This window comes from Erpetoichthys calabaricus, chromosome 1, assembly GCF_900747795.2.
Source record: "Erpetoichthys calabaricus chromosome 1, fErpCal1.3, whole genome shotgun sequence".
NCBI lineage: Eukaryota > Metazoa > Chordata > Cladistia > Polypteriformes > Polypteridae > Erpetoichthys > Erpetoichthys calabaricus.
The window spans coordinates 335,943,140-336,015,228 of NC_041394.2; the positions used below are offsets into that span (position 1 = coordinate 335,943,140).

Consider the following 72,089-nt stretch of genomic DNA (forward strand, 5'->3'; position numbering starts at 1 on the left):
CATCGACAAGATCTGCGCGTGGAACTATCAGACGCACTGCAAGCAAACGCTGAAAATAACATCGTACGTGTTGGCAAAATGATCATATTACCATCCACATTTCCAGGAAGTCCACGATACATTCAATATGTTAGTTATTTGGCAACATCTTAGAATTCCGATTAGCAGTCAGTAGAGAAGAGTAACGAGCTGGTCTGTCTGTATAAATAGTAGAGGGTTTGTAATCAGTTGCTGCGTTAATGAGCTCAGGGGCAATTCAGAGCTCCGAGGTGTCACATTTCACTTTCCTGCTTCAGTGAGCTCACGTGGGATTCTGAGCGGACTATTCCATGTATTTGTTGTACTGCGGTGACGTCATTAAGCGCGACGGAAACACAGACGGAGAGTTGCTGCTTGTGTCTTCGGCGTGAGGGCTGAAGCGGCGACGCGCGTTTTTCTTGTGGATAGGAAAACGTAATTACCGAAGATAAAAAAGCAGTATTCAAATGAATTAAAGACGACGCAGTACAATGCGATGACAGGTACGTACTTAAATTATAAACGAGAGAAATAGATGGTACAGTAGCACCAGCAAAGCCAAATATCGCCAGATACGCCGAGTGTTGTCATGGAGCGGTTTGTTTTTCGTCTTAGTGTCTTAAATTCATAGCCTCAGTTTTACTTTAGGTAGGCCGGTCATGTTCTTTGTAGTCATTATTGCTTGTCCCTGCGTTTTTTTTCTGATAACCCAACTTGTGGTACCGATGACTGCTATTATAATAATTCCATTTGTTTGACTTTTCTTTTAATTAATTTTAATAGCAGACTCGCTTTGCTCAGGTGCTGTCACCAGCTAAGCCTTGTTTATCTCGTCGGCCCAGCTGTGACTGTGGGCTCACGATCGATATCGTTTCGCAATTCAGATTTAAAGCGCACGGGGCATACAGTCGCTATTTTTCGTTATGTGCAACACCACTAGCGGTAAATATACCTTTAATAATAAATGTAGGGTTTATAGCCAAGTACCTTGGTCTGGATGCAGCAAAAGTACAACAGGGGAAATATAATGGCATTGGGGCTCAGCTGTTGTTGAAGTATATTGCTATTGACCTTTTGGGGCTGTATGCGTCATTAAAAAGGACATTGGATTTCGTGCTTCTTAATTTAATACACGAAACGGAAAACCGATTAATTTTAATTCAAACCACGTGCATAACGGCATGATTCTCTTTGTTATAATTATGCGCTGTACCAGTAACGGCGGAATGCACGATAACGTTCGGTGAATACACATCCTCTTTCTCTGTACGTTTAGCATTCGTTTTCTCAGAGGTTGATGCGCTTTGCTGCTTCGTGAGCAGCTCTTGGTTTCTCCAACCTAGTGGCCCGCTTGTTTTCTTCTTTCGTCGGCATCTTTTCGTGTTAAATCTTTTTTTTTTCTTAAGTTGACACTTAAGTGTTTAATCAGCCTCAAGAATGATTTAAGATCTGAAAAGGTAGAGAAAGTGACGGCGAAGGTGGTAGAAATGAGAACAGCGCCCGTACGCATGCGCCGCCCTGCTGCCCGCTACGGAGAGTTGATTTTATTGTACAATAAAATAAAAATAGGACTAACCTTGGAGATCTATTATCACCCTGGAAGCGGATAGTAGACTTCATGTAGTATATGTGTACCAAATTTCAGGTCAATAGTTCAAACGGTTTGCGAGCTAGAGGTGATTTAAAATCCTGGACAGACAAACGGACAGCCACGGTAGCATATTCTATAAGAAGATCGATTTTAACATTTTAAATGTACTCCAATAAGCATTTTTAATGGTATTGATTCTGCAGCCTGCATTATGAATGCTTTGGCTCGCTATTACTCGAGTTACAGCCCCTTTTCCACTCACTCACAGGTGTTAGTTAATATGACAACTTCAGGGCCCATCAGTATCTGGCAACAAACGCACTGTTGGTACTGAGTGACATTGTGGAGCAGGTTTGGATGTGAGGGTTGTGGTGGATGGTTGCCCTTAACGTGCCTAACTAGCGTCCTCCTGATGGGTTGGAACCGAGACACAAGTCAATACAAAAAATATCAAGAGGTATCTTATTTCTAAATTATGAAAACATTAATAAGTGCAAACCTCTAAGTTGCTGCATTTGAAGGATTTTTTTTTCTGGTTAAACATTTTTGTAGCCAGTTATAAGTTTAATGCATTGAGTCAGAGGCCTGCGATTACTTTTACCAGTGGACCAGTTATATTCTGCGCTGTTCATGTGGGTGCAACAATCTTTAACACTGGGTCTCCATAGTTCCCTCGATTTTTAAACCGTTACTGTGAAGTGTGCTGCCATAGAGTGTTAGTGTCTTTTATTTTATTATGTACAATTTTAACATTAGATTTCATTACATTTGCTATGTAATGTAAGGCATTCAGTGCCCTATTACATAAACAGTTCCACGATTCCTTAGGATGGTCTTATACTTCCAGCTGTACTTCAGAGCGTGTATTTAGTACATCAGGGACTCAACTGCAGGTCAACCAAATCACGCCTCGCAGAAGAGCACGTTGACATGCTGGTGTTTATTGCAAAAAAAATAATATTGAATTTACAAAGGCATTGTAGTTTTACAGTTTGCATTTAGACAATGTCTTTAAATCCCCATTGGGGATTAATGAAGTGTCTCTGTCTGTCTGTTATAGAGCTCCTTTCATATCTATCTATCTGTCTATACAATAGTTTACAAAGACCCCATTAATGTTCTTTTTACTTGAATGTTTGTTTAACATTTTTATTTGTGGTGTTTACAAAAGATCAGTTCTTATTCAATTAACATTTAATGGCATTTGTAACAGTTCATCGTAGTGTGTTTGACTGGATGTAAACTACTTTATTTTTTTATTGTTTACAGAACTTTACTCCCATTTTTTTAAAAAAAGATTGCACTACTTGAAGTATTTGCATTAAATGACTATAATGTATTATAGAAATTACAAATTAAAAAACAAAATTGCAATAAAGTTCTTTATTGAGTTACATAATATACTGTATATTATGTAACTCAAAATATCATTCGAAAATGATACTAAATTTCAATTCTTTTCTTAGTATCAGAGCAAAGTTGGCAATTTTGTTATTGTGACAACCCTATGCAATGGGTATTGGGGTAAAGCCATATTAATAAAACTGAAAAATAAAATTACATTAAAAAGTAATCTTGGACATGAAACTGATAAAAAGCATGAAAACTAAATGCTTGAGTGAACTGTATAAACAATTTAAATTTGTAAACCTCTTATAATAATATGATATTGTACCCTCCTTCAACCTGCTGAAAACCATTAGCAATACACTCAAAACTGCAGTTGTGGAATGAATGAATGAAGTAAAATAATGCATCTGAAGCTGAATTTAGTTTAGTTGGCTTGCTGTAGGAAAAATATTTATACCCCAAATTCCTATTATGATGTCTCCCGTCATAATATTTACTGTTTCCAGTCTTATTGTGTTGTGCAATGACCATCAACAAAAGCCAAGGTCAGTCAGTTGGCAATTGCATGTTGCATTTTTCAAGAGTAAGGAACTTCAATTAACTGATAATATTGGCCCCTGTTTTTTTAAAAAAAAAAAAAAAAAAAAACTACAAATATCATAAACAAAAAAGTATTTATTTAGTTACATAGTACTTCAGATACACCTGATTAACCAACGGCACTATAACTGAGGCCCGTTGTCTTAAGAAATTTCCAAGATGAAGCCAGATAATGCAACTGATATACTAGCGAAACCAGGTAACACAACATTAATGGAATATTTCATATTTAGTGTGTGAATCTGAGAGAGACTCCTGCACCAGCCTCTGTTCAAGTTGCTCTACCGCTCTCCATGTTTTGGAGCATACCTTGCCTCTGCTTAGCTAGCAAAACCTGTTTATTCAGCAGACATCGTCTACAGATTAAGGAGCGACATTTGATGTTTTTGAGAGAGAGATCAGAGCTATGTGTGTTTTATATTGCCAGAGATGTCATGGCCACAAGCTGAACACGGTCAGATATAGTGCCAGTGACTATTGATTTCTGAGTTTGTCCTGTTTCACTACTATGTGGGTGCAGCCATGGGGGGCAACAAGTGTGTGTGTGTGTGTGTGTGTGTGTAAAATAATATATATTGTTCTCTATTTTTATTATATTTTGCTCAATCCCAACAAGATGAATTCAGATGCAAGACACTTGTACAGGCATTATAATATCAAAAGCATATCCTCTTCCTTTATACCTCACTTTTATAACAGTTGTTCACAGCATTTTGCTAAATTGGTTTTATAGCCTGGGAAAGGAAGACATGCCGATACCTCAGGCAACATCAAAAAACTTTATTATTTGGGAAAAGATAGATTAAAGACTTTGAGCAAAATTCATCCATCATATTGACAGTCGGGCCAATTAGGTACATGCAACAATCGTATGTTGTGAAACCCCAGGCATAATATTGTATAAAAAATATGCCTCATCTGAAAGCAACGCCAGAAGAGAAACAGCGACGACGGAAGAGTGTCTTCAGAAGAGAGAACAAAGACACGTGTGACCAGTTTTCATGCGATCATCAGTTAATGGCATTTTCATGAACATCGATTGTTAAATCAGCGCCACCCTGGGACATTCATCCTTGTCATCTCTAATTCCTTTCAGTAAGCTTTCTAAGACTATATATTCAGACTTTACTACCGATCTTATTTTCTATTACTTATTATTTAATAAATATTAACTTGTTTTCATCTTTCTATACTTGGTCTTTAATATGCAGAGTGATTGCAGTAGTAAAGTTTTTTTTTTTTTTTTGAGCTCCTGTAACAGCCTGAGGTTTGCCACACTCTCTCTCTGTGCTGTGAGGTTTATTAAGGCTGAGGGTCAGAGCTCTACCCAATAGTAGGGAACAGTACACAAAGTAAGACATCTTTGATTGATAAATGGCATATAACCAAAGATGATGAGCCTTTGTATGTTTAAATATATTCCTAGAATTTAGGTCTGAAATATATATAAACATTCAATGTTGTTGGTCACGGTGGCGCAGTGGGTAGCGCTGCTGCCTCGCAGTTGGGAGACCTGGGGACCTGGGTTCGATTCCTGTGTCCTCCCTGCGTGGAGTTTGCATGTTCTCCCCGTGTCTGTGTGGGTTTCCTCCGGGCGCTCCGGTTTCCTCCCACAGTCCAAAGACATGCTGGTTAGGTGGATTGACGATTCTAAATTGGCCCTAGTGTGTGCTTGGTGTGTGGGTGTGTTTGTGTGTGTCCTGCGGTGGGTTGGCACCCTGCCCAGGATTGTTTCCTGCCTTGTGCCCTGTGTTGGCTGGGATTGGCTCCAGCAGGCCCCCGTGACCCTGTGTTCGGATTCAGCGGGTTGGAAAATGGATGGATGGATGTTGTTGGTGCCGATAATAGGTAAGTCTCGAAGTGCTGAGAGAGTGACAGGTTGTGCTGTTCCTAAAGCAGTTGTGTGGTTGAAAGTGCTAAAGGTTGACCAGCTGTGTGTGTGTCATTCATGGGGCACTGTTGTGGTTAGTGTCTGAGTGTATGTTGTGAGACACACAGGTCCGAACACCACCAGACAAATACCACTTCTTTATAAAAAAGCACCCGTTTTATTTATCAAACACAGTCCCGCACAGCACACAGTGCTCCCAACACTAACCACCCTGTACATGGGCCTTTCTCTCCCTGTCCGTGGGCCGCCTTTCCTCTCTTCACGGGAGCTTCGTCCTGCTCCCACTCCCGACTCTAGCTCCCTGATTGTAGGGAGGAAGCCCCTTTTATTCCCACTCGGATGTGCTCCAGGTGCCTGATGACACTCTTCCGGCATCACTTCCTGGTGTGGCAGAAGTGCTGCTTTTGCACCCGGAAGCACTCTGGGTGTCCCTGGAAGGATCTTCCTCCACTTTCCCAGGTGTGGTGGAAGTGCCTGTTTCCCGGGCTCCATGAGGCTCAGGGTGCCCCCTGGTGGTGGCCACGGGCCCCAATGGGCTTGAGCCTCCTGGCTTCTTTCCTGTGGTCTCCTCAAGATCCAGGGCGGTTGCCCCCTCGTGGCCCGGGGGACGTATAAGCCACCTCCCGGTCCTTCCAGGCATCCCGGCTGGGTCTGTTCCCCAGCCTCCTGTGACAATGTGTATATCTGTGTATGTGTGTGTTATTATTAGGGTGCGGGAGTAGACCAATCCAATAACAAACTTGACGAGTGTAAGGGGTAGACAGACAATAACACATAGATATAGATAGAGTGAATGGATGTAATAACAGTACTATAATATATACTGCAACTTTGGTGGATTACCAGATACTTGAGTCTATAAAATCCTACAATAGAATCAGGGTAAACTCAGATTCTGCGGTGGGTTGGCACCCTGCCCGGGATTGGTTCCTGCCTTGTGCCCTGTGTTGGCTGGGATTGGCTCCAGTAGACCCCTGTGACCCTGTGTTAGGATATAACGGGTTGGATAATGGATGGATGGATAAACTCAGATTTGGAGCGATCTGTGACCGATGAAATTAAACCTAAGTAATGTTTATTAAAACAAAAATGTTAAATATGATTGTGAGGACTCTGAGTCATAAATTTTTACATAAATTACTGGGAGTTTTAAAGTGTTTCTCACAGTGCACAGTCCAAACCGTGCCACCAAGAACTGACTAATAAAATGTTGGGATATTTGACAGCCACACTGTGGGGAGTACAAATAAATAAAGGTTATGCTTTAAATCAGGGGTCGCCAAGTCTGGTCCTGGAGGACCACCGTGGCTGCAGGTTTTCATTCTGAGGCTTTTTTTAATAAGTGTCAGAGAGTCAGATCGGTGGAGGGGTGATGTTAGAGCGCGTGAGCTTATTCAGTGCTGCAGGAACAACGCACATGTTGATCTTTTTTTTTTTTTTTCAGTACATGTGCCTTCCCTGTTTATTTATATATCTCTGCCTGTCTGTCTCTCTGTTACGCAGTGCTCTGTCTGTCTGTGTGTTATGGATCTTAAAAATAACAGTTATAAGGACAGTTGTTCCTGTTAATTGCAGTCTCAATTATTAAAAAAATATTTTAAAAGGAGCATCCCACATGAAAATATAACGATCTCATTAACTGACAGTGCATACCAATTTATAAATTTTATGTCCGTTTGAGGTTAAAAAGAAAAAAACAAGTAACATTTCATCCCCAAGTGGGGAATCGAACTCAGGTCTGTGAGGCAAGGGAAAGCTGCTGTGTTCTAAGAAGCAAATCTTAGCATGCTACGCCACGGAAGCTGCTGTATTAACCTTGAAACTTTTGTGAAAGTGTTTATTTGATCTTTGGAACTCAGGCTTTACACATTCTATAGTTTATGCCTACTACATTTTGTAACATTTATTACTAAAATTATGAAAAAGTTTCTGTTTTAACAATGTGTTTACACAGATTACTTTAGAAACGGAACACGCATGAAATGTGTGTGTTCCAAATAAAGATCTATTATTTCCACTGTAAAACTTCACTTCACTCCCAGATAATCAATCAAGGCATGAGCTGGGAAAAGTTCACTCACGTTCTGAGTCGGTGGGGAGATGGAATAGCCGGTTGCTGGCAGCTTGTCTTTTATCAGTACATTTAGAGGACAAAGGATGCTGGTGGAGAGGTGTGAACGGATTTAAGAAGCGATTTAAGGTGGGCCGGATCTACGAGTTTTTTCATAGGCTCTGGTAATTCTAGTGTTAAGATTTGTTCCCCTGAATTTCTTCATCATTCCTCTGAGTTGCTTCATTTCTTTCCTTAAACGGCACCCAAACAGAAATGAAATGTGAAGTGAGTGAGCCAACAGAAGACCAAATACTGTAAGTCAGGGCCTCAAACTCGCACCAATTTCACTCCAACCAGCTGCTTAATGAGGTGTCGATTCTTGTCGTTAATTAAACCCATTCTTTAATTCCATGGCTTGTTGCTGCTCTTGTGGTGCATTAGCAGACATTTATGAAATTGTTGATTTTCTCTTTTCTAAGAGGACTGTTAAAATGTTTTGGGGACCTGAGCCGATCGACATTCCTGAGACCTTCATCATTCTTTATTTTCAGATATTGTACGATGGACACCAGTTTTGTTTTGGCTCATTTTGTATCGCATTGTTTGGCTGCTAATTAAGGAAAAAGAAACAATTTTTGGATCTGAGTCTTCAAGAGCAAATCAATTAAAATGAATTCAAAAGAAGTGAATTAGGAGCCAAAACAGGTCACTAATTAAGAAAAGGGTTAGAATGAAACCTGCAGCCATGGTGGTCCCCCAGGACCGGAGTTGGCGACCCCTGCTTTAAATGGTGTATTGACAAGTGAAGAAACGTGTGTAAAACTATTTGTGGTATCATAAGAATTCCCGTGGAAGAGTAGGTTGATGGACTCTAGGGTGGTGGGCAACAAGCTTTGAGGAATGATTGAAGGAGTTGATTTGTTCAGTGCAGCATAATTTGAAGCTCTTTTTGCTTTTTCCACAGACATGAAAAGGACACTGCCCTATACGGTAACGTTTGCATAAGATGGAGCAGGTCGGCCAGGATCCCTTTAAACATGAAGAAATCTGTAATGATAAGTAAGAAAAGAATCCCACGCTTTACAGTGGCCTCCATGTGATGCCCACCATGAAGAAAAGAAGTGTGAGCATAACAGAGGAGGATAGTGGAGGGGTGGCTGTAAGGATTAAAGAAGAATCTGATGCAGATTTTGGCTACACAGACTTGCACACAAATGAAATTGTAAGTAGTTTAATGGAAAAAGATTGTAAATCAGAACCTGTCTCGCAGTCTTTTTGTTACAAAGAAGAGACCCCTGACTTACACTTCATGCCGAGTGAACTCTGCTTTCTGCAGTGTCATTCTGCCAACCTGATGTCCAAGTCTTCAGAATGTGGCGTGAGGAAGTCTGCAAACATAGCAGGTTCTGGTTATTCTGGAGGAGGTGAGTGATGCAAAAATAAATAAATAAATAAATCGACACAAAAAGGCTTCAGGCTGTTGTGTTACTCCTGATGGCTGCTGCTTTCCATTGTCACTGAACTTAGAAACGCTGGCTTGTTTTGATCAGGTGACTGCAGTGTTTAATTTCCACAAGTCACTTACCCCGGCAGACTTCCCTGCTGTTTACTCCTTTCAAATCGCATTCACATTACAATAAACAACTGGCAGAGGCCACAGCAGTTTTACAACCTTAATACCTGAATTTGTTTGTTGTCAAACCAGAGTGGCATATTGAAATGTTGACTGTGAGATGTTACATAATAAGACAAGAGAAGGTTTTGGGATCCATGAAATGCTGCCGCTCATCCAGTCTGGTGAACTTGGCTTTGAAATGTGTTCTGTCAGATTTAAGTAAAGTTTTGCAACATATTTTTTCCCTGTTAAGCACATTTAACGTAATTGTGTTGTTAGTTACATTAACTATTCTAAGATTGTAGAAGTACTAGTTGTGTAATCCCATGCTGTAAAAAGCCCAGGCTCCTAGAGACCATGGACTCTGGCACTTCAATCAATCAATCGCATCGGTTGTGCATTAGTGGCTAAGTGAGGTTCTCTTTTCTCGGCAGCTTTGTTTTGCCAGCATGCTCGCCTCTGTTGTCTGTCAGCAGCTAAGCAAGTTTTTCTGTCCTCGGAAGTTTCGTTTTGCTGATGTGCTCGCCTCGCTTGTGTATTTGCAGCTAAGCGAGTTTCTCTTTTCTCTGCAGTTTCACTTTGGTGACAGAGTCACTTTCTTTGAGATTCATGCTGTAGCCTCGTACTTCTGGGCAAGACAGAGGGACACACTTCCACACTTAGACGTTTATATGTAAGATAGGTAAAAGAAGTTGTTTGCCTTAATTGTTGTAGCAGCACAGGTGTTGTATTTTATTGCTTTTTCACAATTTGAACAAAAACTGCAAACCTCACAGCTGGAGATGGAGTGACTTTGGCCAAGTGTCATTTTATTGATGCAGTGGTGTTAAACTTGTGCATAGGCAAGGCAAGGCAGGAACAAGAATGATGTCAACACTGTTTCAGCGACAGGCAGCGAACATCATCTTAACTGTGTTGCTTATAAAATATATTTTATTTAAATGAAATCAGGTCTACAAAATTAAGAGTTTAGATAATTATTTCATAATGGTAGTCATGTGGTGGGTCAATACTTTGTCATTTTAAGCAGTGATCAAAATGTTAAAAAATGAACACTGTCCAAGAAATAGCTAATTTAAATGGTAATTTTTAATCCATTTTCTTGACTGCTAAGTGAAACTTATGATCACACGGTACAAAACAGATTTTTGGGTGCATTGTTCATTTAAATTCCCAAGCCATAATTCGTTATTTGTGATGTCTTTCCTAATATAAGGTTGCATTGTCCAAATTCCTCAGTAAGCCACCAGCCGTGGTTGAATGGCTCCTTCCAGATTTTTAAAGATGGCAAGTCCTGCTGTGGACACTCTCCTTCAGCTTGTCAATAATAATTGGTTTCATTGATTTGAATCCTACTGCACTTGCTGCTCTTAATTTTTCTTTGTTGCTTTCAAGCTTCCAAATTTCTTGTTCATTCACGTGTATTCTGTATCCTTTAAATCGGTGCTTCCCAAACTCGGTCCTGGGGACCCACTCTGGTTGCAGGTTTTTGTTCCAGTCAGATTTCAAATCGGTGACAACACCTGATAACACTGAGCTTGTTTAATTAACTGGAATTTTTTTGTCTTATTCTACATTCAGAAAAGCACAGCAGCATGAGTTTTAAATTTATAAGACATTTAGAAATATTTCTGCTTTTATTATAGATTTAAATGCTTAACTCGCTTTTTTTGCTTTCATTATATTTTGCCCTTTCTCTGAGCAGGTTGCGCCCTTCATTGTATCTTAATAATGACAATTAAAACAATGAGCAGAGCAGACCACCCAGGCACACAACACTGAATAATCAAAGGCTGCAACTACTTTAGGGTCAGACCTACTGATTAGTAAATAATGGATTAATTAAACAATTAGAACACAAGGAAATGCAGATTGAAAATCAAGATGAAAATATCTCTTTATTATATAAAAAAAAAAAAATCCTGGGATGAGACGTGACTTTTTCAGAGAGACACTTTTAAGTTCCACGAGACGAGACTTTGTGCCAAGAGATTTAAACATGCCCGGGGCCCAAAATAAAAGACAAAGAGTAGATGAGAAAGTAGAATGTCGTAAAGAATTCAAAAACATTGGCGTGATACACATGCAGAGCAGATTAGAGATAATGGAAGTAGGAAAATTCGTAAGTCTCAAGAAAATGATAGTAAAGATCGCATTAGCACAAACAAACAAATTATTTCTCAGTGAAATAACGGAACAGCGAAAAGAGATTGAATATATTTTTTGGATTTAAACTTTAGGTTGGAGACTTGTAGATTGTCTAATTCATGTTGCCATCAGGGAAAAGTAGTGTTTTTTTTTTTCCTCAATGATGAGGCGTATCCGCGAGAAAGAAAAGATTTGTTGTTTGGTGAAAGTGAAATCCACATACAGTACGCAAGCGGCAGAGATGTAAAGTGTGTGATCACTTGTGTGTGTGTGTGATCAGACTATTGCCAAGAGGTCCCGCCCTCCTCCTAACCATTTTTAACCACGCCCACAGTCATCTCACCTCTCATTTGTGTGAATGCTTTTGTCAGACACAGTTCCTGCACTCTCAGCTCTTAGAAATGTTTACATTTTCCTCACTTTAAGTTCCCAATAAAAGATGTGTAGCTGCTGAAATATAAGGTGTTGTCAAGCACGGGTAAAACGCGTGTCGAAAGAATTCTCACAGTCCAAAAGTTTGTTTTAAAAGTATTTAGTGAAAGTTAAAAGCAAATAATCCACACAAGAATAAAAGAGAAAATCGTTACACACCTAGAATAAAAGGCAAAAAAAAGGAAAAACGTATCTTCTATAAACTTAGGTGAAGTTTTTCAAGAAAAGCTATTTCTATACTTAAAGGTTCTTAATTTCTTCTGTACACCTTAAGTGTACGGTATGGTACTTAAATAAACAAGTTTTCTTTGTGTGTTACTTCACACAGTCAAAGAGCCCATAGGCCATCAAGTATGGTCACGTGCACAAGCACGGTCATGGTTAAAAACCGTATGCCTCTACACCTTACACATGGTAAGGCTGTCACTAACTGAAGAATAATGTTTACTCAAAGCTGTTAAAAATGGCAAGAATATACCAATACAATTCTATTTACGGGGATTATAGGAACCTCCCATAGATTATGCATTGTCATCTAATAAATATTCGTAAATTTTATAGAACTAGGAAAAAGGCTCTTACAAGATGTATTGAAGAATTTAATCCCGAAGGGTTATCAACAGAAAAAATGAGTACACAGGCAATCCTGGCACAGAGAAACAATGAAGTCAAACGAATTAATGCAAAAATTGGTGATTGGTTACATGGCAAAGACATGTAGAATTTTATCAGGTGACAAGAAAGGTAATGTAGTACATCTTCAGGGGATAACATTAGACACCTAAGGAGTTCTTGATATGCCATTCGTATTAAAATGTTAACAGATTCCCATTAGAATAGCTTTTGCTATTACAATTTAACAAGTCACAGGGACAAACATTCCAAAAAGTTAGTTTATTTATTAGAGAGCAAGAAATGATATTCACTCACGGGCAGTTGTATTTTGTATTGTCACAATGTGTCCAATCACAGAATCAAAATTCAATGCGATATTGATGAAAAGTTAATTCCAAATATTGTTTTTACTGAAGTTTTACAGTAAAAGTGTAAGTTTAAAAAGTATTTGCCTGTTAATTTCAAAGCCAAACAGAACAAAATCGTATAACGCGACATGAAATATAATTTTCTTTCAATTTAGTACATTTTACTATTTTTTTTTTACTGTGGTTAATTACTTGCTGTAATGTAAAATAGTTCAATTATGCATATGTAACAATTCCCATGAAAATAAAAATCTGTTTAAATTTTACATCCGCTTCCCCATACGCAAGCAACAGAACTGTGAGTTGGCTACCGCGTAGTGCAGGCCCGGGGGTTGGCGAGCGAAGCGAGGTTTAAATTTTTTTTTACCAAACTTAGTTTTCAAAACACAGAACTTGGAAAATTAACCATTCACTTAACTAACCCAGAGTCCAATTAAAAACAGAAGCTGGTTGGAACAAAAACCTGCAGCCACAGTGGGTCCCCAGGACCAAGTTTAGAAAGCACTGATTTAAATGATAAACCTAAAGTAAACCTTGCCACAATTCATATTTTTAGCCTTAATTTTCCTTTCATAAACTTTATAAAGGCTAAAAATAATCATCTGTAAAACAATAACATGATCGCTGTAAACTGATTCAAAGCATCAAACAATCATTTAAATTACATTATTTAAACAAGTCCTTTAGTTTAACCAATTGACTAATTCTGATTGGAGCATTCACTGGATAAAGTTATAGGAAAAAAAAACGCTGGGGAAACTTGGAGAGATGAACTTACATTTAAATGTGTCTAGCTCACCTGAAAACAAACTGAAATAGACGCTAGAGTTTTATTTTTGCTCTAGGCTAGCAGTTTGAAGTTTATCTGTAATATCTTGGTGTAAAATGGTTACAACTTTGACCAGTTCTCCATCCATCCATCCATCCATCCATTTTCCAACCCGCTGAATCCGAACACAGGGTCACGGGGGGTCTGCTGGAGCCAATCCCAGCCAACACAGGGCACAAGGCAGGAACCAATCCCGGGCAGGGTGCCAACCCACCGCAGGACACACACAAACACACCCACACACCAAGCACACACTAGGGCCAATTTAGAATCGCCAATCCACCTAACCTGCATGTCTTTGGACTGTGGGAGGAAACCGGAGCACCCGGAGGAAACCCACACAGACACGGGGAGAACATGCAAACTCCACGCAGGGGGGACCCGGGAAGTGAACCCAGGTCCCCAGATCACCCAACTGCGAGGCAGCAGTGCTACCCACTGCGCCACCGTGCCGCCCACCAGTTCTCCAATTTTATGGAATAACAAATACTACACTTTTTTCTCTATTTTTTCATAGCACTCAAACCCAAAAAAGTGTTTTTTAATTAGACAGAAATGTGTTTTTTTTTTGTTTTTTTAAACACTGTATGTTAAAACGCTAACAAAAGGTGAAAATTGCCTCTATTTTAGTAATTAATACTAATCCGTATATAAATTGGAGAGTAGGTATGTTTGAGCCATTAACATCAAATGACCATAATACAGGGTGGCCCGCCTCTAATTGATCCTGTGATGTTGCAGTGAGTGTACATGAGCAGGCTGAAACGGGCACAGAGATGTACTGACGCACACTTTCAGCATCTTCTGTAAATGTGAGAACCAAGTTTGATCGTTTTTCTCTTCACCACGTAATGCAGTCATCTCGGTGGAGGCGGACCACTTTCTGTATAATACAGCTGACTGTGTTTTAGAAGAGCATATAATACAAAAACTGTTAAGTGTAATTTTAGTTAGACACATTTTGAGCTATTGACCCCACACTGTTAAAGACTTAATGGTTGGTTTATCTTCATTTTGTTAAGTGGCTTTTTTTCTTGCCATTATGATAGCAATATTGTCCAAATAATTCTTGAGATGGTGTAGCCACACAGTTTGTTCCCAAGTTGCGTTTATACACATAGAGGGCTTGTGAGTAATCGACCAAAGCCGGGACACCTGGAGGAGTTGGTCGCATCAACTTTCAAGGCTTCATTAACTTCCATTGCTGCATCAAAGCAGTAAGTTGTTAACCCACTACTTGCTTTCTAAAAAGGCAATTTTAATTAATCTTAGAAATGTCATTGTTTTTCAGTTTTTGGTAACCTAAACTTGTTTTTTTTTTTAATTAAAAAAAAAAAAAAAAAAAAGTTTAATGCTTGTCTTTGTATCAATTCAGGTTATTCATTGAACTTGAATTACCTTGCATATTGTAATCTTTCTAGTTAGCCAATAAAAGGGGTCATTTTGCTTAACCTCTCACCACATTAAGTTTACTGTATGTACTCACATATAAGTTGGGTCTTGAAACCTGAAAAATCGATCATAAAATCAGAGCCTGACTTATACGCCTCTTCAAAAATACGACACTTAATTTTTTTTACATCTTCTTGCCTCCTCCAATCTCGCATCAGTTTCTCAGACGCATTGAATTTTGTTGTAGCGGCGTAGTTAGCAATTTCTGTCACCACATTGACTTTTGATTTAAAACCAGTTTCATATTTTCTTCTGATAGAACACTCCATCGTAGATAAGGGATGCTCTTATGATAAAGGTGTATGAGGGTGTGAGATACAAAAATACACAAATCAGTGCAAACATCGCTTTGCAATAGTTTGGGTATTACCGTGTGGTTACGTAGGCACAATAAATAGGGAAAAAAAAAAAAATGCTGTGTCCTCCGTGGTTACTCTATCAGATGGGCGCTAGCATATCGTAATCTCTTGGACCAATGCGTGAGTTTTCCGCATTCAACTTATATGACCGACATTATAAAATACTGGAACTTATATGGTAAAATCAAGCCCTGACTTATCCGCACTTAAATGTGAGTATATATGGTAATAAAAATGTGGAAAACTGGGAGTGTTTCACTGGTTATGTATGCACATAAATATTAACCACAAGGGGGCACCTCAGACTTCCCAATCCCCAGACACCATTGCACTCCACACAAGGCTTGGATTCAAAAGATTTTGTCTAAAAAAAATACTTCTAGTAAGCTTTTCGTCTTTAATTCAGGCACACAGACAATCCTGTTTCCTCTGCTTTCTGCTTCTTCTTCTTCTCTCTCTCTCCTTTCTAACCAAACCCGGTAAGTACTTCCAGCATGCCAGTGTTCTAACCAGGAAGTACTTCTGGGTCAGACAGAATCTCAAGGTGATGGGGTAGCCTCCCCCCAGCAGCTCCTGCTAGGAGCTCAAATACCCCAACAGCTGGGCTCACAAGAAGTGCAATTCCCATGTAGCACAATGGGTGCTACACCATAGGGATGCATCCTCCCAGTGTACTGGGTAATATATGGCCCCAGTTGGTAGTCTCCCTCTGTCCTTCCATTTTCTGGTTGAGAAGCCAGTAAAATGGAAGAGCAACCATCCCTGGCAAGGATGTCAGTCCCTCAATGCTATCCATCTATGGTGGCCTCTCCACCAGGAAAAAACACACCATCCATCCCAGTCAGGATTACCTTTTTTGTATCCCTGCCATCCATCACAATACAAAAAAATGTATAATAAGCTGGTTGTTTTTTGACAATACAAAAGTAGGTGGAACTGCAGATGATGTAGAATCAGATACGTTGTACAGGGGAACTTAGCATACAGGCTTAGGCAGATTTGTGGCAGAGGAAATTTAATGTCAGTAAATGTAACATACAACACATAGGAAGTAAAAAGGAATGCACAATAGGAAGTCTGAAATTTGAAAGTACTCTTCATGAGAAGGACTCAGGAGTCATAGTGCACAAGACAGTGAAAAAAGCAATCAAAAAGGCTAAATGAATGTTCAGTTATAAAGCTCCCAGATGTCTGGAGTACAAGCCAAAGAACATTATATTTCTACTTAATGAGGCTTCACCTGAGGTAAGCAGAGATTAAGAAGTGATATATTTGAACTTTTTAAATTTATGAAAATAATTAGTACAGTGGATCTGGCTTTCACATTAATGTACTTTTAAAGAACTTGGAGAGACCGATAGAAACTTAAGGTAAATTTTTCCATTGCACAGAGAACCATAGTTTTGCATGAAACAAGCAAACTAATATTGTAATAGAAAGGGAGCCTTAAGGCACCTTCAGCACTCGGAGTGATGTTGTTATTTTTGGAGAACTTAGATGAACAGAGTGTAAGGACTCCAGGGGTCGCTGTTTCCCCTTTAAACCCAACAAACAGATGCAGACACAGGTTCAAAGCACTATTTGAATTCTTCTTTTAAGCAGTGCATCCAAAGCACCCCAGCCACAATAAACGGGCAATTGAATTACACAATAATACTATCGAATATTCTCTCCTGCACACCTCCCTCTGGTCCTCTCACAGTTCCTCCTGGCAGCCCCCACGGTACCCAACAGGGCTGAGAAACTGCACTCCCAAGTCCCAGGATGCCCTGTGGGAATCCAGGGCACCGTTACACTCCAGGGGAGCTGCCACCTGACATTTTGGGGGAGGCAGTGTCCTGGAAGAGCTGCCTTCCCCCATCTTTCCATCTCGGGGGCATCCCGTCCAGGATGAGTTATCAATCCCTCTTCAGGGCTGAATGACCTGTTCTCAAGAAAATTCAAGTGTGTTGGGGGGGAAAAAAAAAATGAACAAAACCGGAACTATGCTGTTTGCACCTTTTTACAGCATGTATCCAGCAGGGGGCACTATCTCCCTTGTTGGAATAAGTTCTTTTGTAATTACGGCATGTTACATAACTGGAAACTATATAGATATAATATAAAAAGGCAATACGGTGCTAAGAAGTCACATAGGAGAAATAACTTGGCTTTCTTTAATGATGGTTTACGTGGCATAACAGACAAGGAAGCCATAACAAGACCTTTCAGGTAGTGGGGGCCCGATGTGTAGAGTCTGCCATTTTCGTTGCTGCATTGGAAGGATTTTCCAGATGGGACGAAGGTATCTCCTATCTGTCAATCGGCTTCAAAGGTGTGCCGGGCAATGTTCCAAGGCTTTATACGGTTTTTTCATGTGCAGGCCTCCTCTTGGGTAAATCATGCCATTCCAAACAAGGAAAAGAATATCCAATATCATGCTGACTCTGACACACAGAAAAGGTACAATACCCATTTTCACAGTTGTCCCCGTTTTGTCTTCTAATGCTAGTCTAGCAGTTCTAAATGATGAGCCCCTGTGTGCTAAATCTGGCCTTGTGTTAGCTGTACATGTGAGAAGAAAAAAAAAAGCAGATTTAAAATATTTACACAGAACACAGTGACATATTAAACTTATGTTCTGATTAAACAGCAACACCAAGTTTTAAGTCTTTGGGTTAGGCATATCCAGTATTTTGCAGGTTTGTTTTTGACCTATTTTTCCAGCATATTTACAGGAAAGAAGAGAGGCCAACAGAGATGTGAAAGAGTGTGCCGGCTGGTCATGCCGAGACATGTGAAAGTAAGGGAGACACAAAAGTTAACAACCTGTGCAGGCCAACATAGTAGGGTAGCAGGATTTTGTTAATGTTTTTTTAATGTGTTTCTGTTCTTCCTTCATATACCATGAGTGTGTTGTGATTCAACAAGTTATTTTGGATTATTATTTGGCATTATTCTAGATGTGGACAAAACCGACGGTACACTTTGTCAAAGAATCATTTCATGGTCTTCCATTTTATAAACGAAATATTCTTCAAATTGTGTCGTGAAATTGGAGTATTATTTTTGCAACCCTTAATTCAGTGAAATGAAATGAAAATGGAACTCTGCCATTTGTTTTCTCCTTAAATAATTCAAAATGATCTTACACTTTGTATAAGGTTTTTAACAAAATCAGCTCAAAAACTTGTGACCTGTGTCTTTCACCAGGTGATTCCTTGTTGATTTCCTGTTCATAATTAATTTTTCCTCTCAACTGCTTGTTATTCTTACTCCTTGAGAACTTGATAAAGTAAAATTAACAAATTGAATAAGATTTAACACAATACTTTGTTCTTCACAGTGCTTATGTAATTTAATAAAAGCATTATGATAAGTTGCTGTTGAGAAATAGTCTCAAATTTATGTTCTTTACGATTTCTCTTTTTAGTCTACATTGTAAGTTTTAACTAAAACGTCATAATTGTGGCATTGGGTTTTATGTTTTTTTTTTCTTTTTCTCATTCGTCTCAGTGTTTTCCATGTTTGTGTTTTTTTTGTTTTTCTTCAGTATGTTAAGGAGAGTAAAAGTGAATCTGTCACTAACAAACAAATTAGTCTGGTTTTAGCATGATAGCTTGGTGTCCAATGGGCAGCCGCATGCTATCATTTGAGATTCGGCAGGCAAAAGCTGTTCTGCACTTGAAGATTTCTATCTTCTCTGGTTTCTTTTAATCCTTATTAAATGAAAAATTTGTATTTCTGCAGGTGTACAGGACAGTGGTAGCTTCTTCACATCTCAGCCCTCTCTTCAGTACAGATCTCAACAGACACCTCCCGATGAAAATATGAAGTGTGAGAATGTGAGTTTGGAAGCAGCCTCTTTGCAGGGAAGCTCTCTGCCTGTCGTGATACTTACAAGGATAGATGCAACCAACAGTAAGCCACAGGTGCACAACACCACTTCATCAACTCCGTCTGTCTGCCAAGAGCAGAGAAAAACTTTTGAGTGTACACCTAAACACAAAGATGAATTGGGTCCTACAAAACAAAAACGCTATGATTGTTCTGAATGTGGAAAGCAATTTGTTGTAAAATGGCATCTTCAGACCCACATGAGAATTCACACTGGAGAGAAGCCGTATTGCTGCTCTGAATGTGGCAAACGATTCACTCGCAATAACAGTCTTCAGACTCACACAAGAATTCACACTGGAGAGAAGCCGTATTGCTGCTCTGAATGTGGCAAACGATTCACCTGCAACAAGAGTCTTCAAACCCACACAAGAATTCATACTGGAGAGAAGCCATATTGCTGTTCTGAATGTGGTAAACGATTCTCTGATAGTAGACCATATCAAAGACACACAAGGATTCACACAGGAGAGAAGCCATACAGTTGTTCAGAATGTGGCAAGCAATTCTCAAACTGTACAAATCTTAAGACTCACAGAAGAATTCACACTGGAGAGAAGCCATATTGCTGTTCAGAATGTGGCAAGCGATTCTCGCAATTAAGCAATTTTCACAGTCACTCCAAAACTCATAGTGGAGAGAAGCCGTATTGTTGTAATGAATGTGGCAAAAGGTTCTCTCATTGGACCACTCTCAAGAAACACACAAATACTCACAATGGAAAGAATTCTTTTTTCTGAGCAAGCTTCTTTATGAAGAACCAACTGGATACTCACAGAAGATCTCACACTGGAGAGAAGCCACATTTGTGCTCTAAATGTGGCAAAGGATTGTCTGAGAAAAAGAAGTCTTCAGAACCTTGCAGAAATTCGTATTGAAGTGCAAGACACTAAGTAATGGAAATCCTATTAGGAGAGTTCTGAACACAAGTCAGTCACAATATACAAAATGATACAGCGCTGCACCTTTGTCATAACATAAACTAGGGATGTCAAAATAGCCAAAAAAGATTTGAATATTTCAAAATTTAAAAAAAGTAATTTAAATATTCAGATATTTTTGAACTAAGGAAAAGATTTGGGGCATTATTTATACATTGTTGAACATAGGCTGGACACAGATAGGCAGACACCGATGGTTAAAGCACCAACACATGTTTATTCATATTTTACTATATTACAAGTGCCATGCACAACCCAGTGCCCCAGCACCAATCACCCTTAGTCCAGGCCTCTCTTCCTGACCGCCTCCACTCCTCTCCTCCGAGCTACGTCCTCTTCCATCCGACTCCAGCCATCGAATGGAGGGAGGCGGTCCCTTTTTATGCTCACCTGGACGTGCTCCAGGTGCTTCCTGATGAACTTCCACCGGCACTTCCTGATGTGGCGGAAGTGCTGGCTGAGCATCCAGAAGCACTCCGGGTGTCCCTGGTATTTCTTCTGCCAGCGCCTCCGGGTGTGGCGGAAGTGCTGACATCCAGGTCTCATTATGCATTCGGGCGCCCCCTGGTGGTGACCATGGACCCCTATAGGGTTGAGCTTACATACTCTGTTCCTGTGGTCCCCATACTAACCAGGGCAGCTGCCCCGTCGTGGTCCAGAGGAGGCTTAATCCCGCTTCCGGGCGTCCCGGCTGGGTACCACCCCCAGCTGCTCGCCACAACATGAAAACTTAAATGAAAACACACAAACCAGTATTTTTTCCATGACTTACTCAATGCAATCTATAACATCAAGTGAAAGATATCACAGCTACAGTTCAGAAAAATTATAAAAAATGAAAAATCCTGAGATGAATAAAGAATATGGGCGGCACGGTGGCGCAGTGGGTAGCGCTGCTGCCTTGCAGTTGGGACACCTGGGGACCTGGGTTCGCTTCCCGGGTCCTCCCTGCGTGGAGTTTGCATGTTCTCCCCGTGTCTGCGTGGGTTTCCTCCGGGCTCTCCGGTTTCCTCCCACAGTCCAAAGACATGCAGGTTAGGTGGATTGGCGATTCTAAATTGGCCCTAGTGTGTGCTTGGTGTGTGGGTGTGTTTGTGTGTGACCTGCGGTGGGTTGGCACCCTGCCCGGGATTGGTTCCTGCCTTGTGCCCTGTGTTGGCTGGGATTGGCTCCAGCAGACCCCCGTGACCCTGTGTTCGGATTCAGTGGGCTGGAAAATGGATGGATGGATGAATAAAGGATCACCCCTCTCCTAAACTTAATCAGGTGTAAGGGCTCATTTATACTTCACGCTCAGAATGCATATGCGCGTTCTGAGCGTTCATTTGATGCGTCCTCTGAGCAGGTCCTCAGAAATTAACGTGACGCGTGTGCGAGTTGCAGTACCAGCAAAAAGTCGGGGGGCGCAGTGTGCTAAAAGTTGGAATGTGATGTCAGAGTCTCTGTTTACTATCTACATGTGACAGGAGGCCACTTCGCGGATCCTACAAGATTGGTGTGCGCGCTTCGATATTTGATAAATGGTTTGATGTGGTGAAGCAAAATGCCGACATACAGATGTATTTGTGGTGCTTTTATATTCAACCGTCGCATATTCCCGATTGTAATGACACAATACATTTTAAAAGTCTCACATACCGTCTTCTGTGCCATCTTTTTTTCTAGGGCTTCCATCCGGTCCTGACAGCAGCAGTCGACACACAGAACACATTAAATGTATGATATTCCAACTCTCTGCACATTTAGAATCCTTAGATTTATACTTGATACCACTTTCATGATGAAAAGCATTAAAGTATGTATGTTACATTTTACAGATAACTCGGTAATTTTGTTTAAATAATGAATACTGTTAATTACACACATGGGGGTGACACATTGGCGGAGCGTTAGCGCTGCTGTCTTGCAGGGAGTCACGTCGCTGATATTCCCTGCCTGTAGTTTACATGTTTTCCGGCTGGGTTTCCTTAGTCTGCTCCGATTTCCTTCCAAAGATATGCAGATTTGGTTACACTAAAATGACGCTAGTGTATGTGAATGCTTGTATTCACCTTGCGATGAGCTGATGCCTCATCCAGGGATTATTTCTTTTTTGTGCCCAGTGCGTACATGAAATGGTCAAATCCCTGGACTGATGGATTTAATCATTAAACATCCTTTTCAGAGATATTGCGGTAAGATGTCATCAGAATTTAATGGGTGTTCCAGGCAATTCACAACACAGCGAAGTCGAACCAGTTCTCACTGTGATAATATCTCGCACTGCCACCTGGTGGATTCCTCCAGATGTACGCAAAGTACACGTGCAAGTATAAACACTACAACACTTGCATAGCAGGAGCGTTCGCTGCAGCATGTGTCGCGTGAAGTATAAACCTAGTCTTAGTGTCCACCATTTCCATTGCAGACCACGGTTACTGGTGTCCTTCCACCTGTGATCAATTGTAATCAGTGTGATTAGTGAAGCTGTTCCTGGAGCATTCATTCCCTTGCTTGGTAGTGCAACTGATGGCAAACAACTGACTATGGGTGGCAAGCAACTTTCAAAAGATCTTGGGGATAGAGTTGTGGACAGAAATAAGGCAGGAGATGGATACAAAAAAATCTCAAAGGCTTTATCGATCCCAAGGAGCACGGTAAAGTCCATCATAAAATGTGTCAAGTGTTTGGTACTACTAGGACCCTCCCTGGATCCGGCCTTCCCTCCAAACTGGATGGAACAGCAAGGAGAAAACTGGTAAGAGAGGCTACCGAGAGGCCAATGGCCACTTTGAAGGAGCTACAGGATTTGATAGCACAGAGTGGTCATTGTGTGCAGGTGACAACAATTTCACAAGAGCGCCACAATTGTGGCTTGTTCAGGAGCGTCGCAGGAAAAAAGCCACTTCTCAAGAAAGGCCACATTAAGGCTCGTTTGAGCTTTGCCAGAATGCACCTTGAAGATTCTGATGCCATGTGGAAAAAGGTCTTATGGTCAGAGGAGACCAAAATCAAACTATTTGGCCTCAATAAGAAATGGTACACCTGGCACAAATCCAATGCAGCTCACCATCCACAACACACCATACCTACAGTAAAGCATGGAGGGGGCAGCGTCCTGTTGTGAGGGTGTTCCTCTGCCGCAGGGCCTGGGGCTCTCGTTAGGGTAGAAGGAAAAATGGATGGGGCAAAATACCATCAAATTCTTGAGGAAAACCTGCTACCCTCTGCCAGAAAGTTGAAGATGAGCAGAATGTTCACCTTTCAACATGACAACAACCCGAAGCACACAGCAAAATTGACCACACAGTGGCTGTAGGTGAAAAAAGTGAACGTTCTGGTGTGGCCCAGTCAGAGCCCAGACCTAAATCACAGTGAAAATCTGTGGAAAGATTTGAAGATTTCAGTCCACCAACGCTCACCATCCAATGTGACTGAACGTGAACAGTTAAACTGTAAAGAAGAATGGGGGGCAAATATAAATGGCTGTCTAATTATGCAAAGCTGATAGAGAAGAATCCCAACAGAATCAAGGCTGTCATTAAAGCAAAAGGTGGGTCAACAACATGACATTGGTTGGGGTGATCCTTTGTTAATCTCAGGATGTCTTGTTTTTTATTTTTTTATAATTTTTCTGAACTATAGCTGTGATATCTTTCACTTGATGTTGTAGGTTGCATTGAGTAAGTAAAACTGGGAAGAAATATTATTTGTGTGTGTTTTCATTTAAGGCTGTTAAGCAAAAAAAATTGGAATATTTCCAAGGGGGGAATTTCTTTTTTATATCCACTGTATGTGTATATATTATGTGTGTATGTATGTATGTATATATATATATATATATATATATATATATATATATAATTAGTTTGTATGTGTTTAAACACTTTTGTTCTTACTTTGTGATTATTACTATAATAATAAACAGTGGCAGCTTTATTTTTTTTTAATTTGTACGAATCTTACTTTATGTCATATCTTATAAAAACAGTTATGAAGGTAAAATCTTATTCGATTTTTCTCTTTTGTCTCCCTTTCACTTCAATTTCTTGGGGAAGCAGACAAGGCATGTCGATTTTCATAAAAAATAACATTCACATTTTTTGCAAAAATTGATCTATTTGTATGGAATGATTACAATAAAATCAGTCAAATTTAAAAACAAAAAATAATATTCACTAGATTTTAAAGACCAATTATATAAAGGTATAATTTCTTTTTTTTGTGGTCTCTTAACATGTGGGGTGATCTTTTCATAAAGGGAGAGGTTTTCTTTAATAATTTTAAATCTGTGGAGGTAAACCTTTTTGCATGTTAGTTAACACACACCGGGCCTTCCATTAGACCCCTTTAACCATGTTTATTCTTTCCCAGTCTTTTCTCCCAACCTTTTTTTCTCGCTCTTCCAAAAACTGCTATTATCTTGTTCAAGATTGACCTTTGCTAAGGAGTCCCATTTCACCTTTTGCCATATTCTCGTGGCCTTGGGACAGTCCCACATTATTTACTGATTCCTTGTTTGTACGTCTTTCCCTTGGGCATTTGGGGTGTTGGGAATCTTTTTCGTTTGCTCAGCTTCAGATTAGTCTCTTAAAACCTCATGGGCGGAAAGCCAGGCTAAATCTGCCAGTTTGTTGGGAATTTTTCCCCCAACCTTTTCCATATCTTTTTGGATTCCTTTTTAGATTTTCCATTGTTATTGGTTTCTGCCTTTCCTTCATTTCTGACACCAGTTCTTTCCATTTACTCCACAGACCCTTTTCGTCATTTGTGAAAGCACAATCCTTCATGCAATCTGTCGTCCTCTTGTATATTTTGGGGATTCTAACTACGTAAGGATTTTTATTTTGGGTTGTAAACAAACTTTTTCAAATGTCTAACCTTCATATGCCTGGCTAGTTCTGCTGCCCTTCCTTTCCCGCTTTGCATCAAGTTTATATACATTGCTGTGTATTTTAGTCTTAATAGGACCCTTTGGTCTGGGAAATCCCCCCCCCCCCCCCCCCCCCTTGTGTTTTTTGTTTTTTGTTTGTTTTTTAATCTTCTCCCTCGCTAACCTTTTATAAGCAGACCCTCCCCAGAAAGTAAAAACATTGGCTTTCTATTCTTTTTAAAATCTCCCCTGTTAGGAAAATACACTGTTGTCAGAAAAAAATTGCCTAGGCATTATTACTGATTTGAATCAGCAAGATCTTACCCTCATATCATAACTTCCTCATTGTCCAGAGGATTGTTAAACAAACTTTCTTTTCCATTTCCCTCCAATTGCTCCCTCCTCCCTTCCTTCTCCTCACCAAAGTTAATTCCCAGGACTTTCGTTGGCCCTCTATGCACCTTTTCCCTATGTCCGAACTCCTCCATCCACCTCCCTTGTAGTTGACACTCTCTTTTTCTTGTTCAGTTTCATCCCTGCTTCGTTCAATGCATTCCTGACAGAAATACAGTCCCTGCATATCAAAGTGATGTTGTCTATGCACAAGGTACATTTTGCCGACTCCTCCCAATACCACCCCCACCACCTGGTATCTCTAATCTGTGAATGTGCAGATGTTCCCTTTATACATCAAGCTCAATCAACATTACGAACAAAATGGCTGACAGAGGACATCCCTGCCTGATACCCCTTTCAATTTTCATTTCTCTTGATAGATACAGTTAGGTCCATAAATATTTGGACAGAGACAATTTTTTTCTAATTTTGGTTCTGTACATTACCACAGTGAAATTTAAATGAAACAACTCAGATGCAGTTGAAGTGCAGACTTTCAGCTTTAATTCAGTGGGGGGAATAAAACGATTGCATAAAAATGTGAAGCAACTAAAGCATTTTTTGAACACCATCCCTTCATTTCAGGGGCTCAAAAGTAATTGGACAAATTAAATAACTGGAAATAAAATGTTCATTTCTAATACTTGGTTGAAAACCCTTTGCTGGCAATGACAGCCTGAAGTCTTGAACTCATGGACATCACCAGATGCTGGGTTTCCTCCTTTTAATGCTCTGCCAGGCCTTTACTGCAGCGGCTTTCAGTTGCTGTTTGTTTGTGGGCCTTTCTGTGCGAAGTTTAGTCTTCAACAAGTGAAATGCATGCTCAATTGGGTTTAGATCAGGTGACTGACTTGGCCATTCAAGAATTTTCCACTTCTTTGCTTTAATAAACTCCTGGGTTGCTTTGGCTGTATGTTTTGGGTCATTGTCCATCTGTATCATGAAACACCGCCCAATCAATTTGACTGCATTTAGCTGGATTTGAGCAGACAGTATGTCTCTGAACACCTCAGAATTCATTCGGCTGCTTCTGTCCTGTGTCACATCATCAATAAACACTGGTGTCCCAGTGCCACTTGCAGCCATGCACGCCCAAGCCATCACACTGCCTCCACCGTGTTTTACAGATGATGTGCTATGCTTTGGATAATGAGCTGTTCCACGCCTTCTCCATACTTTTTTCTTGCCATCATTCTGGTAGAGGTTGATCTTGGTTTCATCTGTCCAAAGAATGTTTTTCCAGAACTGTGCTGGCTTTTTTAGATGTTCTTTAGCAAAGTCAAATCTAGCCTTTCTATTCTTGAGGCTTATGAGTGGCTTGCATCTTGCAGTGCACCCTCTGTATTTACTTTCATGCAGTCTTCTTTTTATGGTAGACTTGGATATCGATACGCCTACCCCCTGGAGAGTGTTGTTCACTTAGTTGGCTGTTGTGAAGGTCGGTCTCTCACTATGGAAATGATTCTGCCGTCATCCACCACTGTTGTCTTCCGTGGACGTCCAGGTCTTTTTGCATTGCTGAGTTCACCAGTGCATGCTTTCTTTCTCAGGATGTACCAAACTGTAGATTTTGCCACTCGTAATATTGTAGCAATTTCTCAGATGGGTTTTTTCTGTTTTCGCAGCTTAAGGATGGTTTCTTTCACCTGCATGGAGAGCTCCTTTGACCGCATGTTGTCTGTTCACAGCAAAATCTTCCACATGCAAGCACCACACCTCAAATCAACTCCAGGCCTTTTATCTGCTTAATTGATAATGACATAACAACGGACTTGCCCACACCTGCCCATGAAATAGCCTTTGAGTCAATTGTCCAATTACTTTTGAGCCCCTGAAATGAAGGGATGATTGTGTTAAAAAAATGCTTTAGTTGCCTCACATTGTTATGCAATCGTTTTGTTCACCCCACTGAATTAAAGCTGAAAGTCTGCACTTCAACTGCATCTGAGTTGTTTCATTTAAAATTCATTGTGGTAATGTGCAGAACCAAAGTTAGAAAAAAGTTGTCACTGTCCAAATATTTATGGACCTAACTGTACCTGTTTAGGAGTTCCCTACCTGTCGCCTCGGAATAGCTTTTTTCTATAACTTACTGCTATGGAGATTTGTGCTATTTCAAGCACGTCCCACATGAACTCATGGTTAACTGAGTCATACGCCTTTTCTCAATTGATGTTCACCAGTCCGATTGTGATTCCTCTACTTTTAGCATTCTCGCAAACATCTCGGATCAAAATGTAATTTTGTGCCATAGATCATCCACGGACTGCACATACCTGTTCTGTTCCTACTAGCTGATCCATTACACCCTTCAGTCTGTTTGCTATTACTTTCCCCCATAATCTTGTATTCCTGACAAAGGAGAGTTATTGGACGTCAATCTGTGATTTTTTTCTGAGACCCCTTTCTTTAGAATTAAAACTATAATCCCTTTTTTCCACCTTTCAGGTACTTCACAGCCATCCATAATTTCCTGGAAGAGCTCCACCATATTGTCCTTTGTCATTTCCCAAAAGGCTTTATAAAGCTCGAGAGACGGACCATCCGTTCCTGGTGTTTTTCCCTCCTTGTTTTATTGCCTTTTTAGACCTCCTACTCTATGATCTTCTCTTCTAATCTCCTATGCTCCTCTTCGCTTGACATATTAACAGTACCTTTTAGGGCCTCTTGCCGGCAAGCTGAATCTATATGTGCTGCTTTTGTTATAGCTTTCCGTAGAAAACATTCACTATATTCATTTCTTTTTTTCCCTGGAGATTCCTTCCAGGTCCTTCATTTGCATAATGTAACTCCTTCTTCCTCTCCTTTACCCATTTTTAATGAAGAATCCGGTACATTTTTCATCTTCTTCTAAATCTTGAACCCTGCTCTGGAATTTTCTTTTCTTCCTTCTTTTTGTTTATCCTTGCTATTTTTTTATTTTTTATTTTTGCATTATCTGCCTTTCGATATCATCCTCTTCCTTCTCTTCCCTATAGAGGTTCTCCAGATCTTTTTGCAAACCTTCCATTTCTGGTCTTTCATGCTTGCCTTCCTCCCTGCCTTTCATCTGGAACGATTTGCGTGACCTAAATTTCATGATCTCCCACCATTCATTCCACTTTGGCTCTTTCTTCAGTCTTTTTCTTCTGTTGCTCCTCAACCTTCATTTCTCTGTTCCTTTGTTTCTGTTACTCTTGTTAAAGCCTCAGTGGGATCTTCTTTCAAGAAGGGGTTACTGACAAGGTAAGGGTTGCTGTTCAACTCTTCACTCCTCCCCTCTAAGGTTGTTAAGGTTTTTGCCTCAATCTTTTCACTTTCTCTTGTGATCTCGTACCAGTCTTTTTTGGTTCCAAACTTATTGTCTTCTGCTCCTATAGCTCTTAGGGAAGGAGCGTTGGTCAATAATTTCCTCATTTCTTCCAGCTCCAGAGTACTCTTCTGGATACTGTCCTCCATTCTTTGTTCTATCCCCTGCTGTTTGTCTTTTTTCTTCTTCTGTCTTTCCTCCTACCCCTCTACAACTCTCCATCCTCACATTTGTATCTGGCTTTGCCATCTCCATTTTCTCCACCTCTCTTTGGCGGAGAATAAATTATGTTGTTGCTAAGTTCATACCCACAGATCATGGCTCAATGGCCCAGACCTCCTGCCATTCTATCCTAGTAGGATACACTACTATTGACCTGGATGACTCCACCTCTCCAGCTGGAACTGCCTGTCCCTTCATTAACACGCAATGCACCCATACTTTCACTACTAACAGACTTCATGTCCAAACGTTCTACCCCACCAGGCATCTGTCAATGTGTACAGCACATCTACAGCCACTGCACACACAATGGCCACCAGATGCCTATAGATGGACTGTGCATATCTTGACCCTAAATATTCTGGATTAAAGTACTGGATAGAAGGAGGTGCTGACACACTGTCCCAATACATTGCATACTATGTATTTATGTTCAAAACAATGTATACATGTCATTTAAAAATGCTCTGAATTAATTGCCACTTAACTAAAGTAAGACATGACATTTGCATAATTAATTGTTTATTTCATTCACACAACACTGGGAGGGGCTTATTTGCGATTCTCAACTCCACGCGCAAGTGGACACGGGGTATAATGTAACAGCGGAGAGAGGTTAGGAGCACACGCTGATACAGCGCATTGCCGCCGCCGCCGCCACCACCACATGACAAATCACCTCAGGATCCCAGATTAGGACCCAAGTGCAGCCATTTGGCGGGTGACACCTCAGCACCACACAAGTTTTTTTTATGGTGGCTGGAGTGCCAATTCTGCCACAAACCCCCAGGTTTTTTACAGCAGGTTGGATGCCGATTAACTTCATACTCGGGACAGAGCAATTGCAGGTTAATGGCCTTGCTCAAAGGCCCAATGGAGTAGAGTCACATTTGGCAATTACGGGATTCAAACCGGCACCCTTCTGATTACCAGTGCAGATTCCTAGCTTCAGAGCCACCACTCTGTCCCTAACAACTGGAGTGGCTAGTAATTAATATTGACATCAGGACAATTAACAAATCCATCCATATCATAAACATGTCGTAATACAACGACATATAGGGGTAGGATCAAATCCCTTAAAGTGATACCATTCATGTACATGCACATTACTAGTAATATACACATTTTTTGAATTAAAGGTCACAAATCCCCCACCCCTTAACTGGTACATCCAATTGATATCTATTCAATACACATAGCAGTTTATCAAATGATAACCATCCATAGTAAATATCAAATATCACACTTTCCTCCTACTGATAATTATCTCACCAGGGACCCTTCATCTTGTAATACATGGATATCCCCGCCTCCTCTCGGGTATGTCTGGACTTTTCACATCCTGAAGTCCCCACAAATACAACCACATTCATCTTATAGTCACGTCTGAGGACCAGCTGCACCGGTATTCATATAGTCCCGCAATGCTCTCCCGTACTTCACATATACCTCTGGATGTGTCTCGGCGGTTTCTCTAAGACTCCTACTTGTGGTAAGTGTCTCTATCGCCATCTTTAAATCATTTCTTTTTCCTCTATAAGACATCTCTCCCTTTTCAAAATAATCGCCGCCCTTAACACAGTATGTCCGGTTCTCTTCATCTGTACCCCTCACCTTTTCCAGGTATGCCTTCTCTCCAATAACCTTTTTAGTTGCCTTAAATCTAATTTTCTTTGCCAAATTCATGAAATCCTCGTAGATGTTAACACCCTGTACTAGGGCACGCTTCCCAGCCATACACCAGATAAGTTACATCCAGATCCTTCAAATCGACACTCCTCCTCTTCCGTATACCAATGTAGAGAAAAGCAAAGTGTTTTTACAACATCATTAGGTATTGTACTATCCGCATCTGGGCCATTACCCTCACTGTTTTTCGTCTTTCTCTTTCTTTTTCTGAGGTGGACGCCATCTGTGTAACCATGTTGCCTGTTCCAGGTTGACAGTGTTTGGAATTAGTTTGGGCTAACTTCTTCCTCTTCATCTCCCTCTTCTTCTTTCTTAGACTCCTCATTGTTATTTAACTGAATAGGCACTGGCCTGACTATGCTATCCTTGCTCTTCTTTGCATAGGACTTGGGGCATGTTTTGTACCCACACAGATGACATTTAATATTCTGGACACGTTTCCTCACGGAGTGCCACATGTCTCCACAATTCCTGCATTATGAGGCTATATGCCCTTCCTGGTCATGCTTGCAGCATACTTTTGATTGGCCATTGTAAAAAAAAAAAATAAATAAATAAATAAATCAGGCCTCTTGCTCCACCAATCCGTATAGTTGGTGGGAGGTGTTTAAACTGTCCCTTGTCATTTCTTGGAAGTTTAATGAGAAAGCTGTGATATGCCGTATTAATCCCAAAATTCTATGTTTCCACGCTGTACCATACAAAATCTCTTCATCCACTAGAGGATTTGTTCGTATTTTATCCTCCCAGAAAACATTACTACATTGATAGTTTTTACCTCTCTCTCTCTGTGATAAGGGCTGCAACATTATTCTCACCAAGGTTCTGTCTGTTTTAATTTTCCTCATAAAAACCTTGATGCACCTTTCCATAACTAAACTGTCAGTATATATACAGTAATCCCTCCTCCATCGCAGGGGTTGCGTTCCAGAGCCACCCGCGAAATAAGAAAATCCGCGAAGTAGAAACCATATGTTTATATGGTTATTTTTATATTGTCATGCTTGGGTCACAGATTTGCGTAGAGAGACAGGAACGTTATTCAAACACTGCAAACAAACATTTGTCTCTTTTTCAAAAGTTTAAACTGTGCTCCATGACAAGACAGAGATGACAGTTCCGTCTCACAATTAAAAGAATGCAAACATATTTTCCTCTTCAAAGGAGTGCGCGTCAGGAGCAGAGTCTGTCAGAAAGACACAGGAAAGCAAACAAATCAATAGGGCTGTTTGCTTTTAAGTATGCGAAGCACCGCGGCACAAAGCTGTTGAAGGCGGCAGCTCACACCCCCTCCGTCAGGAGCAGACAAAGAGAGAGAGAGAGAGACAGATAAAAAAATCAATACGTGCCCTTCGAGCTTTTAAGTATGCGAAGCACCGTGCAGCATGTCACTTCACGAAGCAGCTGCACAAAAGGTAGCCAACGTGAAGATAATCTTTCAGCATTTTTAGACGAGCGTCCGTATTGTCTAGGTGTGCGAACAGCCCCCCTGCTCAATCCCCTTACGTCAGGATCAGAAAAAGTCAGCGCAAGAGACCGAGAAAAGTAAGCCGGGTAGCTTCTCAGCCATCTGCCAATAGCGTACCTTGTATGAAATCAACTGGGCAAACCAACTGAGGAAGCATGTACCAGAAATTAAAAGACCCATTGTCCGCAGAAATCCGCGAACCAGCAAAAAATCTGCGATATATATTTAAATATGCTTACATATAAAATCCACGATAGAGTGAAGCCGCGAAAGGCGAAGCGCGATATAGCGAGGGATCACTGTACCTGAAAAGTTTTCCCAATTATGGAAAGCAAAGATAAATTCTACCATCCATGCTGCGAATGCCAGGCCTCTGAATAAAATCAAAAAGATTAATCTTTTCCTCCCCTGAGTTAGCTGGAAATGACAGCATTCCTACTCTTCTCTTCTGATGCCATCTTTAAAAGTCCTGTGCATGGCAAGAAAACAAAGGGAAGAAAAAAGCATGTCTCTGGAATCTACTTACACTCTTTTATTTCAGTGCTGAAACAGTCTCTGGGATTGAACCAAAATAAAATCGCAAAAAAAAAAAAAGCTCAAACCGCCGTGGCCTAAGGAATTTCAGACAGTAGTGGAACTGCCAACCTACTGCCTGTCCTTCGATGTCCGTGAGGTATTATTCCCTATACCTGGACAGGACAGAATTGTATCTCCCCTGCCAGATAAGTACGTGGGCAGCTGTCAATTTAAATTTACAACACAGGGACACCAGCTGAGTGCTACAATACTCCCGGAACCAGTGGCGCACGAGTTTGTGCTGCTCAGGGCGAGCGGTGCTCCTATTTGCCGCCCTCCAACATATCTGAATATGTTAACCTATTTAAATAGAAAATTAAAATGACATGTAGGGAAAAATTAAGATATATTTTGCCTAGATTTATTCATATATAGAGAAACGGCAATAATTTTTCACATATAATAATTTATAAGCATCAACTAGACAAGAATATAGTATAGACGCACTGATAAGCCGTGTTCTAATTATTAGTTTAGTAAAATTATGCTGCGAAAACTAGAACCGGTGTGGTGTACAAGTGATAGGTGGGGATGTTTTCTGCGCAGAGCAAGAACGCATTCGGATTGATAACGAAACTAAATTATAAATTGTAAATTAGTTGTTTATCTTCCTAGAAATTATTATCGGTGTAATGTTTATTTTTGTTATTGCCCCATAAATTTCAAATGCTGTGTCTTATGCCGTCACAGAAGAACTGTCTGAAAATTATTTTTGAAGCATTTGTGGATAAAAATCACAGAATTGTACTTTTTTTTCATTCATGAGTGATATTTTTCCGAACCCTGCTGCTTACAGAAGGCTTGTACTGAGCCTTTTGGTTAATAATGCCGCCCCCAAAAATGTGCTGCCCGGGGCGGACCGCCTCCTCCGCCTGTCCCTAGCTACGCCACTACATGGAACAAGGTCAATGGCACTTTGTGGTTTGTATAGTCACCGTGGTCTAGTGACAGCATGTGTGACTCATAGGTCCCTTTTTGTTACTGCTTTTATGGATTGCTATCCCGCCAAGAATCAGTTAGTATGACCGCAACAGGTTGAGACTACTGAGCAAAGTAAAAGAGTGGGCAAGCGGCAGGCTGGTCGAAGATGGACTTGTAATATTATTTTGGAGATGTCCAATGGGCAGCCGCAGGGTGTCATACAGTGCATCTGGAAAGTATTCACAGCGCATCACTTTCTCCACATTTTGTTATGTTACAGCCTTATTCCAGAATGGATTAAATTCATTTTTTTCCTCAGAATTCTACACACAACACCCCATAATGACCACGTGAAAAAAGTTTACTTGAGATTTTTGCAAATTTATTAAAAATAAAAAAAATTGAGAAAGCACATGTACATAAGTATTCACAGCCTTTGCCTTGAAGCTCAAAATTGAGCTCAGGTGCATCCTGTTTCCCCTGATCATCCTTGAGATGTTTCTGCAGCTTCATTGGAGTCCACCTGTGGTAAATTCAGTTGATTGGACATGATTTGGAAAGGCACACACCTGTCCATATAAGGTCCCACAGTTGACAGTTCATATCAGAGCACAAACCAAGCATGAAGTCAAAGGAATTGTCTGTAGACCTCCGAGACAGGATTGTCTCGAGGCACAAATCTGGGGAAGGTTACAGAAAATTTTCTGCTGCTTTGAAGGTCCCAATGAGCACAGTGGCCTCCATCATCCATAAGTGGAAGATGTTCGGAACCACCAGGACTCTTCCTAGAGCTGGCCGGCCATCTAAACTGAGCGATCGGGGGAGAAGGGCCTTAGTCAGGGAGGTGACCAAGAACAGGCCTGTATGGTAGAGTGGCCAGACGGAAGCCACTCCTTAGTAAAAAGGCACATGGCTGCCCACCTGGAGTTTGCACCTGAAGGACTCTCAGACCATGAGAGAGAAAATTCTCTGGCCTGATGAGGCAAAGATTGAACTCTTTGGTGTGAATGCCAGGCGTCACTTTGGAGGAAACCAGGAACCGCTCATCACCAGGCCAATACCATTCCTACAGTGAAGCATGGTGGTGGCAGCATCATGCTGTGGGGATGTTTTTCAGCGGCAGGGACTGGGAGACTAGTCAGGATAAAGGGAAAGATGACTGCAGCAATGTACAGAGACATCCTGGATGAAAACCTGCTCCAGAGCGCTCTTGACCTCAGACTGGGGCGATGGTTCATCTTTCAGCAGGACATCGACCCTAAGCACACAGCCAAGATATCAAAGGAGTGGCTTCAGGACAACTCTGACTTCAGACTTGAATCCGATTGAACATCTCTGGAGAGATCTTAAAATGGCTGTGCACTGACGCTTCCCATCCAACCTGATGGAGCTTGAGAGGTGCTGCAAAGAGGAATGGGCGAAACTGGCCAAGGATAGGTGTGCCAAGCTTGTGGCATCATATTCAAAAAGACTTGAGGCTGTAATTGCTGCCAAAGGTGCATCGACAAAGTATTGAGCAAAGGCTCTGAATACAACTCAGCATTCTTTCTCCTCCAAACATGACGAGTAGAGTTTTTTCATCTGACCATATGACATTCTCCCAATCCTCTTCTGGATCAAATGCTGTCTAGCAAACTTCAGACGGGCCTGCACATTTACTGGCTTAAGCAGGGGGACACATCTGGCACTGCAGGATTTGAGTCCCTGGCGGCGTAGTGTGTTACTGATGGTAGCCTTTATTACTTTGGTCCCAGCTCTCTGCAGGTCATTCACTAGGTCCCCCCGTGTGTGTCTGGGATTTTTGCTCACCGTTCTTGTGATCATTTTGACCCCACGGGGTGAGATCTTGCGTGGTGCCCCAGATCGAGGGAGATTATCAGTGGTCTTGTACGTCTTCCATTTTCTAATAATTGCTCCCACAGTTGATTTCTTCACACCAAGCTGCTTACCTTTTGCAGATTCAGTCTTCCCAGCCTGGTGCAGGTCTACAGTTTTGTTTCTGGTGTCCTTTGACAGCTCTTTGGTGTTGGCCATAGTGGAGATTGGTGTGTGACTGTTTGAGGTTGTGGACAGGTGTCTTTTATATTGATAACGAGTTCAAACAGGTGCCATTAATACAGGTAACGAGTGGAGGACAGAGGAGCCTCTTACAGAAGAAGTTACAGGTCTGTGAGAGCCAGAAATCTTGCTTGTTTGTAGGTGACCAAATACTTATTTTCCACCATAATTTGCAAATAAATTCTTTAAAAATCAGACAATGTGATTTTCTGGATTTTTTTTTCTCATTTTGTCTCTCATAGTTGAGGTATCCCTATGATGAAAATTAAAGGCCTCTCTCATCTTTTTAAGTGGGAGAACTTGCACAATTGGTGGCTGACTAAATACTTTTTTGCCCCACTATATATTGATATACAGGCTAAAAAGCCAGTCGGCACCTGTGGATCCTTCTGGAAGAGTGGAATCATGACAGTGTCGAGTGAGGTCCATTATTATTTCTTCTTCTTCTACTACTACTACACGGGTGACCTGAATAATTTTAATTACACCTCGTTGTTTTATGCGTTACTAGCCGCCCACTGCGGCTCTGCCTGCGTAGAAGCGTCTGAAGAGGAGGGCCCTGCCTGACTCCACACGCCTGACGTCACTCTTTCTCCTCCCCTTGGCCCGCATCCTCCTTCTCGGAATACAGTAATCCTTCCTCCATCGCGGGGGTTGCGTTCCAGAACCCCCCGCGACAGGTGAAAATCCGCGAAGTAGAAACCATATGTTCATATGGTTCTTTTTATATATTTTAAGCCCTTATAAACTCTCCCACACTATTATAAACATTTCCCGCACAATTATACAGCATAAACCCTTTGTATTCTCTTAGATATTAGGTAAGATTCATTGAAATTATGTATGCAAATACAGTTTATATACAGTAAAACCTAAATATTATTTTAAAGATATCGAGCGTCTCTGATATCACATATGTTACAGTCATTACGACAGACAGGCCAGCAGCAATAAATACGTACAATGCAAGAAAAAATGTATACAGTAAAATGTGTGTACAGTGACACTAAACTATGTACATGTAATAAGTACTGTACGTAGATAATTAATTATGGTTACTCACCAACAATGACATATCCATCCATCCATCCATTTTCCAACCCGCTGAATCCGAACACAGGGTCACAGGGGTCTGCTGGAGCCAATCCCAACCAACACAGGGCACAAGGCAGGAACCAATCCCGGGCAGGGTGCCAACCCACCACAGACAATGACATATCGACTTGTCCGATAACGATGAGTTTAATTTTACTGCACAACAAAGGAGAGCGGTACAGCTCTTCTAAATGAGCCTCTTCAGGCGACTGTGTAGCATCGCCGTTGTTCTTCTTCCAGCACTCTTCAAACCAAATCCCTAAAGCAGATTCCATCCAGACTACTGCCTTATCACGTCCACTTGCAACTCATTTTGCGCCCTGGTTAAAGGACACTGCGGCCGTAGATCTTATATGCTTTTCCTCCTTTTTAAATAAAAAGAATCGTGGACTCATTGATGCCGTAATGGTGTCCTGCAGCGGTGTAGCTGTTCCCTTCCTTCAACATATCCCAAACTTTTACCTTTTCTGCAATCATTTGCATCTTCTGTTGGCGCTTGGACACGGCCCCTGAAGCAGGAGCAGGAGCACGTTAATGCTGAATGAGTGAGATGAGACTTCCTGGTTAATGCAGCACTCCGTCGCTGAGCCAATCAGCACACAGGAACTTAACTGTGTGCTCTGATTAGGTAGCTTCTCAGTCATCCGCCAATAGCGTCCCTTGTATGAAATCAACTGGGCAGACCAACTGAGGAAGCATGTACCAGAAATTAAAAGACCCATTGTCCGCAGAAACCCGCGAAGCAGCGAAAAATCCGCGTTATATATTTAGATATGCTTACATATAAAATCCGCGATAGAGTGAAGCCATGAAAGTCGAAGCGCGATATAGCGAGGGATTACTATAGAGCGAATATATCGCTTCTGCAGCAAACTATGATTTTTAGCGCGCCGAGAGAAGTGGCAAAATCAATCGGAATGTTCAAGCAAATTCTAGAAAAAAGCTCGATCTAAATCCGTTAAGTAGTTCTCTCTTTCGCTAGCCAAGCAGAGTTAAGGTTACGCCCCAAGGCTGGAGCATGAATGAGGAGATCCGCGCCCTTCTCCCCTCGGCCCGATGTGTCTGTCTCGGACTCGCACAAAGCAAATGAACTATGATACATAGCACGATGAGAGAAGTCGCAAAATCAACCAGAATGTTCAAGAAAACTATAGAAAAAAAAAAAAACACAATCTAAATCCGTTGAACTAGTTCTCTCGTGAAAGTGGACAGACATACAGACAGACGTTGGATTTTATATATACAGAGATGTGTCCAACTGGCAAGCAGGTAAAGCGGAGACTAATAGGACACAGTACGTTAGCTCTTTACAGCAGGGGTTTTAAAGTATTGTAATAAAAGGGAAAATCAGAATTATGGCCGTTACTTTCCATTTGCTTTAATAAGAAGGTCTTGGCATTTAACAACAGTCAATGATCTCAGGTTTAAGAGTGATTGGGAGAGATTCAGATGCAAAATGATACTTTCAGGGCACCAGAAAAGCGTTTACAAAAAACTACTCCAAGTACACTTTTGGAATCGGGAGAAACAAAAAAAAAAACTATTTTGTGAAGGAGTCTTGTAAATTAATTGCATACTTAATGGTGTCCACAGGTGTTGTCATGAATAGAGTGTGAAATAAAATTATTTTTTTTAGAAGATAAACATTTTTGGAAAAATTAACCATTTTGGTACGTTTTTTTAACATGGAAAATTACATGGCACCTAGAATTCACTCATAGGAAGCTGCATTTAAATTTTGGAATTTTTAATGGGTCTGTTTGTATTACTTTAACAACATTTTCTGCTTTCTTTACCCATACAAAATTGAAGGTCTCTTACTGTATAAGTTAATATATACTGTATTATATATATACACACATACACATAAAATTGAAAGCATTGGTGAGGCTTCTTGAAAAGAGCTAAAATGTGTTAATGCCCACATCAGTTTGTCAGTTATGTTCACATCAAGAAATGTATAACTGCTCACACTTCAATAGCATCATCTCCAATGTACAGTATTTTCACAAAGTACTCAGACCTCTTGCCTTTCTGTACGCTGTATTGTGTTGTACATTTAATTTTAAATGAGTAAATTTGCCATTTTACCCATCGATCTACACTCAAAAACCCATTAAGACAAAGTGAAAACGTGTTTTCAGAAAGGTCCATCCATCCATTATCCAACCCGCTATATCCTAACATAGGGTCACGGGGGTCTGCTGGAGCCAATCCCAGCCAACACAGGGCACAAGGCAGGAAACCAACCCTGGGCAGGGTGCCAGCCCATCACAGGGCACACACACACACACCAAGCACACATTAGGGACAATTTAGGATCACCAATGCACCTAACCTGCATGTCTTTGGACTGTGGGTGGAAACCGGAGTGCCTAGAGGAAACCCACACAGACACGAGGAGAACATGCAAACTCCACGCAGGGAGGACCCGGGAAGCAAACCCAGGTCTCCTTACTGCGAGGCAGCAGCGCTACCCACTGCGCCACCAAGTTGCCCGTTTTCAGAAAGGTCTGCAAACTAATTAAAACTCAAAAACTGAAAATTTTCATTTGTAATATAATTCAGACCCTTAATTATTTCATAGAAGCCCCTTTGGGAGAAATTGTAGCTTTGTTTGCTTGGGTCTCTACAAGCTTTGCACACCTGGATTTGGGCGGTTTATGAGATGACACTGGGGTCTGATCTCACTTCTACTTTCTAAAGTCTATAATTAGATCCTTGGTTTTGCTGACATCAAGGGTAAGACTGCTGTCCTCACACCACTGAGTCGTCAGATGAGACAGCTCTCTGTGTCATCATTGTTGGTGATCCGGCCTATGGAGGTGGTGTCATCAGAAAATGTAACAATAGAGTTGGAGATGTGCCTGGACACAAAGTGACAAGAAGAACAGAAGAGGGTTCAGCAGACTAGTCTGTGAAATACGTATCAGTGTTGAGGGTCACCGTGAAGAATGTAATGCTGCCATTACACACGTGCCAGTGTCTGTTGGTTAGAAGGTCCAGGTGTACAGGGTGATGCGGAGTTTGGTGGTCAGCTTCGCTGATACAACAGTGTGAAATGCTGAGCTGAAGTCTGTAAGCAGGCGCTGGCATAACAGGTTTTATTGTCCAGGTGTATCGGATGGTATAAAGTGCAAGGGATACGGCATCTTCTGAGGAGTGGTGGTAACAAAGTTCAAACTGGACATGATCAGGACCATAAAAATATTCTATTTAATATGTCCCAGGCAGCAGTCTCTCAAACCACGTCATCACAACTGGAGAGAGTGCCACTGATCTGCGGTCATTCAGAAAGTCCCCTTTTGTTTCCGTGGGTATAGGGACAATTGCCATTTTGAAGCAAGCAGGGAGCACAGATCCCCTCAGTAAAGTATTAAAGATGTCTGCTCTTTAGGTTTTGAAGGCAAAAATAACTGACAAGTTGACATGCAATTGTATTCATAACATATTAAAGATGTAAGCAAGGGAGTCTCTACAAACCACATAGAATTGTTTTGTTTAAAGATATTTACTTTATCTTGAGAAATGTTATTCATAAACTCCATATCATCAATTAGTAAAGATGGAAGAAGAGGCAGTGTGTGTGCGTGTGTGTGTGTGTATACAAGGTAATGCATTTTTAATCAACAAAAAAAAAAAAACAAAGCTGGACTACTCTCAGTAAGCCCTTAGACATATATAGGTAGACACCGCATGACCAGCAGCATCATACGGCAACATCGCCGCCATATTGCGAGTGGCACTGCTGTGGAGTGAAGTAATGGATAAAGATGCCTCACGTACTCAAATTACAGAGTGGCAACACACGGAAAAAACTATGTAAGACAGTTCTGTTTCAAGGATTTTAGATCCTATCCTGTAAATATTTAAGTAACCACATTGTGTGTGTGAGATAGAGAGAAAGAGAGATTGAGAGAGGAATGAGTGAAATGTTTTCTGAAATTATTAAGCCAACTTGTATACAATAAAATTGTTTATTTTTGTCATTGAGTGTATCATTTCACTGTTAAAAGAAAGACCAGACTGCCAGTTATAGTCTTACTATTTTGACTTTCAGACATTGATCAAGTGTTCATCTCAATAATTGCCATTATTAGTGTATAAATGGGTATAAATCATTGCATTTAAATGATTCGCCAAAATCTGTTGTATGTAAATGACAGTTTTAAACGTTATTGTTTTTTCATCAGAAAATCCAGTTTCTACGTCTACCTGTATGTATTAGTTTAAATGGCACTTTTGCCACTCGCAATATGGCTGACGCATTGTGTCGACTGGGCAGCACAGTGAATGCGGCGTCTCATAAGTCTATGAGTAAGCCCAATAAGAAAACGCGCGGGCGGTGACGTCATCACTCGCGACAGAAGCACAGGCGCTGCATTGCTGCGCGTCTATTCGGCGCGATGGTTGAAGTAGAGACGTGATAATTTCTTTGGAAGGTGTATTTACTAAAAGACAAAATGTAAGTACATAAACGACAGAAAAGACATTATAAAGAGATTATAGGTACTTACAATAAAATGATAAAATAAAATAAAACTGACACATCGAAGGGAACCATTTCAGAAACGCCGAGCACAGCAACAGATGCTGGTTCGAGTCTTGCCGCAGACTCTTCTTTCGTGTCTACGGTTTGCTTACTTTCTCTACCCGCATTTTTTTCCCCATACCGCTAAGTCATGTAGCCGTTCATATTTATTGACCCGTGTTCATTTGACAGCTGAGGTCGAGTCGTCACTGAAGGCCATTCTAAACAATCGAAAGCCCGCTGGCTCTTTTAGGCTGCGGGGACCTCTCTCTCTCTCTTAATTGGGGACTGTTTTGGAAGTCCGGTTGTCTCGGAGCACGCTGTTTAAGGACTCTGACTAGTGGAGCGTAGACTACATACATCTCGAGAAGAATTCATGCCTGGTTGTGAAAATGCAGTTTCATTACGACGTGCTAGCGTACACGAACAAGCAAAATTTAACGCAAGATCGTGCTGCGACTGGAAATGTGAACAAATCTTAAAACGGGGACATGTTTCTGAGTGGGGACAGTTGTCCGAAAAAGGGGAATTGTCTCCAGAAAATGGGGACAGATGGTCACCTTATCATTAGTTGCAGCCCTAATCTCACAGTAAGAATGTTGATATTAACTAACGCTATACAAGTCAAAAACTTGCAGCATTGGTTTATAATCTGATCTCTGTGTTGAGCAAGACCTTGCGAGATGGCCATATTTGTGTAGTAGAACTGTCCACTGATACCTGGCATTAACCACACATCTCATATTTAAAATGTTGTCCGGTGGGGGTTGATTTGTTTCGAACCTAGTTTTGTAAAACTTGACTTATTTGTATGGCATGCTATTTTATTTCAATAAAATCAGTAAAATCCAAATAAATAAATAAAATGTTGTCCTATTGCACTGAAATATACTGTGTCTTAGCAAATACTCCAAAGTCTGTAAAATCTCACGGGTGAATCTGGGTAGAATTCAGATTTAGGCAGCTCAGTGAAAGTTGAGCTTTAACGTGAATACGTGTATTAAAGAAAAAAATATGCAAATAAACAAGAAAAAAACTTTATTTTCACGTGTCCTAAAATTTTGTGGTGTTTTTCTGATGTGACCCTAGTCAAAGCTGTAAAAATTGCACCCATAGATTTGATATCTCCCACAGTCCAAAGACATGCGGGTTAGGTGGATTGGCGATTCTAAATTGGCCCTAGTGTGTGCTTGGTGTGTTGGGTGTGTTTGTGTGTGTCCTGCGGTGGGTTGGCACCCTGCCCGGGATTGGTTCCTGCCTTGTGCCCTGTGTTGGCAGACCCCCGTTAGCCTGTGTTCGGAAGCAGCGGGTTGGATAATGGATGGATGGATGGATTTGATATCTTCATACGTATTGTATATTGGACGTCATAGTTTTTCAGGCATGGTTACACATATTTCAAATTTAAGTAGCGGGGTTGTTTGAAGTCCCCAGTTTGTGCTTTGAGCATGCTCTTATTAAATGTTAATATCAAACGGGGAGGGTGGTCCCCCCTTGGTGTTTTGAGAATAGAGGTGTATGTATATTAGAGCGATAATATGGGGGAAGGGAGGCAGACCTTGTTTGCCACCTAAGGTGACCACCTTATTCACCTATATGGTAGTGCCAGAAGTGGATTTGAGGGCATTAGAAATCCTCTATCACATCCAGTTTTTGAGAGAGAGTTTAAAACAAACAAATAAAAAAGACACTATTTTAAAAAAATAATAATTAAAACGAATTGTATAGGCTTGAAAAAAAATTCTAAATTATTCCTTACAAAAAAAGTCACATGTTAGTTTTTTTTCCACTCTTATAATCCTCTGAAAGTGTTTTACAGTGGGATAAACGCCAGAGGTTGGCTAACACAGAGTCACTCCACTTCCTTTTGTGCTCTGTTTACATTTCTCAGACATTTTGTAAAACCAGTAACTTAACTGTATGGATGTACAGCTCAACAGTGCATACCTCTGTAAAAATGTTTAAACGACAACTTTCTCTCTCCTGGACTAAAAAAAATGGACATCTATCTATCGTTCTAAATTTAAATTCCTGTCTGTTTTGAATGTCTAAGAAGACAGAAAAAAAATATTGAAGGAGAGACAAAAGTATGTAGCAAATACTTGACTTTGGGTTGTTTCTACCTCAACTTGATGTTAAGAATGAGGACGATTGCCATTTTCAGCTCAAAATATATGTAGTATTCTGAGCATGAAAAATACTTATGCCACAAATTAAAAATATTTTTTTTTCAAAACAGCTTTTTTCACTAAAGGCAGTTTCTCACGGAAATGATATGTTGTAGAGAAGTTGACTCGGCACACCCAATTCTGTAATATACATGGATTTCTTTTTTTGTACAGGAAGATTTTGGTGCAGTGCAGTGTAATTAAAAGATGAGAGAGTTTGAAGGCATAGATGTCACCTTTTGAGTTCTGTTGGATTTATCATAGCCCACAGCTAAACTGTGTACACCAGAATTTAAGAGGGACTGATAAAGCCATGTCCACGTTTGATGTACATTAATCAACCGAGGTTTGATTATAAACGGTGTACTCAGCTGTGAGGGCACATCTGTAAAACGGTGTGCAGTGTTGTTGTTGTTCGTGTTGTAAGAGAGAAGCAGGTGGATTGATTCAATGGTGGCTGGTAACAAGCCTTGGGAAATGTAGGGCCCTATGGAATCAGTTTTATCTGTTGACAAATTCTGTTTAATTTTTTTTTTTATTTTCGGTTTTGACCATTTTATTTTCCCTTGATTCAGGTTTTTTTTTTACTATAAGTAGCAACAGCTACAACAAAACAAACAATAATGAAATGGCACTTGACATTCCTTTTAATGAAATAGCGCACTAGCACAATGGAACTTTATTTTGCAGTTCCATTCATCAGGTAGGAGCCCAGATCCTCCATGATGCTGTATGCCGAGACTGCAGTATGGCACTAAGTACCCTCCAGAATTGTAAGAGCCATTACTAGTTTGATGGATCCTTCTGAGATCAAGGTGAACTTCACTTTTAGGGTCTCAGATATTTGTTACTGCCTGAGCTGATGTGTTCTCAGTCGGAAAGAACTTGTTGTAGAGGTGAGGATGTTCAGCGAGGTACCCTACTGATTTGAAGCAGCTATTCCACCTGGTGTTTCCTGCCTCGGGGCTTCTTGAAGAAGGCAGACTTGACCCATGTCACTAGTGATGCGGCCTCATTGAAGTATTTCTAGTGCTGCCAGGTCTCTCCCACCACACTGATGACATGACACAAGCAAGTTGAATGTACACTGTTAGGCATAACCCCCTTTGTCCTGGTCTGCTTTCAGACAGCATGATGCATTGTGGGTAGCCACTGCTAAAATGTCAGTAAGATTCAGCTGGTTGTTGTGAAGGAACTGAAGTTCTGCTGCCTGTGAGAAGGTGGAAAAGTTGCAGCTCTCCATAAAGATAACATCTGCCAAAAAGTACTGCTCTTCACTACCTGTCATTGTAATTGTATAAATTATTTCTAATGATTCTTAAATGTTTACAGATTGAAAACTTGCATCATCACATCTGTAGATTCATCTATTGCATATCTTAAAAACAATTAAGTACAAAGCAAAAGCTAACTAATCTGCAAGACGCTAAATCCGGGAATCAAACAGAAAAAAGAAACAGAGACCCGCTTTGAAGGGGTCGTTGCATCTGAGGAGAAGCCTGCTCTTCTGCCCAGGGTTGTAGGGCCGAGTTTATAATGGAAGAGTCACATGTGGACCTTGTGTGCCTCATTACTGTGAGGCAAAACATTTATTAAATGCAGAAACATTGTGGTTAATTTTTAAAAGGGTAATATAGTATGCTGGCAAAACTTGCAGAAAAGTCATTGCCCAGATTCGTAAAAGTCGCCAGGATATTGTGCGCCCTCAAATTTGCAGTTAAGTTTGTGTTTATTTTTTTTTGACATAGGGTATCTGATACTGCTTGCTTTGACATTTCTGTCTCATACAGCTAGCTAATTCACGTGCCTTTAACGAGAAAACATACAGGAAACATGTGCTTAAACAGATAGAGACATGACTGGATTTCTACAAAGAATTGCATTCACTTGAAAAACAACAAACTGGAAAATAGTATCTGAATGATAGAACTACAGATTATTTAATCATTTAATGTATAGAGAAGTTGTGTAACCGTCACCCCTTCAGTCTCTTAAGTTTTTAAATCTAAAATCTGTTTTTATGCGTTTAATTCTGTGATTCCGTTCTCTTCACCCCATTGTGAAAATCATAGGGCCCTAGAAATGATAGGAGGGCCATACTCAGTGATATTCACTTTTTTTTTTTTTTTTATTCATTTCTAATTTAATTCTCCCTCTTTCCTTGTAGTAACAGTTGTGCAATATGGAGGAGGTGGGTCCTGCTGTCCAGAAACATCTCAATGTGGGGTATAAATGTGAAGAGATGTGTAATGATAATGAAGAGAAGAATTCAACACCATACAGGAGCCCTCCTCCCATGTCTACCACGGAACAAAGAAGTGTGGACATTCATTCAGGGGTCGGTGAGTGTGAATCTTTACACCTTCAACAGGACGGTGGCAGCAGCATTAAGGAGAAGGATGGTGAAAGGGCAGGTATAAGGGTTAAAGAAGACTTTGATTCAGCATTTGGCTTCACTAAAACACAGGAAAATAAGCTTGTAAGTAGCCTAATGGAAGAAGACTTTAAGTCAGATTCTGTATCAAACTCTCTTTGTCACAATGCAGAGGGATTTGGAGTAGACGTCACAGCGAGTGACTGTGACTCCCAGCGGCATTGTTCTGTCCACCTGAGGAAGTCTGAAAAATCACAGGACTTGAGTAATTCTGGAGGAGGTAAGTGATGATAAAATAATAAAAAATACACTTTCTACCTGAGACTCTGGACTGATGTGATATACCTGATGGCCACTGCTTTCTTTGTCACTGAACTTGCAAATTCAGTATTTTGATCTAACAACTTTACATTTAAAAATTCTGATATAAACACTTAAAGGGTAAGTTAAATATGTTCACTTCAAAGTTATTTCTTTACGATCACTGCCTGGAGGTACAGCATATTAATTTGCCATCTTGAAATTGTGTTCTAAAGTGAAGCATTTTTATTTATATATTTAAAAAAAAATCTACCTAACCTTATCTTACACTTTAACATGAAGGTGATATGTCAGGGGTCCAAACATGAAAACAAACGGCTAAAAACTTACTGAATATATCCACTTCTCAAGAGTTTTGTCTAGTATTGATCTGCATCTTAAGGCTGGACACATGCGTATTGTAAAACAGCCTAAGTGTGTCATTTTAGGAAGGGGAAAAAAAAAGCAAACAATTATGTTGTAAATCGATCATTTTAAACTGGCTGTGCAGTTCAACACGCTGCTTGTTTACTTTTCAGCCCCCAGAAATTTCAGTAATATAAACCAGCATAATGTATTTGTATGTACATTTTATTTTAACAAATGTGTTACTTTTTATTGGGCTACACAACACAAGCTACTTCCTGTTCCACATTCTTGTTTGCATCGACTCCCCAAATCAGGTTGAACCACACACTATGCCTTAAGGGACAGGCTGATTTATTGTGAACACTTCATATTCAAGTTCATACGCAAGCACAATACATTTAAGACACTACACTGACAGAGTCATGATTTTCATTTCCTTTTGCATAAACAGATTTGTACATGTACATTTAATGGTGGTACCAAGTTTTCCACACATTTTTAGGATTTTGGGAAAGATGCTATATGAATGTATTATTATTATTATATGGATTTTATTTGTTATACTAGATCAGCCAGCCCACTCCTACTCCAGACATGCTTTTGCATGATTCTTTTTGAGTAATGGCTTCTTTTGTGCAACCCTTTAATATAGGCCAGTGGTCTGCTGACCTGTTGATAAGTTTGACTGATACACTAAAGCAGTGCTTCCCAAACTCAGTCCTGGGGACCCACTGTGGCTGCAGGTTTTTGTTCCAACCAGCTTCTGTTTTTAAGTAGACTCCCGGGCTAATTTAAGTGTTATTTCCCAGATTCTGCATTTTGGGAACAATATAGAAATTAGAAAACTAAGTTTGGTAAAAAAATATTTGCAGTAAGCAGTTATATGGGAATAATGTTTTTTTTTTTTCTTTTTAACAATGTTTTCTTCATGATTTTCATTCTGCTTTTCCAGGTGTTCTAATTGTTTAATTAATCCATTATTTACTAATTAGTGGGACTGATACTAAAGTAGTTGCAGCCTTTGATTATTCAGTGTTGTTTGCCTGGGTGTCTGCTCTGCTCATTTTTAATTGCCATTATTAAGATACAATGAAGGGGGAAAACTGCAGAGAGAAAGGGCAAAATATAATGAAATCAATAAAAGAGAGTTACGCATTTAAATTTATAGCAAAAGCAGAAATATTTCTAAATGTCTTATAAATGTAAATATCATGCTGCTGTGCTTTTCTGAATGTAGAATAAGAGAAAACAAATGCCAGCTAATTAAATGAGATCAGTGTTATCAGGTGTTGTCACTGATTAGGAATGTAGTTGGAACAAAAACCTGCAGCCACAGGGGGTCCCCAGGACTGAGTTTGGGAAACGCTGCACTAAAGCCTTCTGAACTCTGTGGCTCTGTCAAAGTGATGGCTGGCCTGAGTGGAACACAAAGTCTCATTGTTTGTGCAAAAAGTTTTAAGGTGTTAAGTGTCTGTAGGCATCTGATTGGTTTGAAATGACTTCCACTTGACAATTGAATCCACAGTGGGACCACCAGTTCCTTGGATATTGATTTGTAGTCTTTTCATAATTTATGCGTTTGTGTTACTTTCTGTCTAACTTAATTTTCACAGCTGTCCTTCAGATACATATCCTGAATAACAAACCCTTAGCTGAGGTGGTCAGTGCAAGTTTAATGATTACCTAGTGGAAACTGTTTGTTTGTTGCTGAAAGGCATCTTAGACAGGGCCCAGAAGTAGTCTTGGCAAGATGTTTTAAGTCCACCTATTCCCAAGAAGCCAGTGAGCTTAGATAGACAGAGAAATGAGGCAGAAAGGACAAGGGATATAATAGAGGATGAGTCCAAATTATGTTAACACTAATGGTACTGCTATGTATATACTTATATACAATTTTTGTGGACAGTGTATGTGCCACATATGGTACATGTGTTGAACATGATGGCGAACAGGTTGAGGCTATACTTCCTTAGAAGACTGCCGTCCTTCAACATCTGCAATAAGATGCTGCAGATGTTCTATCAGACGGTTGTGATGAATGCCCTTTTCTACGCAGTGGTGTGCTGGGGTGGCAGCATAAAGAAGAAGGACGCCTCACGCTTGGATAAACTGGTGAGGAAGGCAGGCTCTATTGTAGGCATGGAGCTGGACAGTTTGACATCCGTGGCAGAGCGACAGGCGCTCAGCAGGCTCCTATCAATTATGGAGAATCAACTGCATCCACTAAACAGTGTCATCTCCAGACAGAGGAGCAGCTTGTCCTGCTCCACTGACAGACTGAAGAGATCGTTCCTCCTCCAAACTATGCGACTCTTTAATTCCACCCGGGGGGGGGGGGGTGGGGGGGGGGTAAACGTTAACATTATTCAAAGTTATTGTCTGTTTTTACCTACATTTTTTTTTATCACTTTTTAATATTGTTTTTTTTTTTTTTGTATCAGTATGCTGCTGCTGAAGTATGTGAATTTCCCCTTGGGATTAATAAAGTATCCTATCCATCCATCCATCTCTGTAAATCATCTTGCACATATGAAGTATGTTTTTTGAAAACTGTTTCCGCCATTCAAATGTTAACATAATTTTGACTCACCCCGTATATATAGGGAGACTTAGTAGGATAGGGTGGAGTGGTGGCTCTGAGACTAGGGATGGCAAAAGCACACCTGCACTGTCCTTACCACAAATGCTCTGTTTTATAAATGAAATATACTTCAAATTGTATCATAGAATGGAATAGGAGCCACATAGAATTTGATAACAATTGATTCAACAAAATTCAGTGCAAATAGAACTGCATCAACTGTTTAAATTTTAAATATTTCAAATTAATTTCACACTTCTGTAAGGCACTTAACAAAATGGAATCAAAATGTGGCAAGTTATGTATTTCAACAAATAAGTCCTTGTAAGCTTCCTATTAGTATTTACATCTTTTCTCCAATGCTTTATGAGTGATGCCAAATCTTTTAGAAGTTGCCATACAGTATAGAAAGAAAAATTAGCCGGCAGAGTGATGTTTCACACATTACTTTTGTTCTTCTGTATGCTTATACTTTTAATGAAGCCTTTATGTACTTTAATTAAACCTTTATGATAAAGTTCACTTAAAATGTAGCAATACATTTTTTGGGGGGTTTATCGTTATTAGTCTGTATTGTTAAGTTTAATCAAAACATAATAATAATAATAATAATGGTGGATTGATTGATTTAATTATTTGTTTTGCTTTTCTTAATTTAACTTTTCTGTGTCTAATCACTGTTGAGCAGGTGTATGAATGTTTGTTTCTTTTTGCAATAGGGGCTTTAGTCAAATCAGTGTATTAATAGCGTAGAACAAAAGTGAAGTAGTGAGTTTGGTTTGGGGTTACTTCAACAAAAATAAGCTGTTCTGTGCAAACCAACTGCTTCTCATCTGGTTTCTTTTTATGCTTCTTAACTTCACAATTTGTATTTCTTCAGGTTTACAAGACAGTGGCAGCGTCTCTTCATCGCAGAACTCTTTTCAGTCCAGATCACACTATGTAACACAGGTTGAGAAAATGACGAAATCAACATCTGCATCCACGTGTTTGATAGCAGCCTCTCTGCCTGTTGTAATACTTAAAAGGATAGATGTAACCAACAGTCAACTACAGGTACAGAATGCAAATTTAACAATGCTTTCTGTCTGCCAAGAGCAAATGAAAAAGGTTAATCACAAATCTAAACAAAAAGAAAAATTGTGTCCTGCAAAACCAAAGCAGTATGTTTGTTCTGAATGTAGAAAACAGTTTTCCAGGAAATGGCATCTTCAGACCCACATGAGAATTCACACTGGAGAGAAGCCGTACCAGTGTTCTGAATGTGGCAAACGATTTACCCGCAATAACAGTCTTCAGACTCACACAAAACTTCACACTGGAGAGAAGCCATATTGCTGCTCTGAATGTGGTAAACGATTTTCTGACCGAAAGCAATTTCAGAGACATGGTAGAGTTCACACTGGAGAGAAGCCATATAGCTGTTCAGACTGTGGCAGACGATTCTCATCTAGTAGCCATCTTAAGGCTCACAGGAGACGTCACACTGGAGAGAAACCATATAGTTGTTCAGTATGTGGAAAACAATTCTCCTGCAGCAGTACTTTGAAGATCCACACAAGAATTCACACAGGAGAGAAGCCATATTGCTGTAAAGAATGTGGTAAACGATTCTCTGATAGTAGGCCATATCAGAGACATACACGAATTCACACTGGAGAGAAGCCATATGGCTGTTTGGAATGTGGCAAACAATTCTCCAATAGTACAAATCTTAAGATCCACAGAAGAATTCACACAGGAGAGAAGCCGTACTGCTGTTCAGAATGTGGCAAACAGTTCTCACAGTTAAGCAATTTTCAGGATCACACAAGAAGTCATACAGGAGAGAAACCTTATCATTGTTCTGAATGTAGCAAAGGATTCTCCACCTTACGGCATCTTCAGAGCCACAAAATAATTCACACACGGGAAAAGCCATATGGTTGTAATGAATGTGGCAAACAGTTCTCTCATGGGAGCACTCTCAAAAAACACATAAATATTCACACAGGAAAGAAGTCTTTTTTCTGTGTGGCTTGTGGGAAAGGATTCTTTACCAAGAGCCAACTTCAGACCCACACAAGAACTCACACAGGAGAGAAGCCATACTGCTGTTCTAAATGTGGCAAAAGGTTCTCCACCAGCAGCATTCTCCGTTGCCATATAAGAAGTCACACTGGAGAAAAGCCTCATTCCTGTTCTGAATGTGGCAAAGGATTCTCCGACAAAAGGAGTCTTCAGAATCATGCAAAAGTTCATACTGAAGAGCAATAAAAAAATTAAATCTGACATTCATTTCTGGAAATCCTATGAAGGTGTGGAATATATAAAATAACTAACCTTAACTAGGAGCACAGAAATTAAGGAAAACCGTTTAACTTGGTCACAGCATACCGCTTGAACCAACATTGTACATTTGCCTTATCATAAACTAGATCATGACCCCCAAATGTAACAATAAACAGAAGAATATTCTAATAAGAATGTATTCATTTGTCCCATCTGGGATTGTTTTTTTACTTTGCACCCCATAACAGGCTATACCTCACCATCACCATTAGCGCTTTGAGTACTGAGAAAAGCGCTATATAAATGTAATGAATTATTATTATTTTATTATCATAACAAGAGGTTAGAAGATGAATGGATCTTTGTCTTCATTGTCATTCTGCCTGGCATTATACCCATCTCTGCCATGAATTTAACATCAGCACTTTGAATTCAGACTTGCAATCAAATAGTCCATGTTACTTTTGGATGATCTAAAGCTGGACAGCTGCAGTGATAGATACATAGAAGAACTTCATATTTTGAAATTGTGTCAAAATGTCATCCAAAACACATTTGTTATGTGTATCAGGCCAGGCTTTTCAGGCCAGAAGAAACCTTTAAATATTTAGGGATTGGTGAGGGCAACGAGAGATCCCAGGAAGCATTATAGCAAAAATATTTTAAATATGTAGAAAACAAAATAATCTAACATAATACACACTTTAAGTGAATGAATTTCACTTGAATTATCGTACAGCTTTAGAATAAAAAATGGTTCAAAAGGTAGTGGATGTTAAAATCTAAGAAATCTGGTAAATGTTTATGTAAAAAAATTAGAAGAGTATAAACATTTACACAAAAATCTGAAGTGATCAATTGCAAATTACTACAGATCAAAATAGGCAGATCTAGCATTCAGATTATTTTTTGCCAATTTCTGCTAAGTACTGGAAGGTCACATGGATTACAGTGTGCTGCTGGAATGTTCTTTAGGCACGACAACAATGCTCCGCAGTTTATTCCATGTTTTATGCTTTGTAGGTGGTTGATGCTTTAAATGTTGGCAGCTGGGGGTTTCAAATGTGCAGCGTGCATTCTTCTGTTTGCTATCAGGATGTACCTGTCTCTCTTTCCAGTTCTTGTCCCCTCGATCTTTTTATGTTTCTCTCTCACCACATGCTATGGCAGTCGTGAAGTTGGTTATAAAGTAATTTGTCGCATGCAGTTTATTCTGCCGGATTTTTTTTATATCCATTTCAATTCAATAAGTGAAAACGGGTATGAAATAACATTATTTAGCTAGTTAACACCTATCTATGCAATGCAGAGTATGATAGTTTGCATGCGCCTCACATGAAGCAAGTGACCTGTGTAAGAGAGGGACACGCTTACAGATATTGATCATGCCTGTGCTGAGAGCCTCTCGGTCCTGTCATAAGGAGGCATATTACCGTGGCACAACAACACATTTAAAGCAGAAATGACATTAAGTCACCTAAATCTGGAATTGTAGATTCAAATTATTCTACAAAAGAAAAACAGAAAATCTGAACAACAAACAAAGCACTGGCACTTACAGTTGGTGGCTCTGAGGCGAGGGATCTGCACTGGCAATCGGAATGCCAATAGGGACTCTGCTCTGTTGGGCCCTTGAGCATGGCCCTTAACCTGCAATTGCTGAGCGCTTTGAGTAGTGAGAAAAGTGCCATATAAATGCAAAGAATTATTATTAGGAATGCAAACCCTTTTTGGTTTTAAATGCAACTGTTAAAAACTCACTTAATCTTCTTTAGCATAAGCTAAAATATTGAACAAGATATCGCTCTGCTCACCACCCGCTTACCAATGTGCCTATAAGCAGAATAAGTAGCCCGGCTCTAAGTAACACCATTCATGTTTACAATGGGTAAAGCAGCAAAAGGTCACTCAAGTCGACAATAGTTAACTGATGGTAAACACTGTGCATTGGGCGCACCACATTGTGCCCTGAAACCAGGGCTATTCTGACACATCTTTTCTTAATGTTAATACCCACATGACACACACCAGTATCTCAGTCTCGCTTTGTTTCCTTGCTGCCTCCTTGCCTGTGTGATAAAAGGTACAACTGCCAGTGTGGCAGGTCATGCACATCATCAGAGTGTGCAGAATGAGGAGGACCAACAAGGAAGGGTTACAAAACCTGTCATTCCGGCATCTGCCAAAGCTTGCTTTGTTTTTACACTTGATTTGATTGTGTTCTGCAAATTTTCAACCTCAAATCGGCTAAATGTTGAAGTGTTTTTTTTTTTTTTTTTTAATTCACTTCCCTAATATTAATTACATGCAAAAACAAAATTAGTACATGGGCATTCAGTTAAGAGGTGGCATAGCTACGATAGAAATAAACTTCACGTACAGGCCGATAGTCTCTAAACTGCTGGACTTACTCATGAGCTCTTAATGCTGAAATTTGTACAGATTACTCCAGCAAAAAGAAGTACAGCTTAAAAAATACAGTGTCACAAAAAGCACGATGAGACATGAAAAGGTTTGGGGCAGCCACACGTATATTTATATCCTAGCTGCAAAGAGGTAAATGTTTTTAAGAGTTCTTTACTCATGCGAGTCCGAAACAGAACTGAATTGCTGCCTTAATATGGCGGCTTTTAAAGACCAATGGAGGAAGTGATATCATCAGCAGCACCGGAACTGGAAGTGACATCCTTTGCTGGTGCCGGAACTGGGCGGGATTTCCCGATAATGGTCTGTAAGGGATTGAGACAATTAGTGCACCTTACCACCCCCTGGTCAGGCATGGAATTACTGTTATTCAGGCCTTTTAGTTGTCTCCTAATCGCACGTGTGTGACAATAGATATACAGTCATATGAAAAAGTTTGGGAACCCCTCTTAATGCTTTGGATTTTTGTTTATCATTGGCTGAGCTTTCAAAGTAGCAACTTCCTTTTAATATATGACATGCCTTATGGAAACAGTAGTATTTCAGCAGTGACATTAAGTTTATTGGATTAACAGAAAATATACAATATGCATCATAACAAAATTAGACAGGTGCATAAATTTGGGCACCCCAACAGAGATATGACATCAATACTTAGGTGAGCCTCCTTTTCCAAATATAACAGCCTCTAGATGCCTCCTGTAGCCCTTGATGAGTGTCTGGATTCTGGATGGAGGTATTGTTGACCATTCTTCCATACAAAATGTCTCCAGTTCAGTTCAATTTGATGGACAGCCTGCTTCAAATCATCCCATAGATTTTCGATGATATTCAAGTCAGGGGACTGTGACGGCCATTCCAGAACATTGTACTTCTCCCTCTGCATGAATGCCTTTGTAGATTTCGAACTGAGTTTTGGGTCATTGTCTTGTTGGATTATCCAATCCCTGTGTAACTTCAACTGTGACTGATGCTTGAACATTATCGTGAAGAATTTGTTGATATTGGGTTGAATTCATCTGACCCTCGACTTTAACAAGGGCCCCAGTCCCTGAACTAGCCACACAGCCCCACAGTATGATGGAACCTCCACCAAATTTGACAGTAGGTAGCAAGTGTTTTTCTTGGAATGCTGTGTTGTTCTTCCACCATGCCAAGCACTTTTTGTTATGACCAAATAACTCAATTTTCGTCTCATCAGTCCAAAACACTTTGTTCCAAAATGAATCTGGCTTGTCTAAATGAGCATTTGCATACAAGAAGCGACTCTGTTTGTGGTGTGAGTGCAGAAAGGGCTTCTTTCTCATCACCCTGCCATACAGATGTTCTTTGTGCAAATTGAGAAGAATTGTAGAACGATGTACAGATACACCATCTGCAGCCAGATGTTCTTGCAGGTCTTTGGAGGTGATCTGTGGGTTGTTTGTAACCATTCTCACAATCCTGCACATATGCCGCTCCTGTATTTTTCTTGGCCTGCCAGACCTGCTGGGTTTAACAGCAACTGTGCCTGTGGCCTTCCATTTCCTGATTCCATTCCTTACAGTTGAAACTGACAGTTTAAACCTCTGAGAGAGCTTTTTGTAGCCTTCCCCTAAACCAGGAGACTGAACAATCTTTGTTTTCAGATCTTTTGAGAGTTGCTTTGAGTATCCCATGCTGTCACTCTTCAGAGGAGAGTCAAAGGGAAGCACAACTTGTAATTGACCACCTTAAATATCTTTATATCTCATGATTGGACACATCTGTCTATGAAGGTCAAGGCGTAACGAGCTCATCCAACAAATTTGATGTTACAAGTAAATCAGCATTGAGCAGTGACAGGCATTCAAATCAGCAAAATGACAAGGGGACCCACATTTGTGTACAGCCAGTTTTTCACATTTGATTTAATTTCATACAACTAAATACTGCTTCACTAAAAATCTTTGTTCGGAAAACACCTCGGTACTCAGATGTTCCTAGGAAATGAAAGACATACCACTGTTATCTTTTTGTTGAAAGGAGAGTCAATTATTATGCAGGCTGAGAGGGGTTCACAAACTTTTTCATATGACTTTATGTAAGCTGGCCAAAACACAAAATCCACTTGGCAAATGTTCCTTTTAAAAACAAAACTGTTTTAGTGTACAATTTGACAGTTAGAAACTGCACCACAAGGTGCACAGTGCCAATGACCAGGGGTTTAGATTATTCTTGTGTAACTTCTGTAAAAGAAAATTTTCTGTACCACTACTGGGGGCAATGGGACCACTCACCAGAAGGTATACAAAAATAATAATAATAAGCTCATCTTATTATTATCCATCCATTATCCAACCCGCTGAATCCGAACACAGGGTCACGGGGGTCTGCTGGGGCCAATCCCGCCAACACAGGGCACAAGGCAGGAACCAATCCCGGGCAGGGTGCCAACCCACTGCAGGACACACACAAACACACCCACACACCAAGCACACACTAGGGCCAATCTAGAATCGCCAATCCACCTAACCTGCATGTCTTTGGACTGTGGGAGGAAACCCACGCAGACACGGGGAGAACATGCAAACTCCACGCAGGGAGGACCCAGGAAGCGAACCCAGGTCTCCCAACTGCGAGGCAGCAGCTCTACCCACTGCACCACCGTGCTGCACTAAAATTACTCATGACAAATCTAAATACAACATTTATTTCTATAGCACGTTTTCGTACAAGTGATGTAGCTCAAAGTGCTTTACCAGATGAAGAAAGAAAAAATATATAATAAAAATTTGGCAATACTAATTAACAAAGAATAAAGTAAAGTCCAGGAAGGACAGACAAAACAAAAAAGAGGTCTGTAGAAAAAAACAAAATAAAATGTACAATATAAATAAATAAATAAATATATGCGCTAACTTGCATTATTTGGATGACATTGTTGTTAGATTAATGAATAAAAACAGTTGTTAGCAGCATTGTGTTTGGCATGAAAATTCTTGTAAGGCTACATGGACCTGGGAGAAAGACACAGTCAGGAGGATTTGGGGACATCCCTGCAAAGCCATGTGGAGAGGGTGGGTTTTTTTTTTGGGGGGGGGGGGGGGGGCGTTGATCCAGCACTTAAAGAGCAGCCCTCTCTTTAAATCAGTTGGCCTGGTTGCAGAGCCGCCGGCGAGTCTCAAGATGATTGTGGCTTCATTAGGGAACGTGAGTGCACATAGTGTTGTCATTGACCCCCAAAGTGACCAGTATAAAGCGGAGCCAGTGGTGTGAAGGTGCAGGCAGTGGACAAAGTAAAGAAAAGATTACTGGAGCCGCATGGAAAAAGCGGTGAACGTTCAGAGTGGTGGCAGTAGAGCATACAAATTAGTCAAGTGGTAGTGGATGGAAATTCATCAGGTAAAGGAAGTGAAGGTGAAACACGCCTGGGAAATTTGGCTTTTGAGCAAATAGACTTTTTAACCTTATGGTAAAAATTGAGTTTAATTGAGTGCATGATGAAATTTAAAGCTGTTATTCTCTTTCAAGCTTATGCATTATAAAGTGTTTGTAAGTCTCCCGTTATCGTCATCTTCTTCCTCTTTCAACGTGGGGTCAATGTTTTTTAGGTTTCAGTGTCATTTTTGCCGCTGAATGCCTTTCCTGTAGCCATTTATCCGGCCTTGGAACAAGCTGCAAAATGGAGGTCGGGTTTGTTAGTCTTCCATCATCATTTTTCCTTACTGTACATGTTTATTTCATTTACTAGCTGTGCTGTTGTCATTTTAAAAATGTACTGTTTTGTTTGATTGTCATTAACTTAGCACTTAACAACTATCAGCTGGCTAATTGTCGTTTCTCCTTTAGCTCAATGTCCTGACATCTCACCTTTGCTGTCTCATGGAGGATAGCTGCTGTGAGTGGGAGTGACACCCTTGGCACACACAATTTTACACATAATTGCTAAGGTGGGTATTAAGTATTTGATATTTTTATGACAGATTGCTGTTCCACTGTGATCGAGTTGTCCGGCTGTCATCCAGCTTTAGTGGTAGTACGTATATAACTGTCTGTCTTGATATTTCTCATGCTTGGGTTAAGTGAGTCATTTCGGTTTCTTTAAAGCAGTTATTATTTAAATGATCTTGAATTTCACTTTTCTGATCCTTCTGTGTTGATTATTGTTGTACATAATGATGACTTACAGTATTCTAACAAAAGTGAGTACACCCCTCACATTTTGTAAATATTTGATTCTATCTTTTCATGGGACAACACTGAAGATATGACACTTTGACACAATGTAAAGTAGTCCGTGTACAGCTTGTGTAACGTTGTAAATCTGTTGTCCCCTCAAAATAACTCAACACACAGCCATTAATGTCTAAACCACTGGCAACAAAAGTGAGTACAGTATTCAGTTTAAAGGTTGTGGGATGCATCTCAGCTGTTTGTCGATGATGCAATTTGTAGCATCTGAGTAACTTAAAACTCCAAAGTGGTGTCACCCATTTCGGGGTGGGGGGTAAATGTACATTGGCAATGACATTGTCAAAAAAAACCCATAAAATGATAAGTGATACTGAATGTTGTTTGCGTGATCATAACCTTCACCCACCATGATCAGGGTTTCTATCATGATGTAACATTATGGTTATTACCACTAATAATATCACTTACATTTCAACTGCAGGCTTAACCAGCATATTGATTATATTCTTGTTCAGGTCACTTACGTTTACTAAGAAGAGCAGCGGCCTCAGTACTGACCCTGATGGACACCACTTTTAACATCATCTAATTCTAAAAACATTTCCCACACCCTAACCCTCCGTTTCCCAGTATTTTATGCCAAATCTGTAGCCATCCCAACACAGGATTTGCAGTCGCCGCTTCTTTTAGTTTGATCACAAGCCTCTCCATATGGGACAGGCCTAGGAACATCTGGAAATTCCCCAGAATGAACATTAGGAAGACATTCCTGAGGATAAGGTGGCCTAGGAGTGTCTATCTCAGCATGATTTCCACCAAGAAAAGTCGGTGCATTGAATCAGTACCTATGCATGCAGACATCTATTACCTTGAGGACTTCATAACATGAACAGAAAGTCCATAATGTTCGTGTTTACTTGACTTTTATTCAAATTTATTTTTAAAACCGGGACTTCCAAATGTGTCCATTTCTGTCAATACGCACAGCCCTCCTCCTCAGAACCAGCAGTGATTCTCTTCCATCAGTTCTGTATTTTCAATGATAGAAAACTGAGGAGTAAGAACGTTCGGAGACGCTGTGACTTTTAGAAGTTGTCAGGGATTTCATAGGCAGCGGCCATCTCAGTACCAATCAGTTCCCCGTGTTCATTCCAAAATGCAATTTACATTTATTCATTTGGCAGACACTTTTATCCAAAGCAACTTACAAAAAAAAACGTTGGACATAATCGAGTCAAACTCTGTTAGGGTTTGTTTTTAGGAAAGTGTTACAAGACTAGCTTACAAAAAATGACTAAAACAAGTGAAAAGTGTTCCAGGCCTTAATAAGTAAGCAACTGTTAAACCAATGAAAGTACAAGACTTGTTAGCCTTACCTTAGGTAACAAGAACCTCACATCAAAACCACAAGCATGTTAGGAAGGAATTCACAAAAGAAAAAGGTCTTCTAACTATATGTTGGTGTGTATATTGGTGCTCGCCAACCCCCCGGGCACAGCCTCTTTGTGGCTCTGCCGCTCACGTAAGGGGAAGCGGATGTACAATTTAATCAGATTGTTATTGTCATGGCAATTGTTACATATGCATAACAGAACTAACTATTTTACATTACAGCGAGTAATTCACCATAGTAAAAAAAAATAGTTAAACGAAATAAATTGAAAGAAAATTATGTCTCATGTTGCATTAGAGTTATTCATTGAGTTATACGATTTTGTTCCGATTGGCTTTGAAATTAACACACAAATACTTTTTAAACTTACACTTTTACTGTAAAACTTCAGTAAAAACAATATTTGGAATTAACTTTTCGTCAATATCGCATTGAATTTTGATTCCGTCTTTGGAGTTACATCGTGACAATGCAATGTATAACTGACCGTGAATGAATTTCGTTTCTCTCTAATAAATAAACCGACTTTTTTGAATGTTTGTTCCTGTGATTTGTTAATTGTCTTTGCAAAAGCTATTTTAACTTGAAACTGTAAACGTTTTAATACAAATGGCATATCAAGATCTCCTTTGGTGTCTAATGTTATCCCCTGAAGATGCACTACATTACCTTTCTTGTCGCCTGTTAGAATTTTACATGTCAGAATTGTTCGACCAATTTTGAATACAACTAATCTTGTCCTATTGCACAGCCCTTCACTCAGAGATAAATTACGCAACAGCATTACGATACAGCCTTCTTTCAACGGTAATTCGGCCGATGGAAGAGACCGCACCGTGTTAACAGTTGTAGATATTCTATGTGATATTGCAAGTTGATGTTTTCATCTTCTGCAACATCACCACCAACTGTTTCAGCATAGTCTATTGATATGCACTTAACCAATTTGCCGTGTTACCAATCAACAATTTTCACATTAATTCATTTGACTTCCATCGTTTCTCGGTGCTAGGATTGCCTGTGTACTCATTTCTTCTGTTGATAACTTTTCATGATGAAATTCTTCAATAAGATTTGGACATAAAACCTCATCTTTATTTGGGATCTTAAAGTGAGGAAAACGTAAAAAATTATAGGAGCTGAGAGCGCAGGAACTGTGTCTGTCAAAAGCATTCACACAAATGAGAGGTGAGTGGACCGCGGGCGTGTTTGAAAATGATTGAGAGGAGGGCGGGACTTGAAAAAAATCTCATGGCCAGAGTCTTGACTCATGGGACTTGAAAAAATCTTCAAAAAAGTCATGTCTCGTCACAGGATTTTATTTACAGTAATCCCTCGCTACTTCGCGGTTCACTTTTCGCGGATTCACGACTTCGCAGATTTTATATGTAAGCATATCTTTTTTTTTTTTTTTTTTTTTTTTTAATATTTTTATTTTATTAATTTTCATTGTAATCATTCCATACAAACAGATCAATTTATAACCCAACAAATTTGAAAACAAATCAAACTCCACCCCTGAGAAGGAGAGCTTAGCTAAAGGAAAATTTCTTTAAGCTTTTTAATAAGGCAACATTAGACAAAAGAAGGGGAGAAGTAAATATCTATATAAATAAGAGATGGAGAAGGGAGTTAAATGCAATAATAGTTATTTCTCTTATTCTAAAATAATATTGATTAAATCCTGCCATGTTTTGAAAAAATTTTGTACAGATCCTCTAACTGAAAATTTGATTTTTTCCAATTTCAAATAATATAAAACATCGGTTTCCCACTGACTTATAAGAGGAGAATTAGGATTCTTCCAATTTAACAAAATAAGTCTGCGTGCCAAGAGTGTAGTGAATGCAATCACCGTTTGCTTGTCCTTCTCCAATTCAAGTCCATCTGGAAGGACACCAAACACAGCTGTTAGTGGGTTAGGAGGGATTGTGATACTAAGGCTGTCTGAGAGGCACTTAAAAATTTTTGTCCAAAATGATGTTAGTTTGGTGCAGGCCCAGAACATGTGACCCAGTGAGGCAGGAGCTTGGTTGCAGCGCTCGCAGGTCGGATCCTGGCCTGGAAACATTTTGGACAGTTTTAAGCGAGACAGATGAGCTCGATATATAATTTTTAGTTGAATAATTCTATGCTTTGCGCATATAGAACTCGAGTGAATTCTCTGCTTTGCTACCTTCCACTCCTTTTCTGATATATTGATTAAGAGATCTTCTTCCCAATGTCCTCTTGGATCTTTGAAAGGTAGGGACTCTAATAAGATTTTATATATTGCGGAAATAGTGTTTGTTTCCTCGGAATTGAGCAGTATTTTTTCCAGCATTGTGGAGGGTGCAAGGTGGGGGAAATCGGGCAATTTCTGTTTAACAAAATTTCTAATTTGAAGATAGTAAAAGAAATGTGTAGCTGGGAGGTTAAATTTTGAACGTAATTGTTCAAAAGATGTAAATATGTTGTCTATATAAAGATCTCTGAGCCTTTTAATCCCAAAACTTTTCCAGGTATTAAAAACTGGATATACTTGCGAAGGTTGAAAGAGGTGGTTCCCTTGCAGAGGTGCCACTGATAAAAGATTTTCCATCTTAAAATGCTTCCTAATTTGGTTCCATATTCTGAGTGAGTAAAGCACAATTGGGTTATTAGTATATTTGTGATAACTTTCATTTATTGGAGAGCAGAGCAGGGAATATAAAGAAGTACTACAGGATTTTACTTCTATTGCAGACCAAGCCTGGGTATGTGCATTTATTTGTGTCCAGGTTTTTATGGCTTGTATGTTTGCTGCCCAGTAATAAAACTGAAAATTAGGTAAAGCCATGCCACCTTCTGCCTGAGATCTTTGTAGGGTCGCTCTTCGGATACGTGGGTGTTTTGAGTTCCAAATGAATGAGGTTATTATTGAATCTAACTGTTTAAAAAACGATTTATTGATATATATTGAAATGTTTTGAAATAAAAAGAGAAGTTTAGGAAGGATATTCATCTTAACAATGTTAATTCTTCCGGCTAGAGTGAGATGAAGGGTTGACCGTCTATGCAAGTCTTGCTTAATTTTTTCCATACAGACGCCAAAATTTTGTTGATAAAGAGCTTTATGTTTACTTGTGATATTTACCCCTAGGTATTTAAACTGATCTGCTATGGTAAAAGGTAGGGTGTCTAATTTAATATTATATGCTTGTGAGTTCACTGGAAAGAGTATACTTTTATTCAGATTAATTCTAAGACCAGATATCTTTTGAAATTCTGTTAGTGCTGTTAAAACAGCAGGGACAGTGTTTTCTGGGTCCGATATATATAAGACCATATCATCTGCATATAGAGAAATTTTCTGTTCCAGTCCTTCTCTGACAATCTCCTTTATCTGATAAGAATTTCGGCAGTGAACCGCCAGTGGTTCAATAGCGATTGCAAACAACAGTGGCGACAAGGGACATCCTTGTCTGGTACCACGTTCTAGTTTAAAGTAGTCTGAGCAAATGTTATTAATACAAACTGAAGCTTCTGGACTAGTATACAGTAGTTTGATCCAAGCACAAATATTCGGGCCAAACCCAAATTTCTCCAGTGCAGTGAAAAGGTAATTCCATTCGATCATGTCAAATGCCTTTTCTGCGTCTAATGATAGTAATATCTCTGGGGTGTTTGATTTTGCTGGTGAATATATAACATTAAACAAGCGTCGGAGATTTGAAGATAGATGTCGGCCTTTAATAAATCCAGTTTGATCTTGTGATATTACCGAGGGCAGCACTTTCTCCATCCTTCTAGCTAGGATTTTTGAGAGTATCTTAACATCATTCAGGAGTGAAATTGGTCTATATGATGCACATTGTAACAAGTCCTTATTTTGTTTAGGAAAGACGGTGATTAATGCTTATCGAAATGTTTGAGGTAGTATTTGGTGGTCTTTAGCTTCTGTAAATGTTACCAATAAGAGTGGAGCTAGCTGAGTGGAGAATTTCTTATAAAACTCTACGGGGTAACCATCAGGGCCTGATGATTTCCCGCTTTGTAGTGACTTTATAGCGTCTAGTATTTCTGTTAGCGTTAGAGGTTTATCTAGTTCCTCAGCACTTAAAGCATCTATTTGTGGTATTTGTGAATTATCCAGAAATGCATTAGATTGCGTGTTGTCTTCTTTGGGCTCAGTGGAATATAAAGACTTATAGTAATCTCTAAATGTGTGCATTATTTTATTATGGTCGATGATTTCTTCTCCATTCTTGTTGGTGATTACTGGTATTGCATTGTGAACTTCTTGTTTATGAATTTGTTGAGCTAAAAGCTTATTAGCTTTTTCTCCGTGTTCATAGTAATGCTGTCTAGACTTATAAATAAGTTGTTCAGTTTCTTTAGTTGTTAAGATGTTAAGTTCTGTATGCAGGGCCTGCCTTTTCCTGTGAAGAGCTTCACTTGGACGCCTGGCTTGTTCTTCATCTATTCTAGTAATTTCATTTCTTAGCTCTGACACTTTCTTGGTTTCTAATTTATTTCTATGGGAAAGATATGAAATAATCTGGCCTCTTAAGAAGGCCTTTAGAGTTTCCCAGAGTGTTCCTGCAGAAACCTCTGTGGACGTGTTTGTCTCTAGGAAGAAGCTGATTTGTTTGGATATAAATTCTGTGCAGTTCTCGTCTGCCAATAAAAGAGGGTTAAGACGCCATCTGCGAGGTGAGTACGAGGGGCTTATTGATTTTAGCTCCAAGACTAGAGGGGCATGGTCAGAGATAACAATTGTGTCATATTTGCATGATTTAATTGTAGGCAGGAAATTATTATCTATAAAAAAATAATCAATTCTTGAGTAGCTATAATGCACTGGTGAGTAGAACGAATATGTTCTTGAGTTTGGGTTAAGAAACCTCCAGGGGTCTGATAAGTTGTGATCATTTAAAAACTGTGTAATTATCTTTGCAGTATTAGATGTCGTCCCCCCTGTCACAGGAGTCCTATCTAAGAGTGGATTTAAAACACAATTAAAGTCCCCAGCCATTATAATTTTATGAGTGTTCACATTGGGAATGGATGCAAATAGATTTTGCATGAATTCCTTATCATCAACATTGGGTGCATAAACATTTATCAAAATCATTTTACTGTTATATAAGTTGCCCATGACCATCACATATCTCCCTTCAGGGTCCGACACTACATCTGATGCTACAAATGGAACTGTTCTGTGTATGAGAATTCCCACCCCTCTAGTTTTCTTTATAAAGCTAGAATGGAACATTTGGCCAGTCCAGTCTTTTTGTAATCTGAACTGATCCTTGGTTAGTAAGTGGGTCTCCTGTAGAAATACTATTTTGGCGTTTAAGCCTGTTAGGTGAGAGCATACTTTCTTTCTCTTTAATTCATGATTCAGGCCTTTAACATTCCAGCTCACAAAGTTAACTGTCCCATCATGGAGACATTGATTCTGAGTTTTTAATGTCATTTTATAGTTTTAATTGGTAATATGGCAGTTTTAATCTTAGTTTCAAGATTCCCCATGAGTTGTTGCATGTTAGCCTGTTGTTGCATTGATATTTATAATTATAAGGATTATAAGAATAGATTAGATATAACCTGCTCTCCTTCTCTCCCCCCTTTATCCCCCCACCCCCCCCATTTTGCCTCCCCACATGAGGCTAGATCCCACTTCGCGATGTTCCAGTCCTCTGACATACGAAGAGACAGAGCACTTCCAAAACAAAACAAACCCCACCCTGCAGCGGCGTTACAGAATTAAAACAGAGATATCTTTTACAGTTAAATCCTTAATACTATCTGCCGAAAATGTTCTCATTAACAATATTTAAGTTTGAAATAATCTTCAGCGCTTTTAAGTTAAGATATTAAGATTAAAAAAAAAAAAAAAAAAAAAAAAAAAAAACCCTGGGAGTGATTTTAAAAACTAGTCTAGGATAAACCTGGTAATTCATACTGTAATAGTATAATGGTAATTGTATAAATAGTAGAACAAGCATTAAACCAAGGGTATGAAGTTAAACAGTCTACTTTAAGGTATAGTAAAATAAAAAAAATAAATAAAAAAAATAAAAAAAATAAAATAAAAATAAATAAATAAATAAATAAAACGAATCCTACTTTAATCACTTCCACATTTTCACACTCACGTCTATAACTCTATAACTCTGATTAAAACATAAACATATAACATATAAAGTCCAGATAAAAACAAAAAAAAAAAAAAAAGAAAATAAGGGATGTATAATTATAATACCAGTCGCTTTAAACATGGATCCAGCGATCAGATCATAGGTCTTTCCCGTGCCTTGATAGAATACGGCTCTTTAATTTTAATTAACTTTCAAAAAAGTGTCGGAAACAGCTTCTTTAATTCTTTTTCAGCTTCTTCTTTGCTGAAGAAAATATAATGTCGATCTTGAACTTCCACTTTCAGTTTGGCAGGATACAAGAGGCTGTATTTGATATCGGCTTCCCGTAGCATCCTTTTAATGTCGTTGTAGGATCTGCGTTTTGCAGCTGTTGATGGTGAGAAGTCGGGAAAAATACGAATAAGATTATTTTCGAATATAATCTCTTGCTTGTGTCTGAGAAGTGCCATCACATCAAGCTTACATCTTAGTCGTTCGAAGCGGACAATAAAAGACCTAGGTTTAAAGGCGCTTGGTATCTTTGTGCGATAAGCCGTGGCTATCTCATTGTCGAGTTTAAAGTCATCTCCAATTATTTTAGACAGTAATTCTACTGCAAATTTCACTGGGCTTGAGCTTTCTCGTTTCTCAGGTATACCCTCAATTCTTATATTATATCTTCTGCACCCATCCTCCAGGGCTGCAAGTCTGTCTCCAAGTTTTTTGTATTCCGAGTTCGCAGCTGTGGCTTTTTCATCGGCGTTAGATGCCATTTGTTCCGCTGTTTCCACTCGAGCCGTGAGTCCCTGCTTAACGTCTTCCAGCTGATCTGAAACGTCATTAATATGATCATCAAGCCTTTTCAGTTTGGAGTTAGTTTCTTCAATGTGTTCCACTAATTTCTCCAACATGCCTTTAAAGTTCACGTCGAAACGTTTAAATAGACGCGTTTCCTTATCTTTGTTATCCTTCTTGAGCTCAGTGGCCACCTTCTTAAGATCATTTGTGTTATCTTTCTTAAGCTCATTCATGGCCGTAACCATGGCAGTGGCCAGTGTATCGATCATCTCTTTCTGTGTAGCGATCTGTGTAGCGATCATATCTTTCAGTTCTGACAGTTCGCTTCGGCTTTCGTGCTCCGCAAGTGAAAATGCAGCTCCTTTTACAGGCTCGCGATGAGTAGATGAGAGCACGTCCTGCAGAGCCCTTTCTAGTCTCGAATGATCCTCAGAAATCGGCGATCCCTCGCGACCTGTATCACTTGCGCCTTCGCTCCCATTTTCACTCTCGACTGGAGACGATACAATGGAGCGGGGTCCCAGGAATTCTGCGCACTCTTCTGCCTGTTCCAGGTCAGTCTCCGTGATGCCATACCTTACACTTGCACTCAGGCCGGAAGTCTGTCCGGACATTGATGCAGCTTTAAGTTTATTTTCCGGTTCTTTCTGACTTTTCTTCTTGTTACTCATGCTTGTATATTGTAGTGGAAGTTCCTTGGTCGGGTTAAATACAGGATACCTCTAAATAATATGAAATACGTGGGAAAATAAAGCCGCTGCTAGCGGAGCTCTGCTTCAGACGTCCATCTCCTGTAAACGGACGATATGTAAGCATATCTAAATATATAACACGGATTTTTCGCTGCTTCGCGGGTTTCTACGGACAATGGGTCTTTTTACTTCTGGTACTTGCTTCCTCAGTTGGTTTGCCCAGTTGATTTCATACAAGAGATGCTATTGGTGGATGGCTGAGAAGCTACCCAATCAGAGCACGCAGTTAAGTTCCTGTGTGCTGCTGATTGGCTCAGCGAAGGAGTGCTGCATTAACCAGGAAGTCTCATCTCACTCATTCAACATTAACGTGCTCTTGCTACTGCATTCAGGGGATTATCACCTTCATCGTCATCATTTTTACTGCGCAGCATATTCATCACCATCATCATGTCATATATAGCTACGTGTACTTCGCTATACAGTAAGTGTAAACTTATCTACCGATGTCATATTGCTTAGCAGTTGTCCCTGTTATTAATAGAGTAAAGGGTGGGTTGTAAACAATACAGGGAGGGTTTAAAAACGTCCAAATACACGTTAAATAATTAAATAAATATGGTGTCCCTACTTCGCGGAAATTCAGTTATCGCGGTCGGCCTTGGAACCTACCTCCCGCGATAAGTGAGGGATTACTGTATATATAAAGGGTGGTCCAGATCTAACTATGCAACTTTTAATGCAATGCAATAATTGCTCAATTAGATCTGGACCACCCTGTATATATATATCCACACGCTGTGGCGCAGCGTAAAGGGGCTTCGTCTCTGACGCTGATGTCCGATCCCTGAAAAGGGGAGCAATATTAATAAAAATGCAGGTAAAAACAGACAATAACTTTGAATAATGTTAATGTTTACCCCCCGTGGTGGCCCTGTAGATAAGGATCTGCACTGGTATCTGGTAAGGTTGCCAGTTCAAATCCAGTTACTGTCAGAAGGGATCCCACTTTGTTGGGCTCTTGGGCAAGGCACTTAACCTATGTGAAAAGACAATTTCCCCTTATTTCTCTTTGAGGCACTGCTTAACAGATGATCCTTTTCCAAGTCCTCAGATCATTTACTGGCTCAGTTCCTCATAGTTTTTGGGGAGGCAGCAGGATTGTCAGAATGTTAACTTGTCACCTTTTTTAACCAGCATCACATCTCGGCAAGATGTGCGTACAGTATAGCAGCACTTGTCTCTGCTCACTAAAGGTAAAATGGCTATTATCCTCCTTGGAATGCTTGGTATTCTGCCATGTGGTGAGTGGCCTGTTGGCAATGGGGAATGTGGGAAGCCACTTGAACAGAGTTAACCCGACCAGGAGATGTGCATATTTTCAAGAAACTAGCAAGGGTTGATATTTGAAATCAGAGACACTGTTGCCAAAACCAAAGCACTAAAATGTGAAGGATATCAAGAGGACTGCCAGAGATTGATAACCAGGCGTATTTATTGCATATTTACCAGTGTAGGAGTCTGTTTGCTTGGTAGGTTTACACACAACAAATCTTCACACCTCGTGTAGCTCTGTCTGGCAGGATTAACACTTCTCCGTCCTCCCTTTTCTTCTATGGTTGCCTTTCAGCACCCTGTGTAGCTACGTTTAGGTCCTCGTCTCTCAATCTTAGGTCACCTCTGTTGAACTATCTGTGAGTTAGTTGTTGATCCATGTGGAGGTTGGCTTATTTACCACTCTATCTGTGGTCTTGTGACCACATTCATATATCCTCAAGTATTTATAGTTTTTTTGTGGATTAAAATCTCTGATGATACGTTCTATGCTTTCTGTAGATGTTATTTTTCTGTTGATAAAAGTTGCTTTGGCACACTTGTCATTTGAAAATTGTTCCAGCAAGTGTAACTGCTCTTGCAGATGCCAGTTGTTGGAGCTGTATAGTCTTGTATGGCCTCGGGTCATCTACAAACAATATTTCTATCCAGTGTGAATGTCCGTGTGGATATAAAAGTGGCTTACTTAGGAGAATCATTTGCCACACTGCATTTTGGGTCTTCTCCAGTGTGAACTCTTGTGTGTAACCGAAAGCTGTGTTTGTTAGAGAATCCTCTGCCACATTTCGAACAGCAAAATGGCTTCTCACCCGTGTGAATTCGTAAATGGGTCCGTAGATTGGCTATCTGCAGGAATTGTTTGCCACATTCTGAACAGCAAAATGGCTTCTCACCCGTGTGAATTCTTGTGTGGGTCTGAAGATGGCTTAATTGTGAGAATTGTTTGCCACATTCCGCACAGCAAAAAGGCTTCTCTCTCGTGTGGATTCTTGTGTGATTCATAAGAGTGCTTACATCTGTAAATCGTTTATCACATTCAAAGCAGCTATATGGCTTCTCTCCTGTGTGAATCCTGATGTGCTTATTGAAGTTGCCAGATTGTGCAAACTGTTTTCCACATTCAGAACAGCAGTACGGTTTCTCTCCGGTGTGGACTCTTGTGTGGGTCCGAAGATGCCCATAGGAGGAGAATCCTTTGCCACATTCGGTACAACAATATGTCTTTGGGGTTGTAGGACTCCATTTACTATCATATTTAGCTTTTATTTTAACATGTGCCTTCCTCTCTTGGCAAAAAAACAAATTTGCTGAATTTTTCTTGCGTGCCTCTACCTCAGTCTTGGTTAATTTCCTGTCATGTAGAGAACTATCCTGCAAAGAGGCTGGCACCAAGCTCTCTGATCCAGATGTCGATTTCCTCGTGTCTTCATCATGCAATGCCAGTTGTGATTTGCACTTAAGAGAGGCTTGAGATGAGGAGAAGAAGCCAGTGTCTTGGAAACCTACAGAAATATAAATTGCATATTTGAGGATCGAAAGAGGCTTGACAACAGGCAATCACTTTGTGTAAAAGAACTCGTTCCATTTCAAAGAAATTCAGACTCCTTCAACGCTACAGTCCCAGTACTGTCCCCTTGTTGAGAGCAGATTCACAGTTTTGCTGCTTCGTTTGATCGCTATCCCCAGTATCAAAGAAAAACTAAACTTGAAAACAGTGAGAAGACACAAAAGAGTAAAAGAAAGGTTAAAAAAAAAGAAGTCCCTTCATTGCTACGATTTAAATAAAATATACAATAAATGCTTTATCAAATAACTAACACATAGGAGAAGAATTTTTATGTGAAATATCCCTCAACTTGAAAATTTTGCTTTCTACATTACTTTCATCTTCTCCCTGAATTAGAGAGATGTTTTGGTGAGGGTCACTTTGTCTTGTAGGACATGGGTGTCGAACTCCGGGCCTGGAGGGCCGCAGTGGCTGCTGGTTTTCATTCTAACTCTCTTTCTCATCAGTGATCAGTTTTCACTACTAATTAAATTCTTTTTCCATTCATTTTAATAGCCCTGTTTTTAAGGATTCAGTCCTCTGAATTGATTCTTTTCTTCATTAAATGACAGCCAAGCAGAAATTGAGACGTGAAACAAGCCAACAGATGACCATCTAAATTGGGGCTTCAAACTCCAACCAATTTCACTCCAATCATTTTCTTAAACAGAAGCCAATTCTCGCTGTTAATTAAACTCGTTATTTAATTCCATGATCTGTTGCTGCTCTCATTCTGCCACAGCAGACATTTCCAAAACTGTTCATTTTCTGTTTTTTCTAAGAACACTGTCAAAATGTTTAAGTGACCTGAGAAATCAACCTTACGGAGACCTTCACTTTTCTTTAAATTCAGATATTGTGTGATGGGCACAGGGGAGCTGGTCATGTGGCTGCTTGTTTTGTACCTCATTATTGTTTGGCTGCTTATTAAAGAAAAAGAAACCACAAAGGGGCCTGAGTCAAGTTAATTAAAACTAAGGCAAAAGAAGTTAATTAGCAGCAAAAACTGGTCACTAATGAAGAAGACGGTTAGAATGAAAACCTGCAGCAACCTGCGGCCCTCTGGGCCCGGAGTTCGACACCCATGCTGTAGGAGAAATTTAGACTACTGAAGCTCAAGAAAAATATAAATATTATAACAAGCAACAAACCCTACCTCGACAGACACACACAAGGACTTTTGGCCTGGCTAATGATAAGAGAGCTGCTGCTGTCTAGCAGCAGGCTTGTAGATGGGTGTAAGATCTGGACAGATCGGACCACTTGGACCACAGGTTCACAAGTACAGGCCTATAACATTTCCATAAAACGAGTTGTGCTTATTGTGTCCACGTGGAACATGACACATACTGATGGACGTTTGTCACTGTTCCTTCCAGAGTCCGATGGAATTTGTGAGATATTATATAACTGCACGGTTGGAATGATTCATCGTTAGAGTGTTGGTAACGGAGTAAATCATTTCTGTTGCTGAGTCTCTGTTTGAAGAGTGATGAATATAAGCATTAACTAGAGTGACGTAACAAAAAGTCTAACATCCCTGTCAAAATCACAATGTAATAAAATTAAAGTAAAAATCATGTAATAAGAAAATGAAAAGAACATAAATCCTGCCAGAACTTATTCCACCTTTATTGCAAAATCTTTACAAAGAAGGTGAAAACAAATCAGAAACTGTTTAGTGGGGAAAAAAAATCAATCCTACAAACATCTATTTGCATTAGTGTGGAGACCCTTTAATATAATCAAGGATGTGGCGGCATTCAGAATCAACCACTCACGGTATGTCTCCCCTCAAACAGTAGCTAGTGTACACCTGACATCAATTCAAGTGGCTCTGATGGAGCCGAGATAAAGTTTGGCTGTTCCTGTAGGATTATTTGGATACCCTCTTGGTTGCAACATACTCATAAAAGCCAAGGTCTGCAAAGAGCCTTTAAACCATGACTGGGGATCTCATCATGGAAAGCCATCAATCTGGACAGGGGTACAAAAAAAGCAATTTTTTCCAAAGCATTAAACATCCCATGGAGCACCATGAAAAGTCTTTAACAAGTGGAGTAAATATGGATCCACAGTCACTTTACCAAGACGATGAGAAGACCAGGAGAAAACTGGTCAAGTAGGCCACCAAGAGGCCTTACAGCAACATTAAAGGAGCTGCAGGATTTCTTGGCCAGTACTGGTTGTTCCCTACATGTGACAACAATCAATTTTCACTAAACAGTTTCTGATTTGTTTTCAGTTTCTTTGTATAGATTGCTATTTTGTAATGAAGGTGGAATATGTTCTGACAGGATTTATCTTGGTTTCATTTTTTTTATTTTTTTATTAACTTAGG

General features: G+C 40.0%; 2 protein-coding genes across 3 annotated transcripts in view; one reads left to right on the forward strand and one right to left on the reverse strand.

The window, feature by feature from the left end:
* The first annotated feature begins 359 nt into the window (after positions 1 to 359).
* LOC114667145 (zinc finger protein 883-like) lies at positions 360 to 51,522 on the forward strand. 2 transcript variants are annotated; one of them, XM_028822330.2, is made up of 5 exons: positions 360 to 521; positions 8,468 to 8,927; positions 19,051 to 19,792; positions 41,810 to 41,828; positions 50,246 to 51,522. In XM_028822330.2, exons 2-5 carry the CDS (start codon positions 8,603 to 8,605, stop codon positions 51,284 to 51,286), a joined length of 2,127 nt encoding a protein of 708 aa, XP_028678163.2. In that variant the 5' UTR covers positions 360 to 521; positions 8,468 to 8,602; the 3' UTR covers positions 51,287 to 51,522. The 2 variants fall into 2 exon arrangements, with proteins under 2 accessions (XP_028678163.2, XP_028678143.2); XM_028822310.2 differs by lacking the exons at positions 360 to 521; positions 8,468 to 8,927; positions 19,051 to 19,792; positions 41,810 to 41,828 and adding exons at positions 41,055 to 41,172; positions 45,574 to 46,060 and having other exon boundaries at positions 49,911 to 51,522.
* A 17,096-nt stretch (positions 51,523 to 68,618) lies between these two features.
* The window catches only part of LOC114666323 (zinc finger protein 37 homolog), a 12,955-nt gene continuing 9,484 nt past the window's right edge, over positions 68,619 to 72,089 (reverse strand). The window contains exon 3 of the mRNA XM_051926752.1: positions 68,619 to 69,704. Within this exon, the coding sequence (XP_051782712.1) occupies positions 68,884 to 69,704 (821 nt within the window). The 3' untranslated portion in view covers positions 68,619 to 68,883. The remainder of the gene's footprint in view (positions 69,705 to 72,089) is intronic.

Excerpts from the sequence above, each read along its gene's own strand:
- LOC114667145 (XM_028822330.2), top strand. The coding sequence starts at position 8,603 with ATGCCCACCATGAAGAAAAGAAGTGTGAGCATAACAGAGGAGGATAGT. Across the intron at positions 8,928-19,050 it reads TTCTGGTTATTCTGGAGGAG|GTGTACAGGACAGTGGTAGC; the intron begins GTGAGTGATGCA and ends GTATTTCTGCAG.